Raw genomic sequence first — 72,089 nt, 5'->3', positions numbered from 1 at the left:
TGTATTTCATTTGGAAACAAGGTCCTAGAGTCTGGAGGAAGGGTGGAGAAGCTCATAGCCCAAGTTGCTTGAAGTCCAGTGTTAAGTTTCCACAGTCTGTGATGATTTGGGGTGCAATGTCATCTGCTGGTGTTGGTCCATTGTGTTTTTTGAAAACCAAAGTCACTGCACCCGTTTACCAAGAAATTTTGGAGCACTTCATGCTTCCTTCTGCTGACCAGCTTTTTAAAGATGCTGATTTCCTTTTCCAGCAGGATTTGGCACCTGCCCACACTGCCAAAAGCACCAAAAGTTGGTTAAATGACCATGGTGTTGGTGTGCTTGACTGGCCAGCAAACTCACCAGACCTGAACCCCATAGAGAATCTATGGGGTATTGTCAAGAGGAAAATGAGAAACAAGAGACCAAAAAATGCAGATGAGCTGAAGGCCACTGTCAAAGAAACCTGGCCTTCCATACCACCTCAGCAGTGCCACAAACTGATCACCTCCATGCCATGCCGAATTGAGGCAGTAATTAAAGCAAAAGGAGCCCCTACCAAGTATTGAGTACATATACAGTAAATGAACATACTTTCCAGAAGGCCAACAATTCACTAAAAATGTTTTTTTTATTGGTCTTATGATGTATTCTAATTTTTTGAGATAGTGAATTGGTGGGTTTTTGTTAAATGTGAGCCAAAATCATCACAATTAAAAGAACCAAAGACTTAAACTACTTCAGTCTGTGTGCATTGAATTTATTTAATACACGAGTTTCACAATTTGAGTTGAATTACTGAAATAAATGAACTTTTCCACGACATTCTAATTTATTGAGATGCACCTGTATTTTCATTGTCAGTTTCCTGAACACCAAAAGCCATGCATTTTGTAAACCCTGTTTAGTACTATGTTTTACAAATAAAACATATTATTAGTATTACCAAACACATTGGCCTACTGTTGCACTGCACTTAGGCAAAGGAACAAACAGTTGGCACATCGTAAAGTTGAACGAGGTCTTAAATCCGTTTGCTGCATTTGTGAATGTGACAGAAAACATAAACATAAATTTAGCCTAAATAGTCATTACAAATAATGTAAAACTACATTGAATCTGGTGTTTTTATTTCCACTTACATTCATCTCCGCAAATTCCATGGGATGGAGCTCACAGAGATGGTGCTTAAGGTTTGAAGTGTTTCCCGCCTGAGCCGATACTTTTTTGCGGCACACTTTACAGACTAGTTAACCATCAACATTGATGGTGCCTCGTGGGTCTTCTACATAGCCATGTAATCCCAGACAGCGGACTTCAACTTCTGTGGTGGCAGAAATAAAGGTTTAGGCTCGGACATGTCTGTATGTTGCGCTCGTGCTGCACTGCTGCTGCTCTCCGCTTGTGCTGGACTTCTGTTCTCATGATGCGCTGCGCTCGCAACACCTGCATGTCACCTTTAAAATTGAGTGACAGTCAAATGCAACATGAGGAAGGCGAAATTTAAAGATCTATTTTATCTAGCCAAGTTTATATGATGCTGTGTAAATGTCGCAGATTCTGTCTTAATTCAAATGATTTAGATTTTAGAAAGGTTCTGAAAAAATCTGTCTTTATCTTCATGCAATACCGTCAATGAGAAGATTTCAGCAGTATGATAACTGTCCGTTTTAAAACCGAGGTATATTGTGAAACCTTGAAATCGTTACATCCCTAGTTTACAGACAGATTGTTTCACTTTAAATTGACTATATCACAATTCCAGTGGGTCAGAAGTTTACATACACTAAGATAACTGTGCCTTTTAAGCAGCTTGGAAAATTCCAGAAAATGATGTCAAGCCTTTAGGCAGTTAGCCAGTGTGCTTCTGATAGGCTAATTGGAATCAATTGGAGGTGTACCTGTGGCTGTATTTTAAGGCCTACCTTCAAACTCAGTGCCTCTTTGCTTGACATCATGGGAAAATCTAAAGAAATCAACCAAGACCTCAGAAAAAAAATTGTGGACCTCCACAAGTCTGGTTTATCCTTGGGAGCAATTTCCAAACACCTAAAGGTACCACATTTATCTGTACAAACAATAGTGCGCAAGTATAATCACCATGGGACCATGCAACCATCATACTGCTCAGGAAGGAGACGCATTCTGTCTCCTAGAGATGATCGTAGTTTGGTGAGAAAAGTGCAAATCAATCCCAGAATAACAGCAAAGGACCTTGTGAAGATGCTAGGAAACAGGTAGACAAGTATCTATATCCACAGTAAAACCAGTCCTATATTGACATAACCTGAAAGACTGCTCAGCAAGGAAGAAGCCACTGCTCCAAAACTGCCATAAAAAAGCCAGACTACAGTTTGCAAGTGCACATGGGGACAAAGATCTTACTTTTTGGAGAAATGTCCTCTGGTCTGATGAAACAAAAATTTAACTGCTTGGCCATAATGACCATTGTTCTGTTTGGAGGAAAAAGGGTGAGGCTTGCAAGCAGAAGAACACCATCCCAACCATGAAGCATGGGGGTGGTAGCATCATGTTGTGGGGGTGCTTTGCTGCATGAGGGACTGGTGCACTTCACAAAATCTCTAGACATCAGCTAGGAAGTTAAAGCTCGGTCACAAATGGGTCTGCCAAATGGACAATGACCCCAAGCATACCTCCAAAGTTGTGGCAAAATGGCTTAAGGAAAACAAAGTCAAGGTATTTTAGTGGTCATAACAAAGCCCTGACCTCAGTCTGATAGAAAATTTGTGGGCAGAACTGAAAAAGCATGTGCAAGCAATGAGGCCTACAAACCTTACTCAGTTACACCAGTTCTGTCTGGAGGAATGGGCCAAAATTCCAGCAACTTTCTGTGAGAAGCTTGTGGAAGGCTTCCCAAAATGTTTGACCCAAGTTAAACAGTTTAAAGGCAATGCTACCAAATACTAACTTAGTGTATGTACATTTATGACCCACTGGGAATGAAATGAAAGAAATAAAAGCTGAAATATATCAATCTCTCTACTATTATTCTGACATTTCACATTCATAAAATAAAGTAGTTATCCTAACTGACCTAAGACAGGTAATGTTTTCTATTATTAAATGTCAGGAATTGTGAAAAACTGAGTTTAAATGAATTTGGCTAAGGTGAATATAAACTTCTGACTTCAACTGAATAAAGCTTCCCAGTTGATGGAGCTTTAGCATTCAGAATGGTATCAACCACAGCGGGGGATAACCCATTCTTCAAAGGAGCGCCCCGTTGAGGGGCCATAACCATAACTTCCACAAGTCTGGCCGGGGGTGCCAAATGCTGCCTCGAGCCTCAGCAGACTGATCGGTGGAAGTAAAAATGTGTTGTCAGCCACTGATCAACGCATCAATGCCCAGTGGGGGTGATAGGGAAAACAAGAGGGGAGAGTGTGACGTCTCGCTCAAAGTGAACAGGTCCACTTCCGCTCTGCCGAACCTTCTCCAGATTTGTTCCATAATCTGAGGATGTAATGTCCACTCTCCGGGCATCAAGGCAAGGCATCAAGGAAATATGTAGAAAAATGCACTCCTCCCTGGTGATTGATGTAGGGCACCACCGTCCTATTGTCCAACCGGATGAGGACATGGTTGCCCTGAATCTCCGGAAGGAAAATCTTTAATGCCATTAGCACCGTGAACATCTCTAGACAGTTTATGTGCCAATATTGCCGCTGGCCCGTCCAAACCCCATAGGCTGGACAACCCTCATACAGCACCCCAACCAGTAGAGGCATCTGTCGTTATAATTTTGCGGCAACACACCTGTCCCAACGGAACACCTGACATCAAAAGGCAGGTCTGTTTCCATGGTAATAGAGTTCAGTAGCACCCACGTGTCACTTTGAAGAGACGGAACGCATGCGTCAGTTGTTGAAGTCCCTTTGTGGAGTTCATTCAGCACCGAAAAGGTCTCGCATGCAACATACCTACGATCCTTCCGACGGGTGAATATCCGCAAAGCCGCGGGCCCAGACGGCATTCCGGGCCGTGTCATCAGAGCGTGGACGAACCAGCTGGCTGGTGTTTTTACGGACATTTTCAACCTTTCCCTCTCTTTGTCTGTAGTCCCCACATGCTTTAAAACATCCACCATTGTGCCTGTTCCAAAACAATCAAAAATAACTTGCTTAAATGACTGCTGTCCTGTTGCTCTGACCCCCATCATCAGCAAATGCTTTGAGAGACTAATCAGAGATTACATCTGTTCTGTGCTGCCTCTCTCTCTTGACCCGCTGCAGTTTGCTTACCGCAACAACCGCTCCACTGATGATGCCATTGCATCTACAATACACACTGCTTTCTCCCACCTGGAAAAAAAGAACACTTATGTGAGAATGCTGTTTGTAGACTACAACTCAGCATTCAACACCATAGTGCCCTCCAAGCTAGGTGAGAAACTCCGTGCTCTGGGCTTAAACAGCTCGCTGTGCAGCTGGATCCTGGACTTCCTGTCAAGCAGACGCCAGGTGGTTAGAATGGGCAGCAACATCTCCTCATCACTGACCCTCAACACTGGAGCCCCGCAGGGCTGTGTTCTCAGCCCACTCCTGTATTCCCTGTACACACATGACTGTGTGGCAACACATAGCTCCAATGCCATCATTAAGTTTGCTGATGACACGACGGTGGTAGGTCTGATCACTGACAATGATGAAACAGCCTACAGAGAGGAGGTGCACACTCTGACACACTGGTGTCAGGAGCACAACCTCTCCCTCAATGTCAGTAAGACAAAGGAGCTTGTGGTGGACTTCAGAAGACAGAGAACACAGTCCCATCACCATCAATGGAGCACCAGTGGAGAGAGTCAGCAGCTTCAAGTTCCTGGGTGTCCACATCACTGAGGAACTCACATGGTCCATCCACACTGAAGTCGTTGTGAAGAAGGCTCATCAGCGCCTCTTCTTCCTGAGACGGCTGAGGAAGTTTGGAATGAACCGCCACATCCTCACACGGTTCTGCACCTGCACTGTAGAGAGCATCCTGACTGGCTGCATCTCCGCCTGGTACGGCAATAGCACAGCCCACAACCGCAAAGCACTACAAAGGGTGGTGCGAACTGCCAGACACATCATCGGAGGTGAGCTTCCCTCCCTCCAGGAAATATATACAAGGTGGTGTGAAAAAAGCTCGGAGGATCATCAGAGACTCCAGCCACCTGAGCCATGGGCTGTTCTCACTGCTACCATCAGGTAGGCGGTATCACAGCATCAGGACCCGCACCAGCCGACTCCGTGATAGCTTCTTCCCCCAAGCAATCAGACTTCCACTTCCAGACGTGCCACGATCAAATACATCAGCACTGCACTTTATTACCCTTACTCTTATATCTCACACCGGACTGTCATAAATTATATTATTATTATATTATATTCTCTCTTAACAACTGACTGTCAACCGACAGCCTGAATGTCAATACAGTACAATTTTGTACATTCTATATATACTATATATACTTTTTTATATATTTTTATTTTTTATTTTTATTGAATAATGTGTATCTATATAGTGCGGATTGTATACTGTACAGTGTATGTTATTATTTGTATATTGTTGAGTGTACTTATGTGTATATCAGATGTTTAAATTGTGCTGTGTTAATTTGATGTTATTGTAAATTGGTACTGTCTCATCACTGTCATGACTGCTATGTTGATCGGAACTGAAAAAGAATTTCACACACCATTGCACTTGTGTATATGGCTGTGTGACAATAAAGTGATTTGATTTGATTTTTTTGTTTTTTTAGGGGAATGACAGCAGAAGCCACGATCATGAGCCCAAACGCCTGTGAAATGTTCTCACAGTGAGAACGCATCCCACTCTGAACATTGCTAGACACTGGCGAAGTGATAGAACTCGAATTGGAGACAGACGTACCTCCAGCACCCCCCACCAGAAACAGAGTCTGTTGCCCTGGAAATAGGACACTTTTGTCTAGGTTACACAGCCTTAGACCAAATGGTTGAGAATGACATCTCGATGTTGGGCAGCCAAAGTCTCCAAGTGGGCAAACACCAAAGCCTCAAGGGCATCAAAGCTGCATCCATGCATTTTGTGAAAGTGCATGGTGCCATTGCAAGTCCGAATGGAAGGACGCAAAATTGATACACCCCAAAAGTGAATCTGAGAAACTGCCTGTGCTCTGCTGAAATCTGAATATGGAAATAAATGTCCTTCAAATCTATTGTCACAAACCAGTCCCCCGGCCGCACCTGTGACATTATTTGTTTCTGTGTCAGCATTCAGAATTGACATTTCATTAGAGCAAAATTCAAACATCTCAAAATCCAGAATGGGACAGAAGCCGACATATTTTTATTTTCACCAGAAAATAACTGCTGTAAAAGCTGCATTCTCTCAGAAGGGGGGATCTCCTCTATTGCCCCTTTTTCTAAGAGTGAGTGAATTTCCCAAATCAAAAACGGGGCTTCCTGGACAGAAACATCTGTCAGCACAACCCAATTGAACCGCCTGAATTGCATTACATAACCATGCATTATCGTTTGCAGTTCAAAATGTCCTACAGCTGCTGTCAAGCCGACAGATGAGCAGACAGGGGGATTAATGCATGGCTCTTTCCTGTAGCGCGACCTGTAACCACAAGATGGCGCGCTTGGCATACTTTTGGCAATTGCTCCAGAACCAGTGGCACAGTGGAGGGAAGCCTTCGCTCCTCCAATACTGTGGCTTGTTGAAGGGAATTTGATAATGTTTTTGCCTTTATTGTATCTAGGCATAAATGATAAGCACCCTGAAATGTATCTACAGCAGGAATGTAGACAGAATAAACCTTTTCCCTGGTATTTTAACATGGACGAAAATTCAGGGGATGTTTGTTTGAGAACTGGTTCTTTATCGGGGGACAACATGTGGTACCTATTTTCACTGTGTTTTGTGTACACTTGTGCCCGATGAACATCGAATTCTGTCAGAGGCCGAATTCGATCAGGCAATTATAAAAAACGGTCACTCTGAATGTATTTAAGCAGAGGATGCCAGATAAACCATCTTCCCTAGCAGAGAACAGGGAAGAATGTGTGAACCTGGAGGCGAATTGAGAGCAAGCAGGTTTGCCACAACGGCCACAGCATTCTTATGGGGGACAACGTGTGGTGTTTATGTTCACGGCATGTCTTGTGTACACTTGTGCTTGATCAACATCAAATTCTGTTATGCATATCTCGAGTCCCTTGGTCATGGAACCAGAGGCTAAATTCGGGAAGCATTTTTTTTTTCACTCCCCAGCAAGCTGTGTGGGAAAACTGAACCATATTCTGGTTGTCGGACTTTCGAGGCGCGTACAGTGGTGAAACTCATTCCGATACTGACCAAAGGGCAAACAGGAGAGAAACGGATACGTTTATACAGCCCAATTTCGTTCACTGAATGGGGGTTCAGTGAAAACGGGTTAGACAGTAAACCAGTCCCAACATATAATGGGGGAACAATGTGTAGTACCGGATAATGTGAAACACCATCATGAACAAAAGCATTGCCTTGACCATCTCGTTCCCCAGCACGAGCTCCAGGGGGAAACATGAGGGAAATTCCAAACTGAGCCGATATTAGCTTTAAGTCATTCCTTAACGTGATGCGCTTGGTCCCTTAAAGGGGTCGTGGGAACATTGGGCACATAGCCCGGTTGGGGTCTCAGGATCATGTGAGAGTAGCCCGGAACGAACTCCAGGGACATTTTGCTGACAGAGTAGGCTTGCAGGTCTCCTACACTCTTGATGGAAGTGAGCGCAGTCAGGAGGGCAGTCTTCAAGGAGAGTGCCTTAAGCTCAGCTGACTGCAAGGGCTCAAAGGGGGCTCTCCGTAGACCCTGAAGGACTACAGAGAGGTCCCATGAGGGAACGAGGCATGGTCTGAAGGGATTAAACCTCCTGGCACCTCTCAGGAACCTGATGATCAGGTCGTGCTTCCCTAAGGACTTACTGTCCACTGTGTCGTGGTGTGCCACTATAGCGGCTACATACACCATCAAATCAAATCAAATCAAATCACTTTTATTGTCACACAACCATATACACAAGTGCAATAGTGAGTGAAATTCTTGGGTGCAGTTCCAAGCAACATAGCAGTCGTGACAGTGATGAGACGTATACCAATTTACAATAAACATCAGATTAACACAACACAATTTAAAGTCTAATATACACATAATTACACACAGCACAATATACAAATAATAACATACAATGTACAGTATACAATACACACAATATAGAATACACATTATACAATAAAAAAGTATATATATAGTATATATAGAATGTACAGTAGGTTGTATTGTACTGTATTGACATTCAGGCTGTCGGTTGATAGTAAGTTGTTAAGAGAGAATCTAATATAATAATAATATCATTTATGACAGTCCAGTGTGAGATATAAGAGTAAGAGTAATAAGTACAGTGCTGATGTATTTTGATTGTGGGAGATCAAGAGATCAAAAGTCTGATTTCTTGGGGGAAGACACTATCATGAAGTCGGCTGGTGCGGGTCCTGATGCCGCGATACCGCCTGCCTGATGGTAGCAGTGAGAACAGCCCATGGCTCGGGTGGCTGGAGTCTCTGATGATCCTCCGAGCTTTTTTCACACACCACCTGGTATATATGTCCTGGAGGGAGGGAAGCTCACCTCCGATGATGTGTCTGGCAGTTCGCACCACCCTTTGCAGTGCTTTGCGGTTGTGGGTGGTGCTATTGCCGTACCAGGCGGAGATGCAGCCAGTCAGGATGCTCTCTACAGTGCAGGTGTAGAACCGTGTGAGGATGTGGCAGTTCATTCCAAACTTCCTCAGCCATCTCAGGAAGAACAGGCGCTGATGAGCCTTCTTCACATCGACTTCAGTGTGGATGAACCATGTGAGTTCCTCAGTGATGTGGACACCCAGGAACTTGAAGCTACTGACTCTCTCCACTAGTGCTCCATTGATGGTGATGGGACTGTGTTCTCTGTCTTTTCTTCTGAAGTCTACCACAAGCTCCTTTGTTTTACTGACGTTGAGGGAGAGGTTGTGCTCCTGACACCAGTGTGTCAGAGTGTGCACCTCCTCTCTGTAGGCTGTTTCATCACTGTCAGTGATCAGACCTACCACCGTCGTGTCATCAGCAAACCTAATGATGGCATTGGAGCTATGTGTTGCCACACAGTCACGTGTGTACAGAGAATACAAGAGTGGGCTGAGAACACAGCCCTGTGGGGCTCCAGTGTTGAGGGTCAGTGATGAGGAGATGTTGCTGCCTATTCTAACCACCTGGCGTCTGCTTGACAGGAAGTCCAGGATCCAGCTACACAGCGAGCTGTTTAAGCCCAGAGCCCGGAGTTTCTCATCAAGCTTGGAGGGCACTATGGTGTTGAATGCTGAGCTGTAGTCTACAAACAACATTCTCATATAAGTGTTCTTTTTTTCCAGGTGGGAGACAGCAGTGTGTACTGTAGATGCAATGGCATCATCAGTGGAGCGGTTGTTGCGGTAAGCAAACTGCAATGGGTCCAGTGAGAGAGGCAGCACAGAGCATATGTAATCTCTGATTAGTCTCTCAAAGCATTTGCTGATGATGGGGGTCAGAGCAACAGGACGCCAGTCATTTAAGCAAGTTATTTTGGATTGCTTTGGAACAGGCACAATGGTGGATGTTTTGAAGCAAGTGGGGACTACAGACAAGGAGAGGGAAAGGTTGAAAATGTCCGTAAAAACACCAGCCAGTTGGTTCACGCACACTCTGATGACGCGACCCGGAATGCCGTCTGGACCCGCGGCTTTGCGGATATTCACCCGTCGGAAGGATCGGGTTACATCCGCTAAAGAGACGGAGAGTGAACTAACCTCTGTAGCTTCGGCCGCGAGAGCTCTCTCCGCGAGGGTGATGTTATTTCCCTCAAAACGTGCATTAAAATTATTTAGCTCATCCGGGAGAGGGGCAGCGGTGTTCATGGCGGAGTTTTAATTCCCTTTAAAGTCCGTGATGATGTTAATTCCCTGCCACATGCTTCTAGAGTTGGTGGTGTTAAACTGTCCTTCAATCTTGTTCCTGTACTGACGTTTTGCTGTTCTTTTTTTTTGTTTTTTTGTTTTTGTTATTAACATTTTTTATTGATTCCAAGACAGACAAGAATAAATTTAACCACAAAACTGTACATTAGGAATCAACTTAAAACCCTTTATAACCCTCACCCACCCACCCCCGCCCACACAAATATAAAATAAGTAAATACCCACATATAAACAGACACACAAATAGTACATAAAAAAAGACAAAGTTCAACATATAGTGAAAGAAGAAGAAAAAAATAAAATAATAATAAATAAATAAATAAAATTGTCTCCCTCCACTGCTCCCCGCTAGGACCTCTCCAAATGAGACAAATAACTGCCCCATTTTCTGCCATAACTCGACAGGTTCCCCTGCCATCTGAAAGTCATCTCCTCGAAAGCTGCCACTTTACCCAACTCGGTGCACCACTCACGAAATGAGGGTGCATCAGTTGACTTCCAACCCCTAAGGATTAGCTGTCTGCCAATCATCACGCTGGTTAGTACCCAGCTTTTCATATATTTATCTCCTATATTCAGGACCCCTCCATCACCCAAAATACAAAGTCTGGGGCAAAATGAAAACTGAGTGTCCGGTATGTCACACACAAAATGCTGGACCCTCAACCAAAATTCCTGAATTTTAATATAAACCCAAAAATCATGGGCATCGCCAGCAGGTGGGTAAGTCTTTAAGACCAATCCTGTACAATCTAGAGGGGGTCTAATAAAATCTATGTAAAATCTTAAATTGCATGAGGCGAACTCTTGCATCTCTTCCCAAAAGCAGCAATCACCACTTCCAGAGTATCTGCTGCTCTAGGAGGGTGTATGCTACTCCCAAAAATAGAGCAGAGCAGGTGGCGCTGCTGTAAATACTTATAAAATTGAGATCTGGGAATCCCAAAATGTTGAATCAAATTTTCAAAAGATCTCAATACTCCACCCTCATACAGGTCACCAAGTGCATTAACCCCCCTCACAATCCAATCTGACCAACAGAAAGGGGACTTATTAATACATAGTTTAGGGTTCAGCCATATGCTCGAGGCTACGTTTAAATAAATATCAGAATTAAACACTCTGGACACTTTTGTCCATATCGAGTGCAAATGCAAAATAACGGGGTGCGACTTAACCTCTCCAGCTAGTTTAATTGAAGGCTTTGCAGTGGTGAGATAGGGGCAAGAACTTCCTTTTCAATACAAAACCAGGGAGGAGCTCTCTCTGGTGGAAGCGACCAATGAACCAAATGTCTAAGACTGAATGCATAATAATAAAACAAAATCTTGGGTAGGCCTAATCCAACATTGTCAATCGGCCTATGTAATTTACTGAAATTTAACCTGGGACGTTTACCATTCCAAATGAAGGATTTCGCGATACTATTAAATTGCTTGAAATAAGAGAGGGGGACATCTACAGGGAGAGATTGTAGCAGGTAGTTACATTTTGGAATACAATTCATTTTAATAACATTAACCTTCCCAATCATCGATAAGTGTAAAGAAGCCCACCTGTCCACATCATTCGAAAACCTTTTTTATTAAGGGATCAAAATTAACCCTGACTAAATCAGACAAATTTGCTGGGAATAAAATTCCCAAATACTTAATTCCCTGTTTGGGCTACTGGAAAGCACCCGGCTGGAAGGCTGTCAAAGCCAAAGCTTCGGGATTTAGACCAATTGACTTTGTATCCTGAGAATTTGGAAAAGGAGTTAATAATTCTGTGGAGGCAAGGCATAGATCTAGTGGGGTTGGAGACGAATAATAAAATATCATCTGCGTAAAGCAGAAGCTTATGCGCCACACCTCCCGCCATCACCCCTGGAAAATCATCCTCCTTTCTTATTGCGGCTGCTAATGGTTCCAGGGCAAGACAGAACAATAATGGGGAAAGAGGGCAACCCTGCCGGGTGCCCCTATCCAGAGTAAAATAATCTGAAATTAACCCATTTGTTTGTACCGCTGCTACAGGGTGTCTATAAAGTAACTTAATCCAACCAATAAATGTACTCCCGAACCCATACATTTCCAAAATCTTAAAAAGATAATCCCATTCTACCATATCAAATGCCTTTTCGGCGTCAAGAGAGATGGCAGCAACCGGAGATTGATCATTTGCTACTGACCACATAATATTGATGAGCCGCCTGATGTTATCAGAAGAGCTATGGCCTCGAATAAACCCCACCTGATCTATATGTATAAGTGATGTCATAACTTTACTTAATCGATTAGCCAGAATTTTGGACAAAATTTTTACATCTAACTGGATCAGGGAAATTGGGCGGTAACTTTTACACTCGCTTGGATCTTTGTCCTTTTTTAAAATCAGACTGATCCGGGCTTGTGTCATGGTTGGCGGAAGCTTTCCGTTCTTTAATGATTCTGTATAAACTTCTAACAAAAGTGGAGCCAGTTCTGTAGCAAAAGATTGGAAAAACTCAGAGGAAAAGCCAGTAGGCAAGGCTTTAATTACCTCATCAATCTCCTCCAAGGTTATCTCAGAATCAAGAGAGTTTTTTGCTCAGTTCTCAGTTTAGGGAGATCTAATGGTTCCACAAAGTTCCTAATATCTTCATCAAGAGATCAAGATAGAACTCTTTAAAGGCATTATTAATATCAATAGCCGAGGTAAATATTTCACCACAAGCAGATTTCATTGAGGGAATAATAGAAAGAGACTCTCTCTGCTTTATATATCTAGCCAAAAGCTTCCCTGCTTTGTCCCCGACTCAAAGTATGACTGTCTTGCCCTGAATAACCAAAACTCCACTTTCCGTGACAAAATAGTATTATATCTATATTTCAATCGGGTTAATTATCTGAGGCCATCAGATGACATTCGGCGCTTCAGCTCTGCCTCGGCACTTTTAATATTCCCTTCCAACTCCACAAGTTCTTGTGCTTTGGATTTTTTAATGAATGAAGCATACCGTATGATCCGACCCCTAAGAACCGCCTTAAGTGCCTCCCAAGCCACGCCCACAGTGGATACTGAGGACCAGTTGGTCTCCATATAAACAAACTTTTCAGTCTTTAACATTTGTTGGAAATCAGGATTTTGCAAAAGGGACACATTAAGGCGCCAACTATAAGATTTATTTTTCTCTGTATATGGCAACACCTTTAAACTCACCAGGGCATGATCTGAGACTAAGATATTTCCAATTGAGCAATCAACAACAGATGAAATGAGGGATTTGGATATTAAAAAAAATCTATTCTAGAATAAATCTTATGGACTGATGAAAAAAATGTATAGTCCCTACCAGATGGGTTCAAAAGTCTCCAAATATCCGTAAGACCAAGATTTTTACACATCCTGTGAAGCGTCAATGTTGCTCTAGGGGGTTTACAGACTTTTGCTTCACTATGATCAAGGACTGAGTCCATCAAAAGATTAAAGTCTCCTCCCAATATTATATCATGAGGGGTGCCAGCAGTTTGCAACATCCCTTCAAGATCTATAAAAAAGCCTTGATCATCAGCGTTAGGTGCGTAAAGATTAGTCAAAATCAACCTTTGCCCTTGAATTTCAGCTAAAACAATAATGACTCTCCCTAATTTATCTTTAGTCTGTTTGAGACATTTGAATTGTAGATGTTTATTAATCAATATAATGACTTCCTTGCTCCTACTTGAGCCAGCACTAAAAAAAAACATGTCCACCCCATATCTTCCCAAATTTTTCAGCTTCCTGCGGGGAGAGATGTGTTTCTTGAAGAAACACTATATTATATTTCTTACGTTTAAGAAAAGAAATAACCTTCCTTCTTTTTATGGAGTGCCCCAACCCATTCACATTCCATGTGGAGAGAGACAATCCGCTCATATTAACATTTGACATATTGATATAATAAAAAAAATAAACTGTGTGTCAAAAACAAAATTATACAGACCACATTCCCCATTAGTGAAACAATCAACCCCCGAACATCCCCCCGAACAAAACAAACAGAAAAAAGAAAAACGTGTGCATTAACCCCACACATGACAGCGCAACAGGTGACAATCCCTCCAAACTCAAAAGGTCCACGAACGCCCACGAGCACCCACGACAACTTTGCCATCGAATTGCTCAATTTTGCCTCACAAATTTGTGAGGCAAAATTACATAACAGAAAATACATTGTAAAATAAACCCAGTCAATAGGAAGAATGAACACAAAGAATGTGTAGATTCATTTACAGAATGAATACAGTCTCAAAGATGTGATCTTCCACAAAACAAATTCCAGCTGATATAAAACCGATCAGATTCCTCGGACAGACAGACGAATGTTCAGTGAGCTGGTTGTTATGAGTTCAGCGGATGACGTAATCATTCCAATGTCCCATAAAAAAACTCCACTAAACAAACTACAGCCAGCAGGAGGAATAAGCACGAAGAACGAACAGATTAATCCACAGCTGTTCCAAAGGAATGTTATTCAATAGAACAAGCTCCAGCTGCTAGGCGGAGCCAACACAAAAGGAAACAAAACCGGCATCCCGGTTCCCTGGATGGTCGAGTCAATTCACTCGGAGGCCGCATAAACGTATATACCATGACTTACACAATCCGTCAACTTTATAAAAGACATCCTTTGTGTGAGCATGTAGATATTTTGCAGTCATCCATAGTGTCCACTCTCAATCTGTCCGGGAACTTCGATGCAAAAGTTTCTTTAAGGAAAAGTGTTATTCACAAAACAAGCTCCAGCCGCTCGGCGGAGCCAACGCAAAAAACCTAAAATGTCGCCCAGCTTCCTCAAGAGTAAGTACAGCGAGTCAGGCCCACTCACATGAGAAACATCCAATGGTTTACTCAGACACTGATTCAATAAAAGACATTGCCAGATTTGGACATGTAAACACTTTGCGACCGACCTTCGTTTCTATTCTCAGTTTGCTGGAAACATTAGAGCGAACGAGATCTTTTTCTGATGTAAGAGTTTCTTGCATTCCTTGAACCGATCGCGTTTCTCTCGTCGAACTCGCAAAGTACAGGAACAAGAAAATATTATGGTTCTTCCAAGAAAGCTTCCCTTTGCTCCTCGCCTGGCGCAACACAAGATCTTTATTGGATGATCTCAGAAATCTGGCCAGAATTGATCGGGGCCTGTCTCCCTCTGCAGATCTGTGAGCTTGCACTCTGTGAGCTCGCTCGATTTCCAACTTGTGGCCTGTTATGTCGAGCAGACTCGAGAAAAACTCATCTTGGAATTTCACATATCTCTGCCCTCCTCATGCTCAGGAATTCCAACAATTCGAACGTTATTCCTGTGGCTTCTATTCTCAAAATCTTCAAGCTTTTCAAGGAGATGTTCCAAATCAACTTTGGTCGTGGGCGGATTAGCGGTTAATTCCCTCTCCGAAGATTCCAGAAAATCGATTAGTTTTTCAACATCAGTAACTCTTGTAGCTAACTCAGAGAATTTTATTTCCATCGCCGTAATCGATCAACATATTACAGTGAGATCCTCCAAGTCAGCAAGAATCTTCGTCAACATCACTGACATGTTGGACAACTGACGCTGGATCTCCTCTTCCGCCGCGCCATCCACATCGAGTCCCCGATCTGTAAGCCTGTCGGGGCTTTCATCCTGAACACGTAAGTGTCTTTCAATCTCCAGAGCCCGAGGATTTTGACTTCTTTGCCATGTTTTGCAACAAAGGGCAAATGTGTAACTGGGTGTATCAAAATTCACCAGATTATAACATGAAAATAATTGAAAATTCAGCAAAGTGCGCAGAGCACGTCGCTCACAGGTCTGCTCCTTGCATGGTGTCATATGACCACCGACGTTTTGCTGTTCTGGGCATAACTGGCTTGTTTATGCTCCTCCACGTTCCCGGAATTAAAAGTGGAGGTCCGTGCATCAAGTGCCGCGTGAACATCGCTATTAATCCATGGCTTCTGGTTCGGATAGATCCGTATTGTTTTGGTCGGAATGACGTCCTCTACGCACTTTCTTATGAAACACGTTACGCTATCAGCGTAAAGCTCGATGTTGTCATCAGAGGCGGACCGGAACATCTCTCAGTCCGTGTGATCAAAACAGTCTTGTAGCGTAGAGTCAAGGTGGCGTGGGACAGCCGCCCTTCCAACTTCTCCTGCAGGAAGGAAAGCACTGATCTGACTGCGCATCTCTGGAGGTCTTCGCGTCGGGAAGAACACCACTTAGTGAACAGACGCCACTTAAAGGCATACAGGCGCCTCGTAGAGGGGGCCCTAGCCTGAGTGATCGTCTCTACCACCGCGGGTGGTAGACTGCTTAAGTCTTCCGCATCCCGTCCAGGGGCCAGACATGGAGATTCCAGAGGTCTGGTTGCGGGTGCCAGATGGTGCCCCGTCCCTGAGAAAGAAGGTCCTTCCTCAGGGGAATTTGCTGGGGGGGGGGCTGTCACGAGGAGCGTGATGTCCAAGAACTGCATCTGGGTGGGCCAGTAGGGTGCTACCAGGACGACCTGCTCCTCATCCTGCCTGACCTTGCATAGCGTCTGTGCAAGTAGGCTTACTGGGGGAAATGCATATTTGCAGTCCAGGGGGTCAGCTGTGTGCCAGCGCATCTATACCGAGAGGTGCCTCGGTCAGGACGTACCAGAGCGGGCAGTGGGAGGATTCTTGGGAGGCGAACAGGTCTACCTGTGCCTGCCTGAATCGACTACAAATCAGCTGGATCACCTGAGGGTGGAGTCTCCACTCTCCCCTGAGGGCAACCTGCTGTGACAGCGTGTCCGCTGAAGTGTTGAGGTCACCCGGGATGTGAGTGGCTCGCAGTGACTTGAGGTGCTGCTGACTCCAGAGGAAGAGACATACAACGTGAGCGCAGTTGTGACATACAACGGGAGCGCAGACCGCCTTGACGGTTGACATATGCTACCATTGCCATGTTGTCTATCCGAACTAACACGTGCTTGCCCTAGATCAACAGCCGGAACCTCTGCAGGAAAAGCAGAATTGCCAGCAACTCGAGGCAGTTGATGTGCCTACGTAGCCACGGGCCCATCCAGAAGCCAGCGGCAGCGTGCCTGTTGCATACAGTGCCCCAGCCCGTTTTGGAGGCGTCTGTTGTAACCACGACGCACCTGGTGACCTGCTCTAGGGGAACGCCTGCCCGTAGAAACGTGAGGTCGGTCCAAGGGCTGAAGAGGCGGTGACAGATCAGCGTGATGGCCACGCGATATGTCCTGCGGCGCCATGCCCATCTCGGGACTCGAGCCTGAAGCCAGTGCTGAAGCGGTCTCATATGCATCAACCCGAGCGGAGTGGCCACCGCTGAGGATGCCATATGCCCCAGGAGCCTCTGGAAGAGTTTCAGTGGAACCGCTGTTTTCTGTCTGAACGGCTTCAAACAGGTCAGCACTGACTGTGCGTGCTCGTTCATGAGGTGCGCCTCCAAACCTAGAAAAGAGATGCTCTGAACCGGGAGGAGCTTTCTCTTTTCCCAGTTGACCCGAAGCCCTAGTCGGCTGAGGTGCGAGAGCACCAGGTCCCTGTGTGCACACAACACATCCTGAGAGTGAGCTAAGATTAGCCAATCATTGAGATAGTTGAGGATGCGAATGCCCACTTCCCTTAGCGGGGCAAGGGCTGCCTCTGTGAACTTCGTGAAGATGCGAGGGGACAAGGACAGGCCGAAAGGGAGGACCTTGTACTGATACGCCCGACCCTCGAATGCAAACCGCAGGAAGGGTCTGTGTCAAGGTAGAATCGAGATGTGGAAATACGCGTCCTTCAGGTCTATTGCCGTGAACCAATCTTGATGCCGGACGCTTGCTAGAGTGTGTCTTTGCTTCAGCATCTTGAACGGGAGTCTGTGTAAAGCCCAGTTCAGTACTCGCATGTCCAAGATTGGCCGCAACCCACTGCCTTTTTTCTAACAAAGTAGGGGCTGTAAAACCCCTTCTTCATCTCAGCCGGAGGGACAGTCTTGTCGGACGTACCGGTGGGTGGGGCCTCGCGGCGGGGCGGAGCCTGAGGTGTCACACCGTGACGTGGCCGTGCTGAGTTCAGGGACATCACAGTACTTACCTGGCTCCTTGTGACCACCCCCGGAACAGCCTGGGACGGGGGAGGAAGAGGCCTGTCCTCATGACCCGTGGAGACTGTCACATCGGGGGCGGATTTGTGCCACAGCTGGGCGCTCAGGGGCGGGGATACCACCGCTGGAGCACCAAACCTGCCAAAATGGAGTGGTGGACATTGGTCGTGATGACGGCCGTGCACACTGGGTATGTGACCCAGGGAACAAGGAAACCGCTCTTGCTGAACTCTTGGGTACCGCAGCCTCTTGGGTAACAAATGATTCTCCTCCCAGCCCTCCACCGGGGGATGGAGTGGTCTGATTACCATCTCCAGAGCAGCAGGTGTCGTCGTCCCTGGGTCGCCCATCTCAGGGGTGCTTCGAAGCCTTTCGCGGGTTCTTGTCGGCTGTGAGATGGGTGGCATCTGCTTCCTGCGGTGGGCTCCATGCTGGGGCCGGGCCGCAGGGGCGGGCTGCGGTGGAGCCGGTGCAGTCACCGCAGGGGGATGCCCTTGGCGACAAGCAGACGGGGTGCGAGATCTTGAGCTGCGCCGGGGCAGGATGTGCCGGATAGCCTCCGTCTGCTGCTTCACCGCTGAGAACTGCGGGAAGTCCTCGATGGTGTCACCGGACTGGCGAACCTGGGAAATGGGGGCAGCAAGGAACCGTGCCTTGTTGGCCTCTCCCATCTCGACCAGGTTGAGCCAAAGGTGGTGCTCCTGGACCACCAAGGTGGACATCGCCTGCCCGAGAGACTGCGCCATGACCTTTGTCGCCCGGAGAGCGAGGTCGGTCACCGAGTGCAGCTCCTGCATCAATCCCGGGGCGGAACTACCCTTGTGCAGTTCCTTTAGCGCTTTGGCTTGGTGGACTTGCAGGAGAGCCATGGCATGCAGGGTGGTGGCGGCTGGCTCGAGAGCTCATCACCTTCTTTAAATAAGAGGTCGAACTCGTCGTGAGATGAGTCGGCGGACTCATCCGGAAGCCCGATCGGGGCAGATGAGCGTGCTGGGGAATGGGAGGTCCGTGGGGGGATACCCGGCGGAGGTGGTCCCACTGGGGTCCCCAAATCACCCCCAGTGCTAGCCGCGCTGGCCTCATACCCGTGAGTAGAATGACCAAGGCAGGGAGCCTCTGGGGTGGCTTGCTTTCTTACAAAGGTAAGCCGTGACCAGATCATTGCCATGGACATGTTCTCACAATGAGTACATGACCCATCCATGAATGCTATCTCCATGTGAGCAGCGCCCAGACACGAAAGACAGTGATCGTGGCCGTCAGAGGGCAAGAGATAACGGGCGCAACCATAAATAACACACAATGGAAAGGCATCTTTAAAAAGACGCATCTTTAAAAAGACGTTGCGTGTGTGCCGCTCTTTTAGAGAAATATACTCTTTTAGAGAAATATACTCTTTTATTTCTGCTGAAGTGCCCAGGGGCATTCTCTGCAGTGCACCAGTGCAGAGGGGGGAGAAGTTGCTGAAATGCACCGTCAGATCCAGCAGAGGTGAATGAACAGCCATGGGAATTCAGCTCAGTAAGCATCGACCGTTCGGCTCCGAAGAGAAAATCTGAATGAGTGGTTGCATCCCAGCTCCTTTTATACCCGTATGTCTGGGGGAGTGGTATGCAAATACCACTCGCCAATTTCCATTTGCCTTTTATCAAAGACCAGAGGTGTCTCAGGCTCCCAAGAGTGACCCCTAGTGTCACTACATCGACACAACGTCGAGTGAGTGACAGATAGGGAATGGTTGTTATTGCACAGTAAATCCCGACAAGGTGATCTTGTATCACCCTGAAGGGGTTTATTTTGCGATAACAACCAGCTGAATAGACATTATCCCACTTAATACATGGCTACTAACCAAATAAATAATTACATGGACATAAAATATTGAATTGAAATTATGTAATTTGAGAAGAAAAAATAGCTGAACAGCTAAAATCAACCTATTCATTTTGTGAAAATTTTCCAGGCTATTACAAGACTAGACTTGCCAAATAAACAAATAAATGGACATGAAACATTGATTTGAGTTGAAATTATTTTATTAGCTTACTTGAAGAGATCGCACAGTGATCCGAGAAGCAGTAGAGAAGGCTCGCATGACCCGGATTAGCAGATGATACATGAATGTGCGGTTGTTACAGAACAATATCAGACCGCTAGATGGTGCCATTGACCAATCAAAATAGAGTACTCCAGACAGCCGTGTAATAATCATGTGTGTATGTGATCAAGTCTCTGCTTCTCACTCCATGTTAGTGCTCTGTTACTGTTGTACATTACACATGATGTTCCTCTGGCTCAGTGTTTCTCAACAGAGATGAGTGATGTAGCTAAAATACTTGCTATATTTTGCATTAATGATATTCAATGTTTGCTCTCAAATTGCTTTAAAGGGTTATTTATATTTCCCAAACAGCCATTGCTGACAAGTAGATTCTGTATGTTTAATGGGTCATTGGTAGGTAAGGCTGTCCGAGGTGATAAAAGTGAGAAATCTTTTAAAAATCTAGTTTAAAATGCATGCCAAGTTTGTAGAGATGTAATTTTTGTGTTCAGTTTGGTTTCATACATTTTATAGCATAGCAAAATAGCATAGCTTTCCTTGAATACATGTGTACTAGTGGTAGACCGATATGGGTTTTTTAATGGCCGATGCCGATATCCAGAGAGCAGGGTGGCCGATTGACCGATACAATGCTGATATATCACACATTTAATATAGTAAATAACATAAAATTGACAAAATAAATAAATAAACACTTTAGCACTATATTTACTCAATTTCACACAAAACTAAAAAATTATATTGTATTTTAAATGGTAGATAGCAGTTTCTTCAAATTTCTGTTTAGTCCTCAAATTTTTGTAATTTATTTGCACTAATAAATTGTTAATATATAAGAAAGAAAGAAATAACAGTACACACAGTAGTCCAGCAACCATGGATGGCATGTCCACATTAGCAGTCGCATTTACTCAAATACTCAATCAAACCAATTTTACATACAGTGCATAGTGAATAAGACATTAACTTATAGCACACGTGAAACAGTTTAAACTGCCAGGATCGCATGCTTGGATTGTCATGATTGTCGTGACCGTCATGATTTGTGAATGAGAGGAACTTTTGATCCTGATCCTGAAGTTTTTTATTCTGGCTGATAGAATACGTGCTTCAGAGGAAGATATTAGATGAGTGCTAGATGAGAAGAAAACACTGGATTTTCATGAGGTTTGTGAATTATATCTGTTTAAATGAGATATCTTCATATTTGCAAATGGTATATAATAGAAGTTTTATTGATATTTGCCTTTTTATCATTAGACAAGACAGTTAAAAGTTACAGGGAACTGTTGAGAGACTGTTAGAATACGTGCTTCAGAGGAAGATTTATGTTAGTTTGATTGATATTTGCCTTTTTATTGGCTGATGCCAATAACAAACTTAAGTCAGAATATCGCCTTGCTGATATATCGGTCGAACACTAATGTGTACACAACTTATTCATTCATTTTTATTTTTGTTTGGTCACATGACAACAGAAAGGCTGTCTGTATGTTTGTTACACCACATGACGTTGCTTGATATTTGAAAAAAAATAAATAAATAATTGTCCACCAAATCAGTGAAAATATTTTATTTTTAAAATATATCTATTTTAAAGAAATAACAAAACATTATTTTTCTGAACTACTCAAATAAATATTTCTGTTCTCAAGAATTTCAGCTTTTAATGAGACCTTTTATTTATTTTTTACTGTCTCTGGACGGTTACACTACATGAGATTTTTTTACTTTAAGCCCCAGAAAAAAATATCAAAATGACTTTGAAATCTTGTTCATCACGGAAGAGCTGTATTCAAGTCATCGTTTTGTGTGAATTGCATTTCTTGTGAATTTTAGAAAAATGTGCATAATTTACTGTAATGCAAGAAGTGAAATACAGGATAAATATATTAAAGCCATTTTTTCACCAAATGAACACCATTTTGTAAAATCATGTTTGTGAAATTTAAGCTTTCATTATGGATGATGTTTTCAGTTAATAGCTGATCATGGATTGCCCGTGTAACTATGTGGAACCCACAATCATCACAGGACTGCCACATGGTGCTCCTATAGTGCACACAGAGACATTCGTACCCATTCTATTCATGCTCAAATTCAAGGTAAACTTCTCAGCTATGTTCTCATCTGCACACACTATATCATATCACATGTTCAATAATAGTGGTGTGCTTTCAGACGGAGGATGAGGCGTTTGCCTGGAATAATGAGGTGAAATGGGCTCTCCAGCATCATCTTCACTAAAGACATGGTTCGAGTGTTCCGCTGGCTAGGGTGTGTCTATTCTCGAGCTGTTTGACTGTCAAACTCAAGTTGTGGTGAATTTTCCATGTTGATTTTAAGTGTTTTTCTGACTGTAGACCCAAAGGCTCTGACTGCGGCATTGTGAACATCAATAATCCCACCAGCGGCACTGAGATCGGTGGAGCGTTTGGTGCATATCCACATACACAACAACATCCTGCATTCTGAGACAAAAATGTTTCTTGCTAAAGCACACTTAATAACTGGGCGCCGCCTTTGTTTCTTTTTGTGCTGTTCCGCCTAGCGGCTGGAATTTGTTTTGTGGAATATTTTTTGCAGGACATTGGAAGGATAAGGTCATCTGCGGCACTCATGAAACAGCCGGCTCACTGAACATTCGTTTGACTGCCCGAGGAAACTGAATGTTTTTTGTGTGTGTGTGTGTGCTGGTTCTGCTACAGGCTGGAGCAACACACCTTGAAGACAGTATGTGGATGAATCTACACGTTCTTTGTGTTTATTCTGCCTATTGGCTCGAGTTTGTTTTATAGATTTTCTTCTGTTATGTGATTCTATCTCACAAAATCTGTATAGAAGCAATAGACTTGAGCAATCCGACGGCAAAGTTGTTGCGGGGGCTCTCATAGGTGTACATGGACTGTTTGAGTTTAGAGGGATGGACGCCGGTTATCGCTGTTGTGCGTGGGCTTAATGTGCATGTTTTACTTTTTTCTGTTTGTTTGGTTCGGGGGGGAATTCGGGGTTTGATTGTTGCACTAATGTTGGAATGTGGTCTTTATAATCTTGTTTTTGACACACAATCTATTTTTTCTCAAATGTCAAATGTTAATATGAGTGGATTGTCTCTCTCCATGTGGAATGTGAATGGGTTGGGGCACCCCATAAAAAGAAAGAAGGTTATTTATTTTCTTAAATGTAAGAAATATGATATTGTGTTTCTTCAAGAAACGCATCTTTCCCCGCAGGAAGCTGAAAAATTTGGGAAGATATGGGGTGGACATGTTTTCTTTAGTGCTGGCTCAAGTAAGAGCAGGGTAGTTGTTACATTGATAAGTAAGCATCTACAATTCAAATGTCTCAAACAGGTTAAAGATAAATTAGAAAGTGTCATTATTGTTTTAGCAGAAATTCAGGGGCAAAGGTTGATTATGGCTAATATTTACGCACCTAACATTGATGATCAGGGCTTTTTTATAGATCTTGAAGGGATATTGCAAGCCACTGGCACCCCTCATGATATTGGGAGGAGACTTTAATCTTTTGATGGACTCAGTCCTTGATCATAGTGAAGCAAAAGTGTGCAAGCCCCCTAGAGCAACATTGACACTTCACAGGATGTGTAAATATCTTGGTCTTAAAGATATTTGGAGACTTTTGAACCTATCTGGTAGAGACTATCATTTTTTTCATCAGTCCTTAAGATTTATTCTATTACATTTATATTCTTATATTCTTTTTTTATACCTAAGTCCCTCATTTCATCTGTTGTGGATCTTAGTCTCAGATCACGCCCTGGTGAGTTTAGAGGTGTTGCCACATATGGAGAAAGAAATCATATAGTTGGCGCTTTAATGTATCCCTTTTGCAAAATCCTGATTTCCAACAAATGTTAAAGGCTGAAATCAGTGTGTATATGGAGACCAACTGGTACTTAGTATCCTCTGTGGGCGTGGCTTGGGAGGCACTTAAGGTGGTTCTTAGGGGTCAGATCATACAGTATGCCTCATTCATCAAAAAGTCCAAAGCACGAGAACTCGTGGAGTTGGAAGGAAATATTAAAAGTGCCAAGGCAGAGCTGAAGCGCCGAATGTCACCTGATGGCCTCAGAGAATTGACCTGATTGAAATACAGATATAATACAATTTTGTCACGAAAGGTGGAGTTTTGGCTATTCAGGGCAAGACAGTCATATTTTGAGTCGGGGGACAAAGCAGGGAAGCTTTTGGCTAGATATATAAAACAGAGAGAGTCTTTTTCTACCATTCCCTCAGTGAAATCTGCTGGTGGTAAAATTTTACCTTGGCCATTGATATTAATAATGCTTTTAAAGAATTCTATCTTGATCTGTATAGTTCCATGTCTTCGTCTACTGATGAAGATATTAGAAACTTTTTGGAACCATTAGAACTCCCTAAACTGACGACTGAGCAAAAAACAATTATCTTGATTCTGAGATAACCTTAAAGGAGCTTAGCGAGGTAATCAATAGGGCTGGGTATCAGCACAGATGCCCCAATTCGATTTTGAATCACAAGATCTCAAATCAATTCGATTTTTGATTCAATTAATATAGATTCAATACAAATACTATTTGCAGTGTAAAGCTGTACAGGGAACACCAGTTTACATATGGTGAAGTAATTAAAAAATTAAGCCACAGACCTGTACATTAAACTCTTTATTTCAGGTAAATATGGGCACATGCTGAAAAAAGAACCCAACTCTCTATTTCAAAAACGTACAAAATGAGTAGCCTGAATTTTGATTCAAAATATAGTTGAAAATAAAATGGGCAGTTCAAAACAGTCACATGCCATGTTCAAAAAGGATCAAGTTACTTTACATTAAAGATGTGTCAAAACATAAAATCTCAACACATTCACTTTAACATGGAGGCTGCAAGCCTATGAACATTGTAGGAAACTGGCTTAAATTAACACTGCCTCATTGGAGATTGTAATTTTTTTTTTTTTGCTAGAAAAGAAGCTGGTCAGAAGGCAACTTCTTTGGGCTGTTACAATGTCACCAGCTGTGGAGAAGATCCTTTCAGCTGGGACACTATTCCCTGGAACACAAAGATAGTGTTTTGCCTGCTGGGACAAAAGGGGGTACTCTCCTTCATGCATACTCCACCACTTAAGTGGATCTTCTGAGAGAGGTACAGGTGTAACTTCCGTGTATTTTATGATCTCTTCTCGTGCCCTCTCTGCAGCATTAGTGTTGGCCCTTGTAGCCACTGGTGCATAGGCTGCCCCAAGCAGAGCCAACAGTGCACAGGATTCTTTTGACCTCTTTGGTGGGGAAGGGTCATCACTAAGGGATTTTTGCTCCTGTACAGGTGCATTGCCTCCAATTTCAGTACTATCAGATCCTTGCTGCTGATAGTTAGAAACAAGGAAAATGTAAATTACTCACAATGGAATTCAGAGGTGTTACCCATTTCTACCATACAGAAAATTGATTTAATTTAATTTAATATACTTTAATTTAATCAAATCAAATCAAATCAAATCACTTTTATTGTCAAACAACCATATACACAAGCGCAATAGTGTGTGAAATTCTTGGGTGCAGTTCCGAGCAACATAGCAGTCGTGACAGTGATGAGACATATACCAATCTACAATAAACATCAAATTTACACAACACAATGTAAAATCTAATATACACATAATTACACACAACACAATATACAAATAATAACATACAATGTACATTATACAATACACACAATATAGGACACACATTATACAATAAAAAAATAGTATATATAGTATATATAAAATGTACAGTAGGTTGTATTGTACTGTATTGACATTCAGGCTGTCGGTTGATAGTCAGTTGCCAGTGTGTTGTTAAGAGAATATAATTTATGACAGTCCAGTGTGAGATAATACGATTAATAAAGTGCAGTGCTGATGTATATTTATCGTGAGAGATCAAGAGTTCAAAAGTCTGATTGCTTGGGGGAAGAAGCTGTCAGGAAGTCGGCTGGTGCGGGTCCTGATGTTGCGATACCGCCTGCCTGATGGTAGCAGTGAGAGCAGCCCATGGCTCGGGTGGCTGGAGTCTCTGATGATCCTCCGAGCTTTTTTCACACACCGCCTGGTGTATATGTCCTGGAGGGAGGGAAGCTCACCTCCGATGATGTGTCTGGCAGTTTGCACCACACTTTGCAGGGCTTTGCAGTTGTGAGCGGTGCTATTGCCGTACCAGGCAGAGATTCAGCCTGTCAGGATGCTCTCTACAGTGCTGGTGTAGAACCGTGTGAGGATGTGGCGGTTCATTCCAAACTTCCTCAGCTGTCTCAGGAAGAGGAGGCGCTGATGAGCCTTCTTCACAACGGCCTCAGTGTGGACTGACCATGTGAGTTCCTCAGTGTTGTGGACACCCAGGAACTTGAAGCTGCTGACTCTCTCCACTGGTGCTCCATTGATGGTGATAGGGCTGTGTTCTCTTTCTCTTCTCCACAAGCTCCTTTGTCTTACTGACATTGAGGGAGAGGTTGTGCTCCTGACACCAGCGTGTCAGAGTGTGCACCTCCTCTCTGTAGGCTGTTTCATCATTGTCAGTGATCAGACCTACCACCATCATATCATCAGCAAACTTGATGGCATTGGAGCTATGTGTTGCCACACAGTCATGTGTGTACAGGGAATACAGGAATGGGCTAAGAACACAGCCCTGCAGGGCTCCAGTGTTGAGGGTCAGTGATGAGGAGATGTTACTGCCCATTCTAACCATCTGGCGTCTGCTTGACAGGAAGTCCAGGATCCAGCTGCACAGCGAGCAGTTTAAGCCCAGAGCCCGGAGTTTCTCATCAAGCTTGGAGGGCACTATGGTGTTGAATGCTGAGCTGTAGTCTACAAACAGTATTCTCACATAAGTGTTCCTTTTTTCCAGGTGGGAGAGAGCAGTGTGTATTGTAGATGCAATGGCATCATCAGTGGAGCGGTTGTTGTGGTAAGCAAACTGCAATGGGTCCAGTGATGGAGGCAGCACAGAGCAGATGTAATCTCTGATTAGTCTCTCAAAGCATTTGCTGAGGATGGGGGTCAGAGCAACAGGATGCCAGTCATTTAAACAAGTGATTTTGGATTGCTTTGGTACAGGCACAATGGTGGATGTTTTAAAGCATGTGGGGACTACAGAGAAGGAGAGGGAAAGGTTGAAAATGTCCGTAAAAACACCAGCCAGTTGGTTCGCGCACGCACCTGTCGGAAGGATCGGGTTACATCCACTATAGAGATGGAGAGTGAACTAACCTCTGTAGGTTTGGCCGCGAGAGCTCTCACTGTGAGGGCTGCGTTATTTCCCTCTGTTATTTCGGTTCTGGTAGATCCATATTGTTTTGGAGGGAACAACATCCTCTACGCACTTTCTCATGAAACATATTACGCTATCAGCGTAAACTTTGATGTCATCTTCAGAGGAAGACCAGAACATCTTCCAGTCTGCATGATCAAAACAGTCTTGTAGCATAGAGTCTGATTGGTCCGACCAGCACTGGATCATTCTGAGGGTGGGTGCTTCCTGTTTCAGTTTCTGCCTGTAAGCGGGCAGGAGCAGAATGGAAGAGTGGTCTGATTTGCCAAATGGTGGGCGGGGGAGGGATTTGTAGCCATCCCGGAAGGGAGAGTAGCAATGGTCCAAAACCCGGTCCCCTCCTGTGTTAAAACTGATGTGTTGGTGGTATTTTGGTGCAACTGATTTAAAATTGGCTTTGTTAAAGTCCCCAGTCACAATGAACGCGGCCTCAGGGTGCGCGGTTTCCTACTTGCTTATAATCCCGTACAGTTCCTTGAGTGCCCGGTCTGTGTCAGGCTTGTGGGGGAATGTACACAGCTGTGATAATGACCGCTGTGAATTCCCTCAGTAGCCAGAATGGTCGACACAGAAGCATGAGAAATTCCAGATCAGGAGAGCAGAAAGACTTGATAGAATGTACGTTCCTCTGATCACACCAGGATTTGTTGATCATAAAACATACACCACCACCTCTGCTTTTACCTAAGATGTCTTTCACTCTGTCCGCTCGGTGCACAGAGAACCCCGTGGGTTCGATGGCTGAGTCTGGAATCTCCACAGACATCCAAGTTTCTTTAAGGCAGATAATGCAGCAATCCCTCGTCTCTCATTGGAAAGAGATACGCGCTCTCAGCTCACAGAGCTTGTTGTCCAGCGACTGAACATTTGCCGATTTGCATGACGTCTTACTCTGATGAGAACGGCGGCTCTGTTTCCCCTTTTCCTTCTATGTTTCCGCGGCCAGGCAGCCCAGACAAAGGTCTCCACTGGCGTGTTTGTAAACAGCGGGTCAGCATTGAAGAATTTGAAGTCCGGTTTACAGTGTGTAATTGCAGAACCAATGTCCAAAAGTGTTTGTCTGTCGTAGACAATAAGGCAGACAACATCCAAGAAAAAAAACATAAGAATTGTAAACAAAACAAACAAAAAACTACAATGTTGTTTCGGAGCTCGCAACGCAGCAGCCATACTTGGCACCACCTTGAGTCTACATTTACTATATTTATGTGCAATTAATAAAAAATTGCTTTGTTTATGTTTTTAGTTTTAAAACTTTATACAACTTACATCATGTGTCTTAACTTGTTCCTGATCAATTTTGTGTATGTGTCATCATCAGAGATAAAAGGGTCTTGAAACGAGGGTCAAGTACTGATGCCACATACAGCTTCTCTTTCAGATTTGCATGTCTTGAAAGATTACACAAGAACTTTGGAATTACATTACAACACACTGTTATGTCCCAGGGCGTAATTATTATTTTTATTTGTATAATACATGGGCAGCGATAATTGTACTAATTACTGTGTATGTGTTGTCTGTATTGTGGCAGTGTTTTGTGGTGTTTTGCTCTCTCTTTCTCTTTCCTTCCCACTCGCTCTCCTCATTGCAAAGGTTAATGGACACGAGCTAACAATGGTTTCCTTTGATTGCTGCCTTGCTCTGATTGGTTGCTGGACGGAGAGCTTGAGGATAAAGCTGGAGAGTTAACTTTCTTCGGGGAGGCCTTTTTTCTCCAGGCTGCTGAGACGGTTATCTCCTGTCCCAGACAGCTAGCAATTGTGTTATTATTATTATTATTATTATTATTATTATTATTGTTGTTGTTGTTGTTGTTGTATTACACTAAGTGTTTCCTCAACTTATTTTAGTTGTTACCTGTTGTTTATGGTACAACCTGTTGCTTATTGAAGTAACGGTGGTAAGTGTTGATTCTTTTCATATTTTTAGATATTGATACTCACAGAGAATCCTTAGTTCATTGTTTTATCTTTTCCTTCCTTTTGGAAGCCATAGAGAGGAGGATACCATTTTTGTTATTGACCATGTTTTCTCCTGTTTTTGGTTTAGAGAGGGAGTAAGGAAAGAGGTTTGTTAATTTTGTTTGTAAAGGTTAGAAAGTACTCCTTAAAATTAGAAGAAATTTATGTTTGTTGTTTTGGCCTGGTCCCCTCCTGAAGCCTTTTGAAGCTTCACTTTTTTTGTGTGAACTTGTAAATAAATATGATTTTTGATTTGGGTGATCTTTGTGACAGCGCTGGGACAGGAGAGGATAACTCTTTAGCTGCCTGTTAAGTTATTTGTATAATTTTTCCGTTCTTATTATTTCCTTGTTACCCCCTTCCCAACCCTAGACGGGGAGGGACGTAACAATTGGGGGCTCGTTTAGTGTAACAATTGGAGATTCGTCTGTCTATTTTGTTAGACTTGATAATCGACAGCACGTGTATCGATTAGAAAAATAATACAGACTCAATCATCCATTTTCTCGTCTTTTCAGAGTTCAACTGTGTCGTTGTTAAATAGGTAAGTTTGTTTGGCTGCTTTTACCTTTGGTAGGTGAGGAGATGCAATATTTGTTTGTAAAAAAAAAAATATGGATTTCGATTTAATAATATTTACGCTGTCACCTGCGTTGGAGGTATTCAATCAGTGTAGAAAAAGATCTGCTTTTGATAGCTGACTCTTTTAATATGACGGTTTTCAGAGGGGCACAGAAACGCATGATAAAAATCTCGTAAAGGAAGGTTTCTTGCCAGATCAAATGTCAGAGCACGGGGAAGAAACTGAAACTAGCTCGGATGCCGCGTCTGTGTAGTCAAGTTTGGTAATTGGCCGTAAAAAGCCATCTTCTTTAGATCCGCAAATCACACTTCAATTAAAAGAGCTTGAACTAGCCTTAAAGAAGCAGGAGCATGAGACCCAGCTGCTTCATGTGAGAGCTCTTGATGTTGAAGCAAATCGCAACATTACATTGCGTAGGCTAGAGCTTGAAGTGTTAAGCCTACATAATCGTTCGGTTCCTGCACTGCGTTCTATGGCGTCTTCCTCTAGTGTTTCCGATGCATCAAAATCTGACTTTGATGTCGGGAGATACATTAAATTGGCACCGCCTTTTCGAGAAGTGGAGGTAGACTTATTTTATCACTTTCAAACGCGTCGCTGCGAAGCTAAACTGGCCGAAAGATATGTGGGCTCTGTTGCTGCAGTGTAATCTCATTGGCAAAGCCCAAGAAGGGTGTATAGCTTTGCCAATCGAGAAGTCATTGGACTGTGACACTATGAAAACCACCATCTTGAGAGCATATGAGTTAGTGCCTGAAGCCTATCAGCAAAAGTTTAGGGTGTGTTCAAAGCAAGCCAAACAAACTTATGTTGAATTCGCAAGAGAAAAGAAAACACTTTGAGAAGTGGTGTCTTGCGAGTAAAACTTCCACTTTGCAAAGAGTTGCAAGAGCTGATCTTGCTGGAAGATTTTAAAACTTGCAAACCTGTTTCTAATGACAGGTTATGTAACTCTAGCTGACGACTCTAGTTAAGTGTGTACAGATTCTAAGAGATACTTGCTCAGCTCAATCTTTCATTCTGGAAGATGTGTTACCTTTCGATGTTGTTTCTTATACAAGCGCTAATGTTCTCGCGCGTGGTATCGAGATGAGCTGTGTTAGTGTTCCATTACACACAGTAAACCTTAGGTCTGTTCTTGTTACGGGCTTGGTTCAGTTGGGTATATGTAAAAAAAAAAGTTACCTGTAAACGGTGTTAGCCTAATACTGGGAAATGACCTTGCAGGTGGTAATGTCTTTCCTAGTCCAATCATCGTTAAGTAAGCCAATTGTATGACCTGTCTGAAAAGTTTCCCTTAGCTTTTCCAGCATGCGCTGTTACTCGGTTCCAGTCAGGGAATTTTCCCGATGTTATTGAGCTCTCTGATTCTTTCCTGACTATGCAGACAAAACCGGTGCAGTGTGAACTGTCTATTGAGACTGAAGTGGGCCCTGGTCATGACTCTCAGCTCTCAGCTGAACTTCCTTCTATGGTGAGTAAGGAACATCTGGCTGCTGTGCAGAAGTCTGACCCTATACTAGAGAACTGCATCAGTGCTGCAGTTGATGGTCACAATCTTTTAATGGCGAGAGTAGGATTCTTTGGGGATAATGTGATTCTGATGCGCAAGTGGGAGCCTAAATCTTCAGAGGGGGAGTATTGGCAAATGGTGTATCAGATTGTTCTACCTGCCAGTTATCGTTCACATGTTCTAAAGTTGGGACATGAAAATGTTCTTTCTGGACACCTCAGTGTCACAAAAACATTTCAGTGAATAACTAAACACTACTATTGGCCAGGAGTAAAAACTACAGTGTCTAGTTTCTGCCGCTCATGTAACATCTGCCAGCGCGCAGGTAAACCAAACCAAACTGTTCCAAAAGCTCCTCTCAGTCCAATTCCTGTTATTGGAGAGCCATTTGATAAATTAGTAGTTGATTATGTAGGACCCCTTCCAAAGTCAAAACACGGACACCAGTATATATATTAACAATAATGTGTACTGCAACCCATTATCCAGAAGCTGTCCCATTTCAGCACCGGTAGTGCTGAAAGTGATTGTAAAATTTTGCATGACATTTGGTTTGCCCAGGGCAATCCAAACTGATCAAGGGTCTAATTTCACGTCAAAAGTGTTTGAGAAAATGTTGAAAGAATTGGAGATAGCGCATTGAATGTCTAGTGCATACCACCCTGAATCACAAGGAGCACTGGAGCGCTTTCACCAAACCCTAAAGACTATGCTCCATGCCTTTTGTATAGAGACTGAGAAAGACTGGGTGAATGGCTTACTGTTGCTCATGTTTGCTGTGAGAGAATCTGTTCAAGAATCTTTAGGATTTAGCCCTGCTGATCTTGTGTTTGCTCACACTGTTTGAGGTCCCTTAAAGATGTTAAAAGAACATTTTGTAGGTTAGGGATTCCCAGGCACCCAGCTTTAATATGTGCGTAGAGGAAACCTAGTGTCATGTCCGTTGGCAGACGGAACCACTTTCTCAATTATGTCTAATCATTTTGGCCAACGTGTTCCTATGGGCGCATCCTAGTACCAATTCGTGAATTAGTTTTGGAACCAGGAATGTTTTTAGAATGTCCAGCCGTTGGTGGGGTTTCAGTGGAGCAGTTGTAAGTTCATGTAGCATCCGTTCGAGTTCTTTTGTTTGTTTTGGAATGATCTTTATTTTCCAGTTAAACTCTATTCCAAGATATTTGTTTGTCTAGGACTCCCATAGGTGGTATCACTCCCTCCTTTGTGGTGTAGGAGTGTGGCAACAGTACGAGATGTTTCTTTCGTTTGTCCTTGATTATTGTCAATGAAGCTGATTTATTTTCATTTAAGGACATCCCTGCCTTCTCCAAGGCTTCACACAAACCATGTAGTTTTAATTGTAGCTGGTTGGGGTGCTCGGCCAGCAGGATTCGGTTGTCAGCGTAGGCCATCATTGCCACTTGCTGTCCTCTGAGTTCTACTCCTATTTTGGGGATCGCCTTCTCCATCTCCCCCATTACCAGGATGAATGGAATTGGGGAGATTGGATCTCCTTGTCTCACACCCCTTCCACACTTCATGGTCTTTGTACCGAGGTATATTTCAGAATGTTCATAAAGGTGTTTCACGTATCTCAGCAGGGGTGGTGGCATACCTGCTCATTTTGCTGCTTCATAGATAGCCTGATGTGACACCGTGTTGAAAGCTTTGGCTAAATCCAAGAACAGTGCTGCCACTGGTTGCATCTGTTCATGTGTGTGCCTCAGAAGTGCATGGAGAAGTGCTAAGGCTTCTAGACATCAGTCCCTCTGGAGGAAGGCATACTGGAGTGGAGAGAATTTGAATTCTTCTCTCATCCTCCTCGCTATGATCTTATGAAGGGCCCGGGCTATAACGGATGAAATTGCTATGGGCCTGAAGTCACCAGGGTTTGTCAGGCACTCCACCTTTGGGATGAATGTAACTCTCGCACAGGATAATGTTGTAGGAAGCACTTCTGTTGCCAGAATGATATCATATAGTCCAGCAGTTGAAGGTTGGTGCCATTTTAGTATCTCTCGTGCAGTTAGTCTGTCCATCCCTGCCGCTGAGTAGCCCATGCTGCGTAGAGCCTCTGTGACTTCTTTGGCCTAAACTGGAGCTACCACTTTCCATTTGGTTTCTCCAGCTGTTGTTGTTGACTATTCCGTGTTGACGGTTGTCTCGTAGACCTTTATCCAATAATCCTCCATCCCCTTGACTCCTCTGTCTAGTCCTCTGTATGCCTCCTTCCATTGGCCCTGCAAGACTGTATTTGCTGCATCTTTCCTTTTTAGTTTATGCAGCTTTTGAGTATGTGCTTATTAGATGCTGGTTTGGTTTTTGGACCTTTTCTGTCCATACTTGCTTTACATTTCAGAGGAATGAGTTGTTTGATATGGTTTTGCAACAATTCCCCTCCTTTCTCGATTGTAATCAAACCTTGAAGTATCCTTTTTGTTGTTTTCTTTAGTCCATCACTCCCTATCTTTGGTTCCTCAAGACTCTCTATTGCCTTTTCCAGCATCCTGGATCGCCATAACTGTTCATGTTCGGGGCCCTGGGTGGATGTTCTTACATTCCCAGTGAGCAGTGTTGTAGTCTGTTGCTCCTCCATTCTTCCCTCCTGTCTTGATTTGTCCACTGGAGATGTAACCACGCTGGGAGATGCTGCCATTGGCGTTGTCACTGCCGAGGTGATTTGGAGGGTTCCAGCTGAGCTTCTGGAGTCTTTTCTTTATCGACTCATTAGATCTACCTACTATGATCTCACTCAGTGCTCTGGCATGATCTTTCTTTAGCATTCATTTCATCCATACGTCTTCAGCTTGTTCTAGCAGATATTTGTCTACCTCTTCCATCCAGATTTTGCCTTTCTTACTCCTTCCTTTTTTATTTCCGGTAATGGAGGCTCCTTGAGCAATGTAACTTGAGAACAGACTCTTGGCTGCTGCTTCTTCAACCCTGATGCTTGGTCTTCGTGATGTACATGTGGCAATGGGTCTGTCGGCGGGGAGGATATCTGGCTCATATATTGGTTTAGCTGAGGGGGGGATCCATCCCAATATTTGCAGTCTTTTTTTGATGGCATCTATTGATCAGTGGGGGAGATTTAGCTGAAGATTTAGCTCCTTTTTTTTAGCATGTTTGTCTTCCACTCCACATTTGCCAGTACATTCAGATGGTTGTCCTCCTGTGTTGACCACATCTCCTTTTTCTTCTGGAGCAGTTTTATCCTTTCCTCATTCACCTCTTCAGGATGTTGGTGGTGTCTGTGCATGCCCAGACTTAAGTGAGTCATAGTTACTCCCACCGTTTACCCGTGCTCCATTGAATTTCTTCACTTTGACATTCAGAGCACTGGGCAGAAATCATATCGCGGGCCTTTGCGATGCTTTGTTTAACCCTAACTGTGGCACTTTCCAGGGCGTGGGCTCTTATCTTGGGGCGAACCCATTCCAGGGCACCCTGCCCTTCACAAAGAAAAGAACTCTTCCTGGGGCTCCCGCCAGCTTCTCTGGGTTCGGTTGCATTACCGCACTGGACGCCTTGTGGCGCCTGTCTCCGCCACTCCGGGTTTCGGGGATCTGAACCCGACTCCCTTTCGATTGGCTCTATCGCCCCACCCTTCCAAATGCCGTTCGCCCATCCCTTAGGACCGACTGACCCATGTTCAACTGCTGTTCACATGGAACCCTTCTCCACTTCAGCCTTCAAAGCTCTCGTTTGAATATTTGCTACTACCACCAAGATCTGCACCCACGGCGGCTCCACCCGGGCCCACGCCCTAGGCTTCTGCACCACCGCGGCTATTGGGGGCTATTCTTCCTGTCTATGATTTTATCGCGGCCATGTTGTCTGGTGAGCTGTACTTTGTGATTTTCAGCTTATAGCTCTTTTCCATCCTATAGCCTGCCACTATAGATACATCCAAAATGTTGATCCTCTTGCCGTCATCGATTTGCTATGTCGGGTTTTATGAAGCTCGTCTTTGGTGTTATAGGTTCAACCCACGTATTTACTGCACCTGTTCTCAGGCATTTCTCTGCTTGTTTTACGACCCAGTTATGTCGTGCACATCTTGTGTCATGGGTGATTTCACAGATTTGTAAAATGTGATTTAAGTGTTTCCATTGTGCGACAGGCCCCCCGACATCGTACTTCTGGGTTCTTGTTCCTTCCTCTAGCGGCTCTTCCTTTTGTGTTTAGGACCCCTCCGAAGTTGGATGCCTCATAGGTGCAGGCATGGGTAGACATTGCTTGGATTCTCCAACCAGTTGTAGCTTGCTTTATCTATGTCTTCCGTAACCAGGTCTCTCCCGTCCGCCGAGGCTTTTAGTTGTTTAGTCCATGCCTCCTTCGCTTCCTTGGTTGCGAGTATAGTTTCTTTTCCCACTTTGCATGGTAGGTTGATCCTACGTAGAATTGTTTGAAATGATGGTTGTCCTGTCAGAGCTTTTTCAAAGGTGTTGTTTGCAAGTAGTTTTTCAAAATAATGTTTCTGTAGTATAGGGATTGACGTTCCCAGGTAAGGAGACTGGGTCTGCACCTGTTTCTATTCTAGACAATGTCAGTTCTTTTCGCAAGCGTCTACACAAAGCTTGTGAAATGGCGAGAACTCATCTAGTCAGGACACAGTCCAAGATGAAAACCTACTTTGACAAAAGAGCAGTACAGCGCAGTTTTAAACCAGGCGAGTCCGTTTTGTGCTACTTCCTGTTCTTGGCTCAACTTTTCAGGCTAAGTTTTCTAGGCCGTATGTTATTGAACGTAAACTGACACAGATTATGTTGTGGATACGCCTGATCGCAGACATAAGATGAGAGTTTGCCACGTTAATATGTTAAAGCCATATGTAACATTTGAGGAACCCAATACCTCTCTGCCTTCTGTATCACTGTGTAAACCTTGTGTTACAGTTGTTCCTGCTTACATTTCTGATGAGGATGTGATTGCTGACTGAACCTCAATCCCCTGGTGTGCGGTTGAACAATTCAACTATACTTGGTAATATTGATGCACATTTGTCATATTTGCCTAAGAATCAGCGTGAAGATGTTGTAAAGTTGTTACAAAAACATCCCACCCTGTTCTCTGATGTTCCTGGAAGAACAACAGTGCTGTTTCATGACACTGATGTTGGTAACTCTGTTCCTATCAAACAGCACCCGTATAGAGTAAACCCTACAAAGCGGGAGATTATGAAGGCTGAGGTAGATTATCTGCTTCAAACTGCTTCAAGTCCCTGGAGTTCTCCTTGCTTGCTGGTCCCAAAATCGGATGCTTCCCCTTGTTTTTGTACAGACTATCGGAAGGTAAACAGCATTACAAAACCTGATTCTTTTCCCTTACCGCGTATAGAAGATTGCGTGGATAGTCGGCGCTTCCAAGTTTGTCACTAAATTAGACTTACTAAAAGGTTATTGGCAAGTCCCGTTAACTTCACGTGCATGTGAAATCTCTGCCTTTGTCACCCTTGACAACTTCCTGCAGTACAATTGCATGGCGTTTGGGATGCGAAATGCCACAGCAACATTCCAGAGGCCCATGCAGAATGTTTTGTCAGGTTTACCTAACTGTGAAGCTTACTTGGATGACATTGTGGTTTATTCTAGTGAATGGGACCACAGACCACATCCGTAACTTAGAAAGGCTGTTTGACAGATTGAATGATGTTCACCTAACCCTTAATCTGGCCTTAATAATGTACCTTGGTAAGAAAATGGGTCAAGGTTGCGTGAAACCTGTTACAGCTATAGTTGATGTTATTGTGGAATTTCCTGCCCCTAGTACTAAGCGTCAGTTACGCCGGTTTTTGGGAATGGCCGGTTACTATTGTGACTTCTGTAAAAACTTTTCAATGATAGTATCTTCCCTTACTGACATGCTTAGCACTATGAAGAAACTTGTTTGGAGTCCTCAGTGTGAGAATGCTTTTGTTGCCGCCAAGTTTCTTCTTTGCAATGCTCCAATGCAAAATAAATGATTTTTGATTAATTTGAGATTTGGGTGATCTTTGTGACAGCACTGGGACAGGAGATGATACCTCTTTAACTGCCTGTTAAATTATTTTTATAGTTACTTATTTCTTTGTTACCCCCTTCCCAACCCTAGATGGGGAGGGACGTAACAACACACAGACACATACACACAATTATCTAGAATGCAATCAGATGTCACACAGATGTTACATTTTTATAGACGGTACTACCTGTTTTTGTAAACATACCTGAACCTCAAGTCATCGTGCACTGACAGATAGGGTAGCGGAGCTTTCCCCAGACATCACTGCCGTTGTAGCCTTCATCGGCCGAAGAGCTTTCACAGTGTCCTCTGCCACCGTTATGTCTGCCTCTGTTAGGGTGCAAAGATCTTTTTCACTTCAGGAGAAAGCGGTGTAGGTGAGATTGCCAGTTGTTCCAAAAATATGTTGAGCATATCCAGTGCACTGTTTCACCTGGTCACCACACCAGTTTTAAGTTTGTGACAGGGTAAGTTTAAGTGGCATTTGTTTTTCTTTGAAAACTTCTTTTTTATGTTAGAGCTCCTATGGAAGAATGTCACTATGCACCTAGCTTGACCAAGCAACCGAGAGATGGCTGGAAGTTTCAGCACAGCTTGCGACGCAAGATTTAGTATGAGCAAAGCAGCCAAATGAAGTAGCTCCATCCTCTCCACGGCAAGTATCATGTTGGCACCATTGTCGGTCACAATGGCCAGATCTTTCTTAGTGAGCTCCCACTCTTCCAAAGCCTGTGAAAGCAGTATATATTTGCCCGTGTGGCTAGCCTGCATAGGCCTCGTCTGCAACACATTTGAAACTAGAACCTAGTCATCACGTAAATAGTGGCAGGTAATTTTGATATAGGAGTCTTGACTCCTTGATGTCCAACCGTCGCACGTGAGGGCCACTCTTTTTACTTCATAATACAGTCTCGGAATCACCTCTGAGTTTGCGGCCAGGGATAGAATAACGGGGCTCCAGCACATTCGATGTGTAATAGAATCTGTCGTTTTCCACAATGCTGTATGGCCTTTTATCTTTGCAAATAAAAAATGCAATTGAATTTTGCTAGTAAACGCATTTTCTATTTTCAGTCGTCTATTTGGTTATGTGGGTGTTGAAACCTGCCTGTCTGGATGATGTCTTGTTAAATAGTTCCGCAGATTTGTAGTATTACTGTTGTATTTAACCTCGGCATTGCAAATCATGCATATTGCTTTAATCCTGTCAACAGTATCTTGGCCATCATGCTTGTGAAATCAAATGCTTCCATACCGCCTACTACTTATTTGAAGGTGTTAACACGATGCACATGCATCTGCCATGTTAAGCACTGAATGATTTTATCAACAGGCTTTCCATTGTAACTTCATGCAAGGTAAATAAGAGAATGACATCTAGTGGAGAAGACTGGTAATAATAAGATTCATGTTAATCAGATCCAGTATCGTAAATTAAACATTTGCGGAAATACATACAGAAAAGATCGATTCATGGCTTATGAGAATCGATATCGAATTGACTACATAAAAAAAAAAAACGATCAATTGAATTTTTTTTTTTTTTTTTTTTGCCCAGCCCTAGTAATCAAGGCCTTGCCTAAAGGCAAGGCTCTGGGGCCAGATGGCTTTGCCGCTGAATTTTTTAGATCTTATCCTACAGAACTGGCTCCACTTTTGTTAGAAGTTTATACAGAATCATTAAAGAATGGAAAGCTTCCGCCAACCATGACACAAGCCCGGATCAGTCTGATTCTTAAAAAGGACAAGGATCCAAGCGAGTGTAAGTTACCATCCAATTTCCCTGACCCAGCTAGATGTAAAACATTTTAGCTAACTGATTAAGTAAAGTTATGACATCTCTCATAGATCAGGTGGGGATAATTCGGGGCCATAGCTCTCCTGATAACATTAGGTGTTTCATCAATATCATGTGGTCAGTGGCGAATAATTGGACTCCGGTCGCTGCCATCTCATTTGATGCCGAAAAGGCATTTGATATGGTAGAATGGGATTATCTTTTTAAGGTTTTGGAAATATACAGGTTCGGGAATACTTTTATTGGATGGATTAAGTTACCATATAGACACCCGGTGGCGGCGGTACAAACAAATGGATTAATTTCAGATTATTTTACTCTGGACAGGGGCACCTGTCAGGGTTGCCCTCTTTTCCCATTATTGTTCTGTCTTGCGCTGGAACCATTTGCAGTTACGATAAAAAAGGAGGATGATTTTCCAGGGTTGGTGGCGGGAGGTATGGCACATAAGCTTTTGCTTTACGCAGATTATATTTTATTATTTGTCTAACCCCACTAGATCTATGCCTTGCCTCCATAGGATTATTAATTCCTTCTCTAAATTCTCAGGATACAGAGTCAATTGGTCTAAATCCAAAGCTTTGGCTCTGGCAGTGTACTGCCCAGTAACGGCTTTTCAACCGGGCGTCTTCCAGTGGCCCAAACATGGCATTAAGTATTTGGGCATTTTATTCCCAGCAAATTTGTGTTTTTTTTTTTTTTTTTTTTTTTTTAGTTGGTTAATTTTGACCCTTTAATAAAAAGATTTGAGCGATGTATGTAGGTGGGCTTCATTACATTTATCTATGATTGGGAAGGTTAATGTTATTAAAATGAATTGTATTCCAAAATTCAAATACCTGTTACAATCTCTCCCTGTAGATGTACCCCTCTCTTATATCAAGCAATTTGATAGCATAGCGAAGTCCTTCATTTGGAATGGTAATTGTCCCAGATTACATAGGCTGATTGACAAAGGTGGGCTAGGCCTACCCAAGATTGTTTTATTATGATGCATTTGGTCTCAGGCATTTGACTCATTGGTCGCTTCCACCTGAGAGAGCCTCCCTGGTTTTGTATCGAACAGGAAGTCTTTGCCCCTATTTCGCCATTGCAAAGTCTTTCTATTAAATTATCCGGAGAAGTTAAATCGCATCCCATTATCTCGCATTTGCACGCGGTATGGACAAAAGTGTCCAGAGTGCTTAATTCGGACGTTGCCTCGAGCATATAGCAGAACCCAAAATTACGTATGAATAAGTCCCCTTTCTGTTGGTCAGAGTGGATTGTGAAGGGGGTTACTGCACTCTGTGACCTATATGAGAGTGGAGTGTTTTTTTTTTTTTTTCCTTTTTTTTTTCCTCCCCTTTTCTCCCCAATTTGGAATGCCCAATTCTCAATGCGCTCTACATCCTTGTGTTGGCATAGTGACTCGCCTCAATCCGGGTGGAATCTCAATTGCTTCCACGTCTGAGACCGTTAATCCACGTATCTTATCACGTGGCTTGAGTGCATTACCGCAGAGTCATAGCGCGTGTGGAGGCTTCATGCTATTCTCCATGGCATTTATGCACAACTCGACGCGCGTTCCACCGAGAGCGAGAACCACATTATAGCGACCACGAGGAGGTTACCCCATGTGACTCTGCCCTCCCTAGCAACCGGGCCAATTTAGTTGCTTAGGAGACCTGGCTGGAGTCACTCAGCACACCCTGGATTCAAACTCGCGACTCCAGGGGTGGTAGTCAGCGTCTTTACTCGCTGAGCTACCCAGTTGAGTGATCTTTTGAAAATTTGGTTCACCATTTTAAAATTCCTAGATCTCAGTTCTTTAGGTATTTACAGCTGCACCACCTGCTCTGTACTATTTTTGGGAGTAGTATACTCCCCCCCCCCCCCCCCCCCCAAAGCAGCAGATACTCTGGAAGTGGTGACTACTGCTTTTGGAAAAGGTCATGAGGCATCGGTGTATTATTCCTTGTTAGTTCAGTGTCTGAGGGGACGGAGCTTCAACTTCTCTCAAGAGATTATGGGAGAAAGATTTAAAATTGGTATTGGAGGAGGGAGTGTGGGCTAGGATTCTAAACATCAAGTCTCTACATCTAGAGATGCAAGGGTGCATCTGATGCAATTTAAGATTTTGCATCGATTCTATTGGACCCCCTCTAGATTGTATAGGCTTGGTCTTAAAGACACACCCACCTGCTGGCCACCACTCTGCCCAACTTGACGCACCACTCACGAAATGAGGGCTCGTCAGACGACCTCCATCCCCTGAGGATTACCCGCCTGCCAATAATCACGCCGGTCAGGACCCAGCTCTCCATATATCCATCACCCATATTCAGGACCGCCCCATCACCCAAAATACAGTCTGAGGCAAAATGAAAATCGAGTGTCCACTACATCACACACGAAGCTCTGAACCCTCAACCAAAATTCCTGGATCTTAACACATCCCCAAAAAACTGGGATGTGTCCCCGTCTTCTGATTGACATCGCCAGCAGGTGGGTGTGTCTTTAAGACCAAGCCTATACAACCTAGAGGGGGTCCAATAGAATCGATGCAAAATCTTGATTAAATCTCTCCAGTGCACCTGCATACAGAAGGCTCACATGTAGTGAATGCACAGTAGCTAGTGTTGGGAAAGCCACTTAAAAATTTTTGCAAGCTTAATAATCAGTGATGTCTCTACATTAGGGGCCGGTGGGCAAGTCTGTATGATTATTTTTTTAGGTGTTTGCACTGGTGCTAGTGGTCTAAAAAATATTCGAACAGAAAAGTATTGTCAAAATTGTTTTTTTTAATAACAGTAATAGAATATTATAGATTAATTACAGTATTTTAGCGCTAACATTCAGGCTATGAGGTCACGTGACGCCATGCAAGGAGCAGTCATGTGAGCGACGAGCTTTGCGCACTTTGCTAAATTTTCAATATTTTCATGTTATAATCTGGTGAATTTGATACACCCAGTTACACAATTGCTCTTTGATTCAAAATATGGCAAAAAAGTCAAAATCCTCGGGCTCTGGAGACATTAAAAGACACTTACGTGTTCAGGATGAAAGCCCCGACAGGCCTACAGACCGGGGACTCAATTTGGATGGTGCGGCGGGAGAGGAGATCCAGCGTCAGTTGTCCAACATGTCGGTGATGTTGACGAAGGTTCTTGCTGACTTGGAGGATCTTGCTGTAATATGTCGATCGATTACGGTGATGGAAATAAAATTCTCTGAACTAGTTACAAAAGTGTCGGATGTTGAGAGACGAATCGATTTTCTGGAATCTTCGGAGAGGGAATTAACTGCTAATCCGCCTGCGACCAAAGTTGATTTGGAACATCTCCTTGAAAAGCTTGAAGATCTTGAGAATAGAAGCCGCAGGAATAACATTTGAATTTTTGGAATTCCTGAGCATGAGGAGGGCAGAGATATGGTGAAATTCCTAGACGAGTTTTTCCCGAGTCTGCTTGACATAACAGGCCACAAGCTGGAAATCGAGCGAGCTCGCAGATCTGCTGAGGGAGACGGGCCTCGATCGATTCTGGCCAGATTTCTGAGATCATCCGATAAAGATCTTGTGTTGCGCCAGGTGAGGAGCAAAGGGAAGCTTTCTTGGAGGAATCATAATATTTTCTTGTTCCCGGACTTTGCGAGTTCAACGAGAGAAACCCAATCGGTTCAAGGAATGCAAGAAACACTTGCATCAGTGAATTATCACTTTTGCTCTGATGTTCCCGGCCAAACTGAGAATAGAAATGAAGGATGGTCGCAAAGTATTTACATGTCCCAGTCAGGCAATGTCTTTAATTGAATCAATGGGTGAGTAAACCATTGGATGTTTCTCATGTGAGTGGGTCAACTCACTGTTCTTACTCTTGAGGAAGCTGGGTGACATTTTGGGTTTTTTGTGTTGGCTCTGCCTAGCGGCTGGAGCTTATTTTGTGAATGACACTTTTCCTTAAAGAAACTTTTGCATTGATGTTCCCTGCCAGTTTGAGAGAGGACAATACGGATGACTGCAAAAAATCTACATGCTCACACAAAGGATGTCTTTTATAAAGCTGACGGATTGTGTAAGTCATGGTATATATGTTTATACGGCCTCCAAGTGAATTGACTCGACCATCCGGGGAACCGGGATGCCGGTTTTGTTTCTTTTTGTGTTGGTTCCGCCTAGCGGCTGGAGCTTGTTCTGTTGAATAAAACTCCTTTGGAACAGCTGTGGATTAATCTGTTCGTTCTTTGTGCTTATTCCTCCTGCTGGCTGTAGTTTGTTTTTAGTTTTTTTTTACGGGACATTGGAATGATTACGTCATCCGCTGAACTCATAACAGGTGGCTCACAGAACATTTGTCTGTCCGAGGAATCTGATCGGTTTTATATCAGCTGGAATTTGTTTTGTGGAAGATCACACCTTAGAGACAGTTCTATGAATGAATCTACATGTCCTTTGTGTTAATTCTTCCTATTGACTGGGTTTATTTTACAAAGTATTTTCTGTTATGTAATTTTGCCTCACAAATTTGTGAGGCAAAACTGAGCAATCCAATGGCAAAGTTGTCGTGGAGGCTCGTGGGCGTTCATGGACCTTTTGAATTTAAAGGGATTGTCGCCGTTTGGCACTGTCGTGCGCAGGGTTAAAGCGCACGTTTTTCTGTTTTTGGTTGGGGGGAAGTTCGGGGTTTGATTTTCACTAATGGGGAATGTGGTCTGTATAATTTTGTTTTTGACACAATTTATATTTTCTACTATATCAAAATGTCAAATGTTAATGAGTATTATCTCTCTCCACATGGAATGTGAATGGGTTGGGGCACCCCGTAAAAAGGAAGGTTATTACTTTTCTTAAACGTAAGAAATATGATATAGTGTTTCTTCAAGAAACACATCTCTCCCCGCAGGAAGCTGAAAAAATTGGGAAGATATGGTGTGGACATGTTTTTTTTTATTGCTGACTCAAGTAAGAGCAAGGGAGTCATTAGATTGGTAAATAAACATCTACATTTCAAATGTCTCAAACAGATTAAAGATAAGTTAGGAAGAGTCATTATTGTTTTAGCTGAAATTCAAGGGCAAAGGTTGATTTTGGCTAATATTTACGCACCTAACGCTGATGATCAGGGCTTTTTTATAGATCTTGAAGGGATGTTAAAAGCAGCTGGCACCCCTCATGATATAATATTGGGAGGAGACTTTAATCTTTTGATGGACTCAGTCCTTGATCATAGTGAAACAAAAGTGTGTAAGCCCCCTAGAGCAAAACTGACACTTCACAGGATGTGTATAAATCTTGGTCTTACAAATATTTGGAGACTTTTGAACCCATCTGGTAGGGACTATACATTTTTTTCATCGGTCCATAAGATTTATTCTAGAATAGATTTTTTTTTATATATTTATATCTAAGACCCTCATTTCATCTGTTGTTGATTGCTCAGTTGGAAATATCTTAGTCTCAGATCACGCTCTGGTGAGTTTAGAGGTGTTGCCATATACAGAGAAAAATAAATCGTATAGTTGGTGCCTTAATGTATCCCTTTTGCAAAATCCTGATTTCCAACAAATGTTAAAGACTGAAATCAATATTTATATGGAGACCAACTGGTCCTCAGTATCCTCTGTCGGCGTGGCTTGGGAGGCACTTAAGGCGGTTCTTAGGGGTCGGATCATACAGTAAGCCTCATTCATTAAAAAATCCAAAGTAAAAGAACTTGTGGAGTTGGAAGGAAATATTTAAAGTGCCGAGGCAGAGCTGTAGCGCCGTATGTCATCTGATGGCCTCAGAGAATTGACCCGATTGAAATATAGACATAATTCTATTTTGTCACGGAAAGTGGAGTTTTGGTTATTCAGGGTAAGGCAGTCATACTTTGAGTCGGGTGACAAAGCAGGAAAGCTTTTGGCTAGATATATAAAGCAGAGAGAGTCTTTTTCTACCATTCCCTCAGTGAAATCTGCTGGTGGTGAAATATTTACCTCGGCCATTGATATTAATAATGCTTTTAAAGAATTCTATCTTGATCTCTATAATTCCACGTCTTCATCCACTGATGAAGATATTAGGAACTTTGTGGAACCATTAGATCTCCCTAAACTGACGACTGTGCAAAAACATTATCTTGATTCTGAGATCACCTTGGAGGAGCTTGATGAGGTAATTAAGGCCTTGCCTATAGGCAAGGCTCCAGGGCCTGATGGCTTTTATGACGGAGTTTTTCAAATCTCATGCTACAGAACTGGCTCCACTTTTGTTAGAAGTTTATACAGAATCATTAAAGAATGGAAAGCTTCCTCCAACCATGACACTAACCCGGATCAGTCTGATTCTAAAAAAGGACAAAGATCCAAGTGAGTGTAAAAGTTACCGCCAAATTTCCCTGATCCAGTTAGATGTAAAAATTTTGTCCAAAATTCTGGCTAATCGATTAAGTAAAGTTATGACATCACTTATAGATCAGGTGGGGTATATTCGAGGCCGTAGCTCTTCTGATAATTTCAGGAGTCTCATCAATATCATGTGGTCAGTAGCGAATGATCAATCTCTGGTCGCTGACATCTCTCTTGATGTCAAAAAGGGATTTGATATGGTAGAATGGGATTATTTTTTTAAGATTTTGGAAAGGTATGGGTTTGGGAGTACATTTATTGGTTGGATTAAGTTACTTTATAGACACCCTGTAGCAGCGGTGCAAACAAATGGGTTAATTTCAGATTATTTCCCTCTGGATAGGGGCACCCGGCAGGGTTGCCCTCTTTCCCCATTATTGTTCTGTCTTGCCCTGGAACCATTAGCAGCCGCGATGAGAAAGGAGGATGATTTTCCAGGGGTGACGGCAGGAGGTGTGGCGCATCTGCTTTACGCAGATGATATTTTATTATTCGTCTCCGACCCTACTAGATCTATGCCTTGCCTCCACAGAATTATTAACTCCTTTTCCAAATTCTCAGGATACAAAGTCAATTGGTCTAAATCTGAAGCTTTGGCTTTGACAGCATACTGTCCAGTATCGGCCTTCCAGCCGGGTGCCTTCCAATGGCCCAAACAGGGAATTAAGTATTTGGGAATTTTATTCCCAGCAAATTTGTCTGATTTAGTCAGTTAATTTTGACCCCTTAATAAAAAGGTTTGCGAATGATGTGGACAGGTGGGCTTCATTACACTTATCGATGATTGGGAAGGTTAATGTTATTAAAAGGAATTGTATTCCAAAATTTAACTACCTGCTACAATCTCTCCCTGTAGATGTCCCCCTCTCTTATTTCAAGCAATTTGATAGCATAGCCAAGTCCTTCATTTGGAATGGTAAACGTCCCAGGTTAAATTTCAGTAAATTACATAGGCCGATTGACAAAGGTAGGTTAGGCCTACACAAGATTTTGTTTTATTATGCATTCAGTCTTAGACATTTGGCTCATTGGTCGCTTCCACCTGAGAGAGCTCCTCCCTGGTTTTGTATTGAAAAGGAAGTTCTTGCCCCTATCTCTCCACTGCAAAGCCTTTCGATTAAACTAGCTGGAGAGGTTAAGTCACACCCCGTTATTTTGCATTTGCACTTGATATGGACAAAAGTGTCCAGAGTGTTTAATTCTGATATTTATTTAAACGTAGCCTCGAGCATATGGCTGAACCCTAAACTATGTATTAAGTCCCCTTTCTGTTGGTCAGATTGGATTGTGAGGGGCGTTAATACACTTGGTGACCTATATGAGGGTGGAGTATTGATCTTTTGAAAATTTGATTCAACATTTTGGGATTCCCAGATCTCAGTTCCATAAGTATTTACAGCTGCGCCACCTGCTCTGCTCTGTTTTTGGGAGTAGCATACACCCCCCTAGAGCGGCAGATACTCTGGAAGTGGTGATTGCTGCTTTGGGAAGAGGCATCAGTGTATTACTCCCTGTTAATTCAGAGTCTGGGGGACGGAGGTTTAAATTCTCAAAGATTATGGGAGGAAGATTTAAATTTGTTATTGGAGGAGGGAGTGTGGGCAAGGATTCTAAAAAACAAAGTCTGCATCTAAAGATTTCAAGGGTTCGCCTTATGCAATTTAAGATTTTACATAGATTTTATTGGACCCCCTCTAGATTGTATAGGCTTGGTCTTAAGGACACACCCATCTGCTGGTGATGCCATTCTGAAGATGGAGACACCATCCATGTTTTTTGGGGGTGCCATAAGATCCAAGAATTTTGGTTGAAGGTGCAAAGTTGTGTGACGTGTTGGGCACTCAGGTCTCGTTCTGCCCCAGACTCTGTATTTTGGAAGATAGAGAGGTCATGGATTTGGACGATAAGTACATGAAGGACTGGGTTTTGACCAGTGTGATGATTGGTAGGCAGGTTATTTTGAGGAGTTGGAAGTCGGATGGAGCACCCTCATTCCCGGAGTGGTGCGCGGAGATGGGGAGGGAGGCTGCCTTCGAGGAGGGGTCGAGCATAAGGATGGGGGTTAGGGAATTTTACAATAAGAAATGGGGCAATTATTTAGCATTTTTGAGGGAATCTCAAGGGAATCTGAGAATTTTTGACAACATTTTTACATCTAACTGGATCAGGGAAATTGGACAGTAACTTTTACACTCGCTTGGATCTTTGTTCTTTTTAAGAATCAGACTGATCCAGGCTTGTGTCATAGTTGGCGGAAGCTTTCCATTCTTTAATGATTCAGTATAAATTTCTAGCAAAAGTGGAGCCAGTTCTGTAGCCCATCAGGCCCCGGAGCCTTGCCTGTAGGTAATAGTAGTTTCAAATCCACATGACTATCGAAAATGTGCTGAATTTAATAGGAACTTTTATCATCTAAAAAAGCATTTTAGACCCTATTGCTCAACTGAGTGTTTGGCTTTTTTGGGAAATTCTATCCTTAAGGATCAATTTAATAAACCACATTGGGGAGATTGGTGTACATATGGGGATATAAAAGAAAATATTAAAATAAAAGAAGGAAAGGTAGAAATCCCAAAATGGTATGACATAGATTATAGCCAAGAGTATGAGTGCTATAGTAAGCCTGAAGGAACTCATGATTTGGGAGGATTCATGGGAAGATGTGCTACTATTTGGTACTTAGACAAAACAAATGCTTGGCAATCAAATATACCTGTAAGAGCCCCAGTACTTCAAGCACAAGGATCAAGAAAAGGAATGAAAATATATCCAGGAGAATGTGTTATCAAACTATAGCATTACCTTCAATAGAGTAATATGAAGATCAGACAATAGTGGTGGCAGACTTTTTTTTTGGGTCTGTGGAAAAGAACAACTTATGGCCTCCTCACCACTAGGATGGAAAGGGATATGTGTTAGAGTTCGACTGATTCAGGAAATTACCATGGCACAGTTGGAATTAGGACAGTTCATGAAGGAAGATAAGAATAGAACTAAGAGAGCTTATAAAACAGACCCTAATATGTTTATAGACTCAATTGGTCAACCCAGGGGTATACCTAATGAATTTAAGGCTAGAGATGAAGTCAAAGCAGGGTTTGAATCAATATTCATTTGGATCACACAAAATAAAAACACAGAATGGATCAATTATTTCTACTATAATCAACAGAGATTTATTAATTACACTGATGATGCTTTATCTGCATTAGGAGAACAAGTACATGAAACAAGTAGAATGACATGGCAAAATAGGCAGGCTCTTAATTGGTTATTGGCAGACAAAGGGGGTGTATGTGTTATGTTTGGAGATCAGTGTTGTACTTTTATACCAAATAATACTGCTCCGGGAGGAAAATTTTGTGAAGTCATGATTAAGTTCAAAAACTTAAGAACCGAAGTTAAAGCAAATGCTGGAAGAGATAATAAAATATGGGATTGGTTTGATCTAAAGTTAGGAGCATGGGGAGCATGGTTTGCTAAATTGGGAATGTTTTTGGGAATTGCAATAATGATAGGAGGGCTATTGTTTTGTTGTGTACTTCCTTTATTAAGGTTACTAGTTATCAAAGCCACGGTTAAGCAAATGGAAATGCTAAGATGTCAAGATAATGGGAAAGTGATTTTAGAGGGTAACCAAAGTGTATATAATCAGGATTGGTTGTATAAACAAAATTGGGATTCACAAACATTGGATAAGGATTCAAGTACCTCAAATGAAGACAAAGAAGATGAATAATGATGAGCCACACCCTGGGTGTAAGTGCTAGCCTAACCTCTCCTCAAAGGGTGACCCTCTACGATGCGCATAGTATCTGGGTTGAAGATATCTACACTACAAAAAAAAAGAACTCTTAATATTATGATGAATATTTTGTTTTTATGTCTGATATACTTTACATGACTGACAACCACAGGCAAGGCTGAACCAATTGCATGCTCATGTTTATAACATTCTAAAATGTTTCAATTATTGAATGAAAATATAAGGGAACAGAATCTTTTACTTCGTTCTTAATCAAAATTGAATGGAGACGTTTGGTTCTGTAATCTCCACTGGAGTGCGGTTGCATAATCTGGTCATTGGTAATGAGGCTGTGTGACTTAACTTAGTCACTAGATAGCATAACTGAGGCGACTGAATTGTGAGACTACACTCTGAATAAGGACAGTGAAGGTGAGACTTATGTAAGTCTCAGAGGGGGGATATGTAGAATATTTATATCAAGTTGAGTATAAATTAATAAAGTATAATCAATGTAAATATAGCCATTTTATTTTACAATTATTTCTGAAGGTTAAGCATGAATTTTAGTGTGTGTGTGTATGAAGCAGCCTGTATAGGAATGGAATGTGCTCACATAGGGTAAAACTGCTCTCATGACCTCTGAGAAAATATATGGTGAAGTTCCTTCACAGGTGGCTCCTGTCTATTTCTTAAAATAAATGGACTGGAGTCAAAGAATAGGATGATGTATAATGGTGACATGTATGGAATGTATTGGCCATGCCTTGGTAGATCATATATAAATGGGAAGGAACCCATTTACTGGAGATACTCTGCAGACTGACTCGGCTTTGCTATCTCTGATAATAAAGTCTATCTTCTGGCATCAAAACCTTAAAACTTTGAGAGTGATTCTTCATAAAGGTGGCAGAAGCCACAACAGTCGGCACTACGTCATCTATGCACTTCCTGATTAAACATGTTACGCTATCTGCGTATACCTCGATGTCATCATCAGAGGCGGACTGGAACATCTCCCAGTCCGCATGATCAAAACAGTCCTGTAGCATGGAATCTGACTGGTCCAACCAGTACTGGATCGTTCTGATGGCGGTTGCTTCCTGTTTCAGTTTCTGCCTGTAAGCGGGCAGAAGAAGAACGGAAGAGTGGTCCGATTTGCCAAATGGTGGGCGGGGGAGGGATTTGTAGCCATCCCGGAAGGGAGAGTAGCAATGGTCCAAAACCCGGTCCCCTCGTATGTTGAAACTGATGTGTTGGAAGTATTTCGGTGCTATTGACTTGAATTTGGCTTTGTTAAAGTCCCCGGTCACAATGAACATGGCCTCAGGGTGCGCGGCTTCCTGCTTGCTTATACTCCCATACAGTTCCTTGAGTGCCCGGTCTGTGTCGGCTTGTGGCAGGATGTACACAGCTGTGATAATGACTGCTGTGAATTCCCTCGGTAGCCAGAATGGTCGACACAGAAGCATAAGAAATTCCAGATCATGAGAGCAGAAAGACATGATAGAATGTACGTTCCTCTGATCACACCAGGATTTGTTGATCATAAAACATACACCACCACCTCTGCTTTTATCCGAAAGGTCTTTTGCTCTGTCCACTCAGTGCACGGAGAACCCCATGGGTTTGATCGCTGAGTCTGGATTCTCCGCAGACATCCAAGTTTCTGTAAGGCAGATAATGCAGCAATCCCTCATCTCTCATTGGAAAGAGATCCGCGCTCTCAGCTCACAGAGCTTGTTGTCTAGAGAATTTGAAAATGTCTTGCTTTGTCAGATTGTTTTAAATAAGCAGATTTTTGGGAGTAATCAGCATATTAGTGTGCATGTAAACATGCTCGCTGATGTATGTTTTGCTAAAGCTTGAATTTGTCTAACTAATTGTTCTCATTAAGTGAGATTAAGTGATCATGAGATAATTTACCCTGATTATTAACAGGTAGACATAATGATGTGTTTGTTTGTAACAAAGGTATTTAATGATCTGTTGCCTATTGATGTGTGGCTGACAAAGATCATTTAGATTTTTTGTTATTAACAATTTTACTGTTTCCAAACATAAAACATACAAACACAACATAAAAAACGGAATCAATTATTCACATTAACCCCGTCTTCTGATTGGCACCACCAGCAGGTGGGTGTGTCTTTAAGATCCAACCTATACAATCTAGAGGGGGTCCAGTAGAATCGATGCAAAATCATAAATTGCATCAGATGGACCCTTGCATCTCTAGATGTAGACTTGATGCGTTTTAGAATCCTAGCCCACACTCCCTCCTCCAATACCAAGTTTTTCTCCCATAATCTCTTGAGAGAAGACGAAGCTCCATCCTCCAAACTCTGAATTAACAGGGAGTAATACACAGATGCTTCATGACCTTTTCCAAAAGCAGTAATCACCACTTCCAGAGTATCTGCCGCTTTAGGGGGGTGTATAATACTCCCAAAAATAGTACAAAGCCGGTGGCACAGCTGTAAATACCTAAAGAACTGGGATCTAGGAATCTTAAAATGTTGAACTAAATTTTCAAAAAATCTCAACACTCCACTCTCATATAGGTCACCGAGTGTTGTAACCCCCTTCCCAATCCACTCTGACCAACAGAAAGGGGACATATTAATACATAACTTTGGGTTCAGCCATATGCTTGAGGCAACATTTAAATAAATGTCCGAATTAAACACTCTAGACACTTTTGTCCATACCACGTGCAAATGCGAGATAACAGTGTGACTTAACTTCTCCAGTTAGTTTGATAGAAAGGCTTTGCAATGGCAAAATAGGGGCAAGGACTTCCTGTTCAATACGAAACCAGGGAGAGGCTCTCTCAGGTGGAAGCGACCAATGAGCCAAATGTCTGAGACCGGATGCATAATAATAAAACAAAATCTTGGGTAGGCCTAGCCCACCTTTGTCAATTGGCCTATGTAACTTGTTGAAATGTAATCTGGGACGTTTACCATTCCAAAGAAAGGACTTCACTATGCTATCAAATTGCTTGAAATAAGAGAGGGGGACATCTAAAGGGAGAGATTGTAGCAGGTAGTTAAATTTTGGAATACAATTATTTTAATAACATTAACCTTCCCAATCATAGTGTGGCAGCGGGGGGTGTGGTCAAGCGTCCGTCAGGAGAGAGAGAAAGTGATAAGGCCGCTTGCACCTGCGCTAGATTATGTGTAACACCTGTCTCTAATTCCAGTGAGCATGGGGAGAGTGGCATATAAGCAGCCACACCACCAGCAGAGAGGGAGAGAGAGTCTGGCACAAGGAAGGCCACGGTGCTCCTGAAGCTGCTACGTTTAATCTGTTATGATTGTGAAGCTGATGTGTTTAAGTTACTATGTGCCTGTGAAGCTAATGAATTTAAGTCTATGTGCCTGTGAAGCTGACGAGTTTGTGAAGTTGTAAAGCATTGAAGTGGCCGATTAAATGTCCTACCTGAGCCTGAAAAAACCTGCTTCCCTGTGTTCTCCTTCCCTTCTGTTTGTGAGCTGTTACACATAGATAAATTAAATTAAGCCCACCTACCCACATCGCTTGAAAACCTTTTTATTAAAGGGTCGATATGAACTCTAAATAAATCACACAAATTAGCTGGGAATAAAATGCCCAAATACTTAATGCCCTGTTTGGGCCACTGGAAGGTGCCCGGCTGAAAAGCCGTTATTGGGCAGTACACTGTCAGAGCCAAAGCTTCGGATTTAGACCAATTGACTCTGTATCCTGAGAATTTAGAAAAGGTATTAATAATTCTGTGGAGACAAGGCATAGATCTAATGGGGTCAGAGGAATAATAAAATATCATCTGCGTAAAGCAAAAGCTTATGCGCCACACCTCCCGCCATCACCCATGGAAAATCATCCAAAGATCATTTTGATTGAAACGTTGCTGTTGTTAATAAATCAAAAAGAGGGAATAGTGTAACAGTGTGTGGCTCTACTTTTTCAGTTCTTCCATTTAGAAAAACAGCCATTTGTGTCTTCATAATGGCACAAGCTCACACGCACAGGCGTATGCCCAACGAATTTACAAAGTTTATCATTAAATATCACATTTGAATGTTAATTTCAAATATTGTTGTATAGAATTTTTGAAAGTCTATACAGTATGTAAGGCAGGTACATCATAAGTGACTGCAATTAGATTACTTAAAAAATGAGGAGTAATGCTTAACTTTTTTTCAAGGAACAGTACAGTAAAGTAATGTATTACTTAGACCCAATTTCCACCTGGTATTATGATGCGTTTTGGGTGATCCGATCACATGTGGTCAGGTGAGACACCGCTGTTTACACCTGGTCACTTAAATGCGTCTTCTGTAACCACTTGTGTTTGGATTTGGAGGGGAGGGTCTCTGTTTCATGACGACATACATCAGTCACTATGTCAGTGTGTTACTGCATGATATTAAAGTGCAACAAAGTGCCTGCTAAATGAATAAAAGTAAATGTCATCTAACCAAACTGATCTAGGGGTCTTTTCAGGTGCATCATAGCAATGTAAGAGTCACAGGTATTTAGCCATTCAGTACTCTTGTGGATCTTGCTGTTTGGAATACTTTAAACCGTGCTTATACTATGTGCTTAATAACATGTTTGGCTGCACTTTTCAAGTGAAATGTCCAGCAGAGGGTGCCAAAACAAGCTAAATTAGGTTGTAATCAAAAAAATGTATTAAGGTGAATTTTAGATGGAGGTTATAATAAAACGTACCTCCCTAACCTAAAACGTTACACTAAACTTAACCAATAGTGTCCGAAAAGAGAGTTTAACAAAACAGACATCCTTACCCTTAACCAATAGTGTTTTAAAATGTAGAAGCGAAATGAAAAGCACATTTTCTGAAGTAACCACGTCAATTCGTGGTGCTTCTATGTCACTGTCATGCCACGTGTCAGCTTGAGTTCTTGTCTGGTTTAGAACCATGGCCCTTCAAGTCCAAAGTCCAATGCTCTATGAGGTGCACTACCACACAAGCTAATCTTATTGGAATGTGTGTGTGTATATATATATATATATATGTAGGTGGGTGGGTCTATAATACAAGCGTTAAATTTCTAATTTTTCAAAAGATGCGTTAGAGTACAAGTGTCTAGATATCATAACATAGCAGGGTCTGAGTAAGAGAGAGAAACATTTTTTTTTATAAAGTCATAATCACCCACTGAAGTCGTTATTTGAGTGAAAGTGAATAAAACACAGTTGTTGTAGCGCCTTTAGTGTTCATTTCACCTGGAAACTGCAGGGAATTGTACGTGGAGACACGTTCTCCAGGTACACTTATGTTTTCACTATGAGATCAGGTTGGCAATAAGAGATGGAGACTGTTTTGTTCAATGATCCAAATAAAACATTTCAACATATCAATTCAGCATGTCTGCATTTATTATTTGCTCACATATATCCATGTTGAGTCACTTCTACCTCGGGTATCTTTACTGCACACCATTTATTACACTTTTTTAACACATTGCCACATACAGGTTTCTCCACGAACAATAGGTTTAAATGATGTATATAATCACATCCCCCTTTCTTTGAAATAAACACAAACAAGTAAACTTAGTATTACTGTTTTTACATATATACTAACTTCAAAGTAACATTTCAATTTAACACACATGCATATATATATATATATATATAATTATAATTATCTTTATTTATCACACATTATACATTTGCACATATACAGTGAAATTCTTCTTTTTCACATATCCCAGCTAGGCTGGGGTCAGAGTGCAGGGTCAGCCATGATACAGCGCCCCTGGAGCAGATATGGTCAAGGGCCTCGCTCAAGGGCCCAACAGTGGCATCTTGGCGGTGCTGGGGCTTGAACCCCCGACCTTCTGATCAGTAACCCAGAGCCCTAACCGCTGAGCTACCACTGCCCCTATATATATATATATTTATTTTTTTTTTTTTTTACTGTTTTAGTGCAAATTTTGAACCATTAACATTCACAATTTAACTATTGCTATGCTTTCAGCAGTGACTTACAGATTTAATCTATCAGTTCTTTTTTATTTGTCTTGTAGATCTTCGGAGTACGAATGTGTGATCATCTGATGTTTGTGTGACTGTGTGTGATTCAGTTTTGCAGTCATTTGATGTGGATAATGTGGTTGAATCAGGTTCAACATTGCCATCATTTATTGTTTTTACAGATTTTTCAGCCTTCAGCAGATCACAGCGATTTCATCTGAAGATTTGTCCATCATCGGTCCTCACAACACAGGATCTTGGAGCAACGTCCTGAAGAACTGTGGCTTTCTTGCTCCAGTCCGCATCACTTTTAATTCTGACAACATCACTTGACAGTGGTTGGAGATTTTTTGATTTTCTGTCATAGAATAGCTTTTGTTTTGCACAACAAGGCACTGTAGTGTAAAATTTATGATTCATTAGCAGCTCTGCTGGTGACACACCACACTCTAGAGGAGAGGTTCTGTAATTAAGCAGAGCTGTTCTTGCTCATATACACTTCCAGTTCACAATAATAGCACTTACAGTTACCCGGGACATATCTAGTAGGGCAGAAAATTCACAAATCAACTTGTGGTAAAAGTAGCATCCTATGACAGTGCCACATTTAAAGTAATTGACAACACTGTACTGACAATGTTTGTCTATGGAGATAATATGTGCTGGATTCTGTGCACTTGTTAGCCATGGGTGTGGCTGAAACACCTGAACTCAACCATTAGTAGGGGTGTCCACATACTTTTAGCCATATAGTGTATATTCATTCTACATTTATCAACAAAAGAATGAACAAGAAAGTAGCTTTGACAACAGCCGTAGCATTTTAAATGATGAAAGCAAGCATTAAATAGCATTTTCAACTCTTTATTTCATCCAGAGTCACATATGTATCTATATAACATCCAATTTACATTTTAAGAAATAATTTCTATCGACTCTCCTAAAAAATTTGACGGCTAAAAAAAATTCTTACATAAGTGATACCAGAAGTGATCTTTAAATTTTGCCTTGTTTTAAAAGCAAATGTACTTGAAACATTTTGCCAATCTGTGATGATTTCTGCATAAAGTAATGTTTGCTTGTTTTATAATAGGCAGCTTGATTTAAAAAAAAAAATACTGTGGTGATTTTGGCACACAAATATACAGTAATTCCATCGTATCTTATAGAAACTTGACTATGTATAATTTACATGTATGCTTATTCTACAATAAACAGTTATACTTATAGTGTTACCAACAGCACCAATTTCTATTTTAAGCATCACATTAATTAATCTAGATCTAAACATGATGTGTTAGAATAACTGAGAAGGGCAAGACAAAGCATTCGGATACATGAGACATTGATTAATCAAATGCATTTACACAATCTCTTTAACAACAAGTTACACATGAAAACAGGACCCTATTAGTGTATTAAAGTCAGTATATGCATTAAATTGAATAATCATAGAACACGATATTGATGAATTATTGACACATTCTTAAATGCTTAAGACATTGCAATATTTTAAAATGTGCATGAGAAACAAACAAATAATGAATATATACAAGACAATTGTTGCAGATTGAGCATTTGTTTAAAACACATGAACCTTTGACTTCAATATACAATTCAACAGTGACACACAAACCAATATGTAGACAGATGCAGAGAATTTGGAATGAGCAGTTTTTGATCATGAATTCCATCCAGATTGAGCCCCAATAAACTACACATAACATACAAACATCCACAAAAAAAAAAAAAAAAGAGGAAAACTAAAAACTAAATAAAATTACAAAGGGCACACAAAATGCCATGCTTTTTAAAAATAAAATAAAAATGTAAAATTTTAACACCCATTTACTGTGGGGCTCTCGAACGAGCTAATCTGCTTTGGAAGACTGGGATATGTTAATGCTATTTCACAGAAAAATAAAATAGTATGATGAAATTATTCCACAAATCACAAAATGTCAGTTACAGAGATAAGTGAAAACTTGTCCAAGAATGAAAGAAAAATCAAGCTTTCTGACTATGGCAAGTTGAATAAAATGCGCAACTGCATCTATCAAGTGATAAATGTCCCTTCAGATACAAAGAATGAACAAAAAACATGTACCTTCCAATAGGCAGCATACTGTATGTGTTGATGGACAACATAAAAAAACAGAGAACAGCAAGTGTTTGCTCTCAAAACTTTGTCGCCGATGTCATGAGCTCGGGGGGGTTTGTGGATGATTTCAGTCACATTCAGCCTGGAGTGAAAGGAGTTCATTTATCCAGATAGAAATGCTTTTCCTTTGGCTAAATAACTGAAATGTAAACTGAGAAGTCAAAGCTAGTACAATATATCACAACACTGAACCAGAAGTGAATATCAAATAATAAATAAGCACATTGCATAGTCTACAAGCTTGTTTTAGTGTTTGGTGATAGCATGCATAATGTTTATTGCATGCATAAGTGTCATTAGGGAATGTAGTTCACATAACATCTACTACATTAATCTACAGTACTAGTTATGATAATCTAAACTTGCTAAGTCACATTCATACACTGTAAAAGTGAACGATGTTGTGCACAACAGTGAACCCATCTGTGATCGTAAACAAAAACGCTTATGAAAAAGCAACATAATCGTAGTGTGCAATAACGAAAATGTAGTGGGAACCCAGAAAAATATTACCTGAACTCATGGGAAAAACGGAACTCCACATGTCTTTGCAAAACTTGAAACACACTGCTGCATATCACAAGCCCTTTCATCATTTAATCATGTGCAGGATATGAATCATTCTCTCATTGAGACAAATCAAGAGTACTTAAAATACCTAGTCTGTTCCTCACACAAAGCTAAACCATATGACTTCAAAACATGTGGGGAAAAGGGCATCCAGAAGCAGAGCAGTTAACAACAGATTTTTACATTTGTGTTCAGTATAACAATGCAAATTTTTCATTGTACAGATATTTTAAGGGTTTCCTGTAGCTGTACTGTTTGAGCATGGCACTAAAAATGTCAAAGTAATGGGTTCAACTTACAGGGAACACTTCAATGCATATGTAATCGCTGTGGTCTGTTCTCAGCTTGAATTCTGGATCTGAAGTGATTTTTAAGGTTAATTGTTACAGGACACGAAAAATGCATTCCTGTTGTGTTGGCTGACTTACAAGTAGACTGAACATTATTTGAAGATTACAAAGTCTCATCAGTATTAGAGAAAACAACTTGCTTTTAGGGCACTGATTTGTACCAAAGACGATGTATTTAAGGTTTTGCAAAAAATTAAGTAGAGTCACAATTTTCCCATGAGATCAGCATGTAAAAACAATGGGTGGATAAATGTTCATAGTGAGCACTACTAAGGGAAGCTTCTCTCACATCTTCTCAGGGTGTCTGAGATCCGGATCTCTTGAAGTTGCCCAGCAGACTCTGAACACCCTTCTTCACACTGGAGCCCACCCGACGGGCCACAGAATCAGCGTGCGGGCCGGGCAGATACGAGCTGCTGCTGTTACTGCTGCTGGGCGGACGGGCATCTAAACACTTCTGGTACCTCAACTGTAAACGAGGAGAGATAAACACATCAAAACTCACATGATACTAAACAGAATATTAAAATCTAAAGAATATAAAAAGGAATATTCCTGGTTCAATACAAATTTAGCTCAGTCGTCAGCATTTGTGGCATAATGTTGATTTACACAAAAAAATAATTTAAACTCGTCCCTCCTTTTCGTCAAAGAAAACAAAAATCAAGGTATACAATTTGGCACTTTGATGTATTATCTGAGCTGTGAAGTTGTTGAAATCATCGTTTTGTGGGATTACCAGGTGCGTTTACGGATTGACCCCATTGACTTCCATTGTAAGTGTCTCAATGGAACAAATTTTTGCTTTTTTTAAAGAAAAATAGGGATGTCCAAAAAAAAATGTTTTTTGTGTTAATCAACATTATGCCACAAATGCTGTCAATTGAGCTTAAATTGTACTGAACCCGGAATATTCCCCAAAATGAAAATTCTTTCATTATTTACTCACCATTAACCCATCCTAGATGTGTATGACTTTCCTCTCTTCAGCAGGACCGAAGTGAAGATTTTTTATAAGAACATTTCAGCTCTGTTTGTCCATACAATGCAAGACTTTTGGACCGTCAAACAGCCAGCAGACTGATGGCACCCGTTTACTTGCATTGGACAAACAGAGCTGAAATGTGCTTATAAAAATCTTCACTTCAGTCCTGCTGAAGAAGGAAACACACACATCTGGTATGGCTTAAAAGGTAAGTAAATCATGATAAGATTAAAATTTTGGTGAACTAACCATTTAAGTATGGGTTTTTGGGCAATGTTGCGGGGCTATTGGCCCGATGGTGAGAATGCTAATCGATTTGGGTTTCACGGCTCGGGGTCCGAGGCTATAGGTCCCAGCTGACCATTTGAGAGCCCTTGCTCACACTGGCCCGATAGTAGAAATGCGGCTAATGACTCTTAACAGCCTGTTCTTTTTAATAAATGAAAAATGTACAGAACAATCCTTCATTTCCTTGTGCCCGACTCCAAATTAACCCAGAAATGTTAGTATGTTATGTGTAATTACGGCTCGTGAGACCTATATCAGAGTAATTACTGGATTGTTATGACAATTTGTATACACATTGAGTTTTGTTGTAATCCGTGGTATTTTAATTAATTCATTCATTATTTTTTGTGTCAATTAAAAATTCAGTGTAAACACATTTGACAAGAATCTGTTCTGTTAAAATTAAGGATGGAAAATGTAATGCATTAAATTCTCCAATTAATAGTTTAACAAGTTTTAAAATATATAAGCTTAAATTTTTTTTTTCACATGAAACATCACTTTTTTTGATTCTGTAATTATCAAAGATAATTATTAATTATTAAAATCAATAGAACATTGATGAGAATCAATGTTAGCTTTTTTAATCCTTTAAATCAACAATTATCAAAGATAATCGTTAATTGTTAACATCGATGAAACATTAATTAAAATTAACACTAGCTTATTGATCATTCAAATTCAACAAAGATAATTATCAATTATCAAAAATCAATAGAATATTAATAAGGATTAACATTGACGGAGCAACACCCTGGAATCAGGGACTAATAACCAGATAGTATCACAGTCTCAATATTAGATTGTTTTCTTAGGAAAATCGACATCCGAAGAATATCGATTTTCGGGAAAAAAACAATGAATGAAGGCTTGAATCCGAGCACTGACATCCTGTCAGCATGACACAGGTGTATGCAAAACAAACCAAAACACTTCTCTTTGTAATATAAACAACGTTTATTTATGCAGTAATATCAATTAAAAATTAATACAATGTAGTCAATAAACTTCCGACTTACAACTACAAACTAAACGTGTGTGCGTGTGTGTGTGTAAGGAGGGACGCGCACAAAATGGCGGACATGACTCTCGTGGAGAGTATGTCATGTGAGACTTCAGGCCAGGGAATATGGCCGCGAATGTGGGCAGAGAGAAACCAGTCAATGGCTTCTACCAGTTACCACGTGTATCCGCTTGTACGATAGCTTAGGGACAAAGCTGAGCTTTAGCACGAAGCTATCTACGAGCCAAAAATGTGTGCCAGAATGTTTGTGAGGGGTCGCGAGCGTGCGTGTGTGTGTGTGTGGTTAGTATGAGAGAGAGAGAGAGAGAGAGAGAGAGAGAGAATTAAGTGACGGCCCCATAGCCGATTTCGCGATCGTGGGAGAGAAAGCAGCTGTTAGTTTATCACTCAGAGACGCGGTGGACGGCTCGTAAACAATCCCGCGTTCTTTGATTCTTTAATGGATAAACTCAGTTTGCCGGTCTCACCCGCGATGGCGAAAATGCACAACAGTCCAATTTGGTTGGACCACAATACAGCAAATCAAATTCGTGATAATTAATACCCTGAGTATTAATAATGAGCGGACATGGAGGTCCGTAAACTGTACAAGCAAAAACCTTGAAACACAAGAATAACACACTATAATATTCTATCTCTGCCCAGACGTAAACCTCTTACTTGAATCACATGAGGATGCAGAATGTGTGTTCATCCGTCCTTTAACTCAGACTCGGTTCATCGAGGCTCGGGTGATGACGGGAGGCCGTTTCCTCGCTCTGTCGGTGGGCATATGGCTGCTGATTCTCGGCGGGCTGGCAGAGAAATCAGAAATGTCGACTTGATTGAAGATGGAAGAGAAATCTTTAATCTCTTCACTTCTGCAAGCAAACAGATGAAGATGCGGATTGCTCGGTGGTCTCCTTCGGATCCGTTAGAGTGTTCGGTTGAACACAGAGTAATCTCAACTCGTCCAGTGAGATGGAGATTGTATGGCCAAAGTTTCAAGTCGGACGTTACTTCCTTGTGCCACGAGGTTGCACCTGAGAGCAGCGATGAGCTGCATCTACCCACTACAAGCAAAGTTGCTGGAAGCAAATCCCGGAAGCATTTCAGAGGTATTTCTACTCCTGATGATATCATGGTTGAGGTGCGTTCTATTGGATGAGGCACACAACAGGAGTTGAGAGTTTGATCCTTTAGTAAGCAAGGCTTCATGGGATTTGTAGTCTGTTTTGGACTCCCTTTGTTTGATTTTGGCACGGTTTTTTATCAGTAAGATTTACGACTTGGTATGTGGGGGCTGAGTTAGGTTTTACGACTGTGTTAGGCCTGCCTTTGTCTTCTATCTGAATACATGAGTACAGATTGCCCAAGAAGGTCAGAAAAGGAGGGTGTGGCATGTGAGGAGTGACTGTTTTGGGGAGCAACTTGGACCCAGTTCCCCTTTTCCCAACCTACAAAGTAAACTTTGGCGTTAACTGGAGGGGGTACATCGTCTAGTCATACTGACGGGGTTTCAGTGCCATGTTCCTTTGAGGAGGTCGGCGGACCTGGTGAACAACGGAGCATGTCAAGCTTAGTTACTAACTCAGTCAAGCATCTCCTTATATCCTCCATTTCTTTTCTCAAATCTTGTTCTCTGAGGGGATTTGAAACCTTGCCTACCCACTCATCTTCTTGTTTGGGTTTTCGTTCAAACCGCGCCTTTCCTTTCAGCCGGTGAACGTTTTGTTGTTTAGGCCTGCCATGACCCTGGGGGTGTGTCTGGTAACCACCCCCCTGGTTCTGTTGCCTACCCTGCTGGCGGGGTGATCGGCGCCTCTGGGGTCCTGTTCTAGCATTCACCTTAACGCGAGGCATTTCGTTGCCTTCAAGTGCTAGGTCTGCATATGAGGCTTGGATCCCCAGGGCTCTGGCGTCGCCTTCGTGTCCTCGGGCAGGGCGCACACGTGTCTCCCATGCCAGTTGCACATACCTTCTTATTTTCTGCATGGTGGGGTTGCCCGTTCTGCAGTGCATCGTGACGTCATATTGCACGGACTCGTGGAGGTTGTGAAGGAAGAGAGACTTGAAAGCTCTTTCCTCCTCCAGACCTGGTGCATTACTTCCTTGGAAGTACGTGGTTCTCAGGCATCTGTAATACTCACGCGGAGGTTCGTGCCTCTTCTGGGTGATGGCGAAAGCAGCTATGGTAGGGGAGGCTTCGTCGATATACAGCGAATACTCCTCGCGTAGGGCTTTACACAGAGCTGAGTAGCGGTTTCGTGTACCAGTCGGTAGCGTTTCCATGAATGCATGGACACTCCTTACCGTGGTCTTCCATATAAGCTTGAGTTCTTCACGCGATGAAGCATAAAGCAAGTTAACCAGGCAGTACTCAATTTCCCTAAGATAACTGTCAATGTTTGAATCTCGATTACTTGGGTCAAAGTGTTCTATGTCCCCTTCGAGGGGCTCGGCTCCTAGCATGTGTCCCTGGGTTTCTCCGGGGCACATTTCTAAGCATATCGCTAAAAAGGGGGCCCTCTTCTATGTCAGATGTTGTGCTGTGCGTTTCAGCTGCACTTACCTGATCTGACTCTACTCTTAGCTGGGCAGCTTGAAGCTGCCTGCGCAGGGTTTCGTTTTCCTCCTGCATCCGGGCATTATCTTCCTGTGCCTGGACTTTCTCAGCTTGGGTGCACCTAACGTCTTGGTGCAGGCTGAGATTTTCCCTCTGCACCGCTTTGTAGCTGCTCTGCAGCTGGGCGAGCTGGGCCTGGTGCTCTGCGATTTGCAGTTGGGTTTTGCGGTGATGAAGAAGGAACATTTGGCCCACTAGGTCCGGGAATGTGTGCTTTGGCTTCCCGACCGGGCTGTTGACATAATCAACTAGTTCCTGCAATGCTTCATCACAACGACTAATATTGTAGCCGTTAAGGTTATATCTCTCCTCTATGGAGAGACGGAGGACAGCAGCGACCACATCATGCAGTGCTGAGTTGACTGACCTCTGTGGAGCTTCAGCTCTAGTCACGCGGGGCATTTGGTGACTCATTTTACTGGGGCAGTAAAAATTCTTGCGACACAGTGGCTCTGATAGCTTGTTGTTTTACAGTTTCTATAATGCTGACACGAATGCACAGGTGAGAGGCTTCGACCTGTGGCTTACGGTCTACTGTTATGTAATGTGCAAATTTCACAGCGTTCTCTCTTTGGTGGACGTCAATGAAGTGACTTGGCACCTCTCTGTAACATTTAGATGACAGCGTTAGGAGTTAAATAACAACAACAGCAGGTTTTAAGCAGACTATAGTAAATTTACCAACCCCTAATTCACTCTAAAGAGCACTTTCACATCACACTGGCTTATGTTTGGCAAGTTGTGAGAAGTAAATTGTCAAACAGAACCAAACTTTGAAGTAATGATTCAAGTTATTACTTTGGATTCTTATGCATACACACTGTGACAGAACTGGCACGTAGGATGCCTCACATGCGTCACCAATTATTATGTAGGGATTTACTGGTTGTTTAGATCAGTGTTACTATCAGAAATAATTAGTAATTATTTCTGTAGTTATTAATTAATATTTAAATTAATTAATTGAATCTAACTCATTAAAACCTCATATGGGGCTCCAGTAAATGTAGTGCGCTACGTTTTGGAGTGGGTTTGGTTATTAGCAATAATTAATAATTATCAAAGATAATTATTCATTATTAAAATCAATAGAACATTGATGAGAATCAATGTTAGCTTTTTTAATCCTTTAAATCAACAATTATCAAAGATAATTGTTAATTGTTAACATCGATGAAACATTAATTAAAATTAACACTAGCTTATTGATCATTCAAATTCAACAATCATCAAAGATAATGATCAATTATCAAAAATCAACAGAATATTAATAAGGATTAACATTGACAGGGCACCACCCAGGAATCAGGGACTAATAACCAGATAGTAAAACAGTCTCAATATTAGATTGTTTTCTTAGGAAAATCGACATCTGAAGAATATCGATTTTCTGGAAAAAAACAATGAATGAAGGCTTGGATCCGAGCACTGACATCCCATCAGCATGACACACAAACCAAAACACTTCTCTTTGTAATATAAACAAAGTTTATTTATGCAGTAATATCAATTAATAATTAATACAATGCAGTCAATAACCTTCCGACTTACAACTACAAACTAAACAGTGATATGATTAGATATGGAAATCAAAATAATCCTATAACACACGAGGGTGTGTGTGTGTGTGTGAGAGCGAGTGTGTGTGTAAGGAGGGACGCGCACAAAATGGCTGACGTGACTCTCGTGGAGAGTATGTCACGTGAGACTTCCGGCCAGGGAATATGGCCGTGAATGTGGGCGGAGAGAAACCAGTCAATGGCGTCTACCAGTTACCGCGTGTATCTGCTTGTACGATAGCTTAGGGACAAAGCTGAGCTTTAGCACGAAGCTATCTACGAGCCAAAAATGTGTGCCAGAATGTTTGTGAGTAAATCCAATTTGTGATAATTAATACCCTGAGTATTAACAATGAGTGGACATGGAGGTCCGTAAACTGTACAAGCAAAAACCTTGAAACACAAGAATAACACACTATAATATTCTATCTCTGCCCAGACGTAAACCTCATATTTGAATCGCATGAGGATGCAGAATGTGCGTTCATCCGTCCTTTAACTCAGACTCGGTTCATCGAGGCTCGGGTGATGACGGGATGCCGTTTCCTCACTCTTTCGGCGGACGTACGGCTGCTGATTCTCGGCGGGCTGGCGGAGAAATCAGACATGTCGACTTGATTGAAGATGGAAGAGAAATCTTTAATCTCTTAAATTCTGCAGGCAAACGGATGAAGATGCGGATTGCTTGGCGGTCTCCTTCGGATCCGTTAGAGTGTTCGGTTGAACACAGAGTAATCTCAACTCGTCCAGCGAGATGGAGATTGTATGGCCACAGTTTCAAGTCAGATGTTACTTCCTTGTGCCACGAGGTTGCACCTGAGAGCAGCGATGAGCTGCATCTACCCACTGCAAGCAAAGTTGCTGGAAGCATTTCAGAGGTATTTCTACTCCTGACGATGTCATGGTTGAGGTGCGTTCTGTCGTGTGCCTCATCCAATAGGAGTTGAGAGTTCGATCCTTTAGTGAGCAAGGCTTCATGGGATTTGAAGTCTGTTTTGGACTCCCTTTGTTTGATTTTGGCACGGTTTTTATCAGTAAGATTTACAACTTGGTATGTGGGGGCTGAGTTAGGTTTTACGACTGTGTTAGGCCTGCCTTTGTCTTCTATCTGAATACATGAGGCCCAAAAAAGGTGTCACATGACTGATCGCAATGCAACAAGTGTGAATATGCAGTAGTACGAATTACATTTTAGACTTACAGAAAATTTTCAGTGAATCAAGACTTACATTTGGGTCTGTTTCTCACACTAAGCTATCATATGACTTCAGAAGACTTGTGATATGAATAATAATCATATGGAATACTTTTATAATGTTATGGCGCATTTGTAATATTTTTTTGTCCTTTTTGAGGCTTCAAAATTTCTGCTGTTGTGTTCCACAGACTAAATTAATTTGAGCTTGTAACGATATGAGGATGAGTAAACGATGACAGAGTCTTCATTTTTGGGTAAAATATTCCTTTAAAACGTAAAAAAAAATGTACACAGTAACCTTATCTAAAATTAATACTTGAAATATGCTTTATGAAACGCTAAACAAAAACCGTCTAAACTCATTAACACGCAGAGTAAGAATAGAAGTTTTGACCTGTTTAAAATTATTTTCTTTGATGTGATAAATTTGAGTTTTGTGTTAATTCAAGTTTGTGAATGAATCAGATGCGTTTCCTCACCATACACGCGGCCTGCACGGCTTCACTCAGGCTGGCTGCATTGGGATCACACCAGAACATGTGACAGATGAAATCTGCCGACCCCTCTGCCATGATGAACGCAAACGTGTGCATGTCCTTCCCCACACCCATAAATGATAGGAAACGCACACGACACTCTGAAAGAACTTCCTCTGTCTGCAAGCATGACAATGAGACATCAGTATAATGATTTAACTCCAGCAGATTCAAACATGCCATTACAGCAACATGATGAACACTGACACAATCTAACACAGTAGGACTGCAGCATGTGTGTGTATGTATGATCAGTTCTACACCTCAGACTTCAGAACGGTGAGTGTTGCAGATGCCACATTTACGGTCACCGGTGTCCACTCATCTGTGTCTTTAGTGAGAGCTTCCTCCAGCGCAACATTAATGACATCCATACCTGTGAGACACGTACAAACACACACTTCAGCCAATCAAACAACTGAATTTCAAACAATTCACATCAAATGATTCAATAGATTTGAGCATGAGTAAATTGCTCTCAGGAAATGACAGATATTTAAAAACAACTTACAACCATCAATCAGGGCTCACTGACAGTTTGGACAGGGCAAAAGCATGAGTTAACACAGTGTGTATTTCTTACCAACTGGTTTTGCGATTGGCACGCGTCCGAGGTATTGCACCTGGAAGCACTGGACCAGCTCATTCTTGGGAGCTGGAAACTCTGGAGGGAAAACATCATAATGAACATGATGTTACGGTTTCTCCATTCAACACTCAGTGACATTAAAGATTAAACAGATAAGTGTCGGATGTAAAATTTACAAAGTGTTTTTATCAGGGTTTGAAATAAGCACCCGGTAATTTTGCTCATCTACCCACCACTGTGGCAGGTGACCTGTAAGATGTCTCGGATGTACATTTATATATGTCTGAAAAATCAAAGTGGCTTGTAAAATTGGGAATTCACCAGCAAAAAAAGTTAATTTCATACCCTGGTTGTCATAATACTAGCAACAGTGTTACATATACTGTGTAACTGATCAGATCATTCACAAGCAGTAGTTTAATGCAGTAAGTGGTGTGTTACCCTGGAAGGGGATGTCTGGGAGTCTGCAGGGGTTTGATTTCTTCTGGGCCATAATCTGAACAAATTCACACACAGTATTGCATTACAAAACACACACACACACACACACACACAGGTGGCCAAAAGTTTGGAATAATGTTCAGATTTTGCTGTTTCGGAAAGAAATTGGTACTTTAATTCACCAACGTGGCATTCAACTGATCACAAAGTATAGTCAGGACATTACTGATGTAAAAAACAGCACCATCACTATTTGAAAAAAAATCATTACATCTTGCCATTACATCAAACACAGCTGAAAGCTATTTGGTTCTTTAAATGAAGCTTAACACTGTCTTTGTGTTTGTTTTTGAGTTGCCACAGTATGCAATAGACTGGCAATATTAGGTCAAAAATGGCAAAAAAGAAACAGCTTTCTCTAAAAACTCATCAGTCAATCACTGTTTTGAGGAATGAAGGCTGAAGAAAAAAACTGAAGATTTCATACAAAGGTGTACACAACAGTCTTCACAGACAAAGGACAACTGGCTCTAACAAGGACAGAAAGAGATGTGGAAGGACAGATGTACAACTGAACAAGAGGATAAGTACATCAGAGTCTCTAGTTTGAGAAATAGACGCCTCCATGTCCTCAGCTGACAGCTTCATTGAATTCTACCCGCTCAACACCAGTTTCATGTACAACAGTAAAGAGAAGACTCAGGGGTGCAGGCCTTATGGGAAGAATTGCAAAGAAAAAGCCACTTTTAGTTACCATCCAATTTCCCTGATCCAGCTAGATGTTAAAATATTGTCAAAAATTTTGGCTAACCGATAAAGTTATGACATTTCTTATAGATATAGATCAGGTGGGGTTTATTCGGGGCCGTAGCTCTTCTGATAACATTAGGCGTTTCATTAATGTCATGTGGTCAGCGCCGAATGATCAGACTCCGGTCGCTACCATCTCTCTTGATGCCGAAAAGGCGTTTGATATGGTAGAATGGGATTATCTTTTTAAGATTTTGGAAATGTACAGGTTTGGGAATACTTTTATTGGATGGATTAAGTTACTTTATAGACACCCGGTAGCGGCGGTACAAACAAATGGATTAATTTCAGATTGTTTTACTCTGGATAGGGGTACCCGGCAGGGTTGCCCTCTTTCCCCATTATTGTTCTGTCTTGCCCTTGAACCATTAGCAGTCACGATAAGAAGGGAGGATGATTTTCCAGGGGTGACGGCGGGAGGTGTGGCACATAAGCTTCTGCTTTATGCAGATTATATTTTATTATTCGTCTCCGACCCTACTAGATCTATGCCTTGCCTTCACAGAATTATTAATACCTTTTCTAAATTCTCAGGATACAGAGTTAATTGTTCTAAATCCGAAGCTTTGGCTCTGACAGCATACTGCCCGGTAATGGCTTTTCAGCTGAGTGCCTTCCAGTGGCCCAAACAGGGCATTAAGTATTTGGGGATTTTCCTCCCAGCAAATTTGTGCGATTTAGTTAAGAGTTAATTTTGACCCCTTAATAAAATGGTTTGAGCAATGTGGGCAGGTGGGCTTCATTAAATTTATCTATGATTGGGAAGGTTAATGTTATTAAAATGAATTGTATTCCAAAATTCAATTACTTACTGCAATCTCTCCCTGTAGATGTCCCCCTCTCTTATTTCAAGCAATTTGACAGCATAGCGTAGTCCTTCATTTGGAATGGTAAACGTCCCAGATTACATTCCAGTAAATTGCATAGGCTGAGTGACAAAGGTGGGCTAGGCCTACCCAAGATTTTGTTTTATTATTATGCATTCAGTCTCAGACATTTGGCTCATTGGTCGCTTCCACCTGAGAGAGCCCCTCCCTGGTTTTGTATTGAACAGGAAGTTCTTCCTTCTATTTCGCCATTGCAAAGCCTTTCTATCAAATTAACCGGAGAAGTTACACCCCATTATCTTGCATTTGCACGCGGTATGGACAAAAGCATCCAGATGTTGCTTCGAGCATATGGCTGAACCCAAAGTTATGTATTAATAAGTCCCCTTTCTGCTGGACAGAGTGGATTGTGAGGGAGTTTAATACGCTCTGTAACCTATGAGAGTGGAGTGTTGAGATTAAGGCTCCCCCCGACCAAAGATTTTCCTAGTTGACTACTAGTCGTTAGTTTAAGCCATTAGTTGACTAGATGTCACGTTTATGAAATTAATTTAATTACTTAAATGTATATAGTTTTGGGGGCATCAGTTTGAGTTCCAGGGCTGAGAAAGAATTAAGTAACATTGCTAACACTGTTCTACATTACAGAGAAATACTAAACCATAATAATGAGCCTTTAAAATATAAATTTTACAAGCACACGCACGAAGCATGCTGCAGTGACACTGGCAAAAGCGGTAATGATTCTGAATGTGTTGGAAAAACCAGCAAGGAGACGGTCTGAACATTTTGTTAATTTATAGAGAGAAATACACATTAGGGTGGTGCCGACAGACAATGGTCAGCTGATGCCTTTGACCATGTCAAGACAATATTTGGCTCGTTTTCCTATGTATTAAATTATTATTATCACCGAAGGTGCTAAAGCCCTATTGTTTTTGGAATGTTTTTTCACAATTATTATTTTTATTAATTTTATTTTTAACTCATTCACCCGTTAAGGCATGCATCATGCTTGAAAACTCAAGAAACTTGGCACACACATCAGACCTGCATAAAATCAAAAAGTTATGTAGTGTTTAGGCTTGGGTGTGGTCGAGGAGCTCTACAGCGCCTCCAAACACAGGCAGTGGTTGGGATGAAGTTGCTCAGATGTGCACAAGACTTGGTATGGTTACTGCTCTCATCATGTTAGACAAAGTACACTTGGTTGTATTTGACTCCACCCAACAGGAAGTTAGCCATGTTGGACGGAATGTGGGATTTTCACATTTTCCCGCGGTGTTTTGAGGGGCTTACAATGGCTGAAAACTTCTGAAAGTTTACACATACATTTGTCTTAGGACATCTTTTGATTTGATATTACAATTCAGCATAGACGTGCCGCTTCGGTTCCACAGTGCCCCCTAGTTCGTAAATGCTTATTACTTTTTTCAAAACACTTGAAACTTGGCACACCCTTCAAAGTTTGGCAAGATTTTCATTTGTCTTGGGTGTGGCCAGTGGACTCCTTAGCGCCCCCTAACATTTTGAGTGAGTTTATTGCTGTGGTTGCCACTGAGTTTGTCTGATATTCACAAGTTTTGGTGAGGACATTGTTCTCACCATGACAGACATATTTCCCATTGGCTTGTATTAGCTCTGCCCAAAAGGAAGTTGGCCATTTTGGTTTGATTGAAAAATGCATGCTCTGGAATTCGAAACACTCCTCCTAGGGATTTCATGTTACAAGTACCAAATGTGCGCGATATCATGCCAAGGCATTGACGTTGATAAATTGCTAAAGGATTTTTGATATATCGAACAGTGTTGCCACAGCGACGCGATAAAATAACGTCAAAAAATTGGAATAAGGAATTGTCTCATATCTTCTGCGTGCAGAAAATTAAAAACATCAAAATTGTGCCAAATGTTTGTTCTTGCAGGCTGATCACATTGATGTGGCTATTGTGGGTCACGGTCGTAGCGCCACCAACCGGCAGAAGTATGTCACTTTTAACAGACTTTGAAATATCCCACTTATTTTTTACCTGAATTGCTTAAAAATTTTTTTTGAATAATGTCAAGACAGTGCAGATTTAAAATTCTGAAGGGATTAATACTTAAAATTAAATACTTAGCCCTCAATAGTGAAATATTATGCTCAAAGAAGTGTGATGCAGCCATTCCATGTCCAATCGTGCGGCTGCGTGTGCTGTTTAGTGCCAAGTCTGTGAGCAAACCTTTTCAAATGACGAACTTTATTAAAATCCCAATAGATCTTCACATCATTCGCACATGGAGGGGACACGCGAGCAAAACCAAGTGAGAGGAATATATTTGTTCTTTGTGAAATTCTGACGTTCCTCACACCTGTATGCGAATGTTACTCTGGCAGTAATCATTTATCAGTGTTATGCAGCCCGTTTTATTCAGGTGTGTAGTAGGCTATTCAGCTCTGAATACGTTTATTAGTTTTAATTCTGCTAGAAGCTGGCACGACTTGTGTTGACGGTGTTTGTGTAATTGCATAGTCCTGTATATTAGCTAATATTCAAATTTCAGCGCAATGTTTGAAATCATATTACATGCCGTTCACATGCTTGAATGCGTTTGTTTTTGCACTAAAATTACACGCAGTGTCACAAAAGAGCAAAACGTACAGTGGCATGCAAAATTTAGGCACCCTTGATCAAAATTTCTGTTGCCGTGAATAGCAAAGTGAGCAAAAGATGGCCTGATTTCCAAAA

The sequence above is a fragment of the Myxocyprinus asiaticus genome, chromosome 43 (genome assembly GCF_019703515.2).
Source record: "Myxocyprinus asiaticus isolate MX2 ecotype Aquarium Trade chromosome 43, UBuf_Myxa_2, whole genome shotgun sequence".
NCBI classification, from domain to species: Eukaryota; Metazoa; Chordata; class Actinopteri; order Cypriniformes; family Catostomidae; genus Myxocyprinus; species Myxocyprinus asiaticus.
Note: the sequence above shows the minus strand (reverse complement) of the source record.